This window comes from Manihot esculenta, chromosome 10, assembly GCF_001659605.2.
Source record: "Manihot esculenta cultivar AM560-2 chromosome 10, M.esculenta_v8, whole genome shotgun sequence".
NCBI classification, from domain to species: Eukaryota; Viridiplantae; Streptophyta; class Magnoliopsida; order Malpighiales; family Euphorbiaceae; genus Manihot; species Manihot esculenta.
In genome coordinates this window covers 30,172,256-30,233,203 of record NC_035170.2, presented here as the reverse complement: position 1 = coordinate 30,233,203, position 60,948 = coordinate 30,172,256, and the positions used below count along the sequence as shown (strand labels likewise).

At 36.0% G+C, this 60,948-nt stretch overlaps 6 protein-coding genes across 9 annotated transcripts; 5 read left to right on the top strand and 1 right to left on the bottom strand.

The window, feature by feature from the left end:
- Positions 1–218: 218 nt before the first annotated feature.
- LOC110624618 (putative receptor protein kinase ZmPK1) lies at positions 219–2,863 on the top strand. Of its 2 annotated transcripts, XM_021769828.2 has the most exons (2): positions 219–1,722; positions 1,894–2,863. In XM_021769828.2, the coding sequence occupies exons 1-2, from the start codon at positions 353–355 to the stop codon at positions 2,765–2,767; spliced, it is 2,244 nt and encodes a 747-aa protein (XP_021625520.1). In that variant the 5' UTR covers positions 219–352; the 3' UTR covers positions 2,768–2,863. The 2 variants fall into 2 exon arrangements, with proteins under 2 accessions (XP_021625520.1, XP_021625519.1); XM_021769827.2 differs by having other exon boundaries at positions 219–2,863.
- A 2,960-nt stretch (positions 2,864–5,823) lies between these two features.
- Positions 5,824–7,331, bottom strand: LOC110624482 (acyl-CoA--sterol O-acyltransferase 1). Its single transcript, XM_021769659.2, has one exon. The coding sequence runs from the start codon at positions 7,094–7,096 to the stop codon at positions 5,966–5,968; it is 1,131 nt and encodes a 376-aa protein (XP_021625351.1). The 5' UTR covers positions 7,097–7,331; the 3' UTR covers positions 5,824–5,965.
- Positions 7,332–10,917: 3,586 nt separating this feature from the next.
- On the top strand, positions 10,918–12,104 carry LOC110625109 (acyl-CoA--sterol O-acyltransferase 1). The gene has a single exon (XM_021770645.2). It carries the CDS (start codon positions 10,968–10,970, stop codon positions 12,036–12,038), a length of 1,071 nt encoding a protein of 356 aa, XP_021626337.1. The 5' UTR covers positions 10,918–10,967; the 3' UTR covers positions 12,039–12,104.
- A 2,520-nt stretch (positions 12,105–14,624) lies between these two features.
- Positions 14,625–19,783, top strand: LOC110624340 (putative disease resistance protein At3g14460). The gene is made up of 6 exons (XM_043960739.1): positions 14,625–14,956; positions 15,065–15,945; positions 16,414–17,171; positions 17,286–17,731; positions 17,776–18,553; positions 19,702–19,783. Exons 1-6 carry the CDS (start codon positions 14,625–14,627, stop codon positions 19,720–19,722), a joined length of 3,216 nt encoding a protein of 1,071 aa, XP_043816674.1. The 3' UTR covers positions 19,723–19,783.
- A 3,091-nt stretch (positions 19,784–22,874) lies between these two features.
- Positions 22,875–28,854, top strand: LOC110625189 (putative disease resistance RPP13-like protein 1). 2 transcript variants are annotated; one of them, XM_043960569.1, is made up of 4 exons: positions 22,875–27,346; positions 27,425–27,487; positions 27,567–27,712; positions 28,261–28,854. In XM_043960569.1, exons 1-2 carry the CDS (start codon positions 23,108–23,110, stop codon positions 27,461–27,463), a joined length of 4,278 nt encoding a protein of 1,425 aa, XP_043816504.1. In that variant the 5' UTR covers positions 22,875–23,107; the 3' UTR covers positions 27,464–27,487; positions 27,567–27,712; positions 28,261–28,854. The 2 variants fall into 2 exon arrangements, with proteins under 2 accessions (XP_043816504.1, XP_043816505.1); XM_043960570.1 differs by having other exon boundaries at positions 27,562–27,712.
- Positions 28,855–36,028: 7,174 nt separating this feature from the next.
- Positions 36,029–40,727, top strand: LOC110624339 (putative disease resistance protein At3g14460). 2 transcript variants are annotated; one of them, XM_043960815.1, is made up of 2 exons: positions 36,029–40,150; positions 40,506–40,727. In XM_043960815.1, exon 1 carries the CDS (start codon positions 36,083–36,085, stop codon positions 40,121–40,123), a length of 4,041 nt encoding a protein of 1,346 aa, XP_043816750.1. In that variant the 5' UTR covers positions 36,029–36,082; the 3' UTR covers positions 40,124–40,150; positions 40,506–40,727. The 2 variants fall into 2 exon arrangements, with proteins under 2 accessions (XP_043816750.1, XP_043816749.1); XM_043960814.1 differs by having other exon boundaries at positions 40,398–40,727.
- The last annotated feature ends 20,221 nt before the right edge of the window (positions 40,728–60,948 follow it).

Below are 60,948 nucleotides of genomic sequence, written 5' to 3'. Positions count from 1 at the left end.
CATAAAGAAAAATTATTATTTCAACTCAAACCTATACAAACCGTAAGCCTCTTAAATATGTAAGCAATCTTTATACATATATATATATTTCCTAACATTTAGAATATTTAAAATAAAAAAATGATTAATACGCAATATGTTTCTTGTCAAAGGAAATTAGGCCGTATTTAAGAAGAATAACTTGTCTTTTTTCAGCACAAGAATTTGAAAATGTTATTTTCTCTATCTTATGGATATTTTCTAAGTAAGAGTTGCTATATAACTGAATATTCTTTGCAGAAAAAATCCCAACCAGATCTACGTTAATTAACTGTAAGCTTATTGATTCTTCGTTCTCTCAACTCCCATAAATATGAAGTTCCACATGGCCGCTCCTTCCATGTTGGTTGCTTTCTTTCTTATTGTATCACCTCCGTTTTCATTTTCGATATACAATGGAAGTATAGGTGGTGGCTCATCTCTTTATGTGGAGAATCCAGACGACGTTCTGATTTCACCGAACAGAATTTTCTCCGCCGGCTTTTACCAAGTTGGCGAAAATGCTTATACCTTTGCCATATGGTTCAGCGAGCCTTCTTGCTTCAACAGTTGCACAGTAGTTTGGATGTTGAACCGGGATGTACCCATTAATGGGAGACACTCCAAGCTATCTCTGCTTGAAACTGGAAATCTCATCTTGTCCGATGCCGGTAAATCCATTGTTTGGGCCTCCAACACTTTCTCAATGTCTTCATCTTCTTTACAGCTTCATGATACTGGAAATCTTATTCTAATTACTCAAAGTGAGAGTAAAATTTTATGGCAGAGCTTTGATTCACCTACAGATACCCTTCTTCCTTTGCAATCACTTTCTAAAGGCTCAGTTTTAGTTTCTTCAAGAAGCTCAACAAAATTTTCTTCTGGGTTTTACAAGTTATCTTTTGATGGTGATAATATTCTTCACACTCTTTACAATGGTCCTCCTGAAGTTTCCATTGCTTTCTGGCCAAACCGTTGGTCTCTTAACTTGGATGCTGGGAGAACCTCGGACAACAGCAGTAGAATTGCTGTATTAGATTCACTTGGCAAATTTACATCATCAGATAATTTCAATTTTCTCTCTGCTGATTATGGCGTCCAAATGCAAAGAAGGTTGAGACTTGATTTTGATGGTAATCTGCGATTGTACAGCCGAAAGAACAGCAAAGACAACTGGACAGTTTCATGGCAAATCTATTCTCAACCATGCCTTATTTATGGAGCTTGCGGCCCTAACAGCATGTGCAAGTATGTTCCTAGTTTTGGTAGGAAATGTTCCTGTCTCCCAGGATATAAAATGAAAAATCCTTCTGATTGGTCTTTAGGTTGTGAACCGGAGATTATGGTTCCTAATTGTTCAGCAAGCAATCAGGCTACTTTCATTCAGTTTCCTCACGTTGAAATGAATGGAAATGATATGGGTTACTTTCTAAATTACACATTGGATAAGTGCAAGGAATTATGCTTGCAAAGATGTGATTGCAAAGGGTTCATATTCAGATTCTATTTACACTATCGCCCTGATAATGTTCCTTATTGTTTCCCCAAGACAAGATTGCTAAATGGTTATAGTTCACCGCATTATGATGGAAACCTATATTTGAAAGTGTCAAAAACCAATCCTTCCAAAACAGACTGGCTGTCAACAGAAGAACTCAGTCTTGATTGTCCAGCAGCAGCAGCTGTTACGCAGCTTGACAGAAGGTATGCTCAATCCCGTGAAAGTTGGTCCCTTAAGTTCTTGATTGGTTTCTTTAGTGTAGTTGGGATAGTTGAGATTCTTGTAGTAGTTTCAGTGTGGGTGTTCTTAATTATAAATCAGAAGAGAAATGTAACTACTCAAGAATACCTTCTTGCTGCTACTGGTTTCAAAAGATTCACCTACGATGAGCTGAAGAAAGCAACAAATAATTTTAAAGAAGAAATCGGCAGAGGGGCTTCAGGAATTGTCTACAAAGGTCTAATCGATGGTCAACATCGGGTTGCGGCAATCAAGCGATTAAACAACAGTAGCCAAGGCGGCGAAGCTGAATTTGTAGCAGAAATAAGCACTGCTGGGAAGCTTAACCACATGAACTTGATAGACATGTGGGGATGCTGTGCAGAGGGAAAGCACAGACTTTTAGTGTACGAGCATATGGAGAATGGATCCTTGGCTGATAATCTCTCTTCAAATAAGTCACTGGATTGGAAAAAGAGATTCGAAATCGCACTCGGTACTGCGAGAGGCTTGGCTTACTTGCATGAAGAATGCTTGGAATGGATTCTACACTGCGACGTAAAGCCACAAAACATACTGTTGGATGCTGAATATCGTCCCAAAATATCAGATTTCGGCCTGTCTCGGCTATTAAAGAGAGATGATCTTCACAAATCAAGTTTCTCAAGAATAAGAGGAACAAGAGGTTATATGGCTCCAGAGTGGATATCTAATCGGCACATCACCGCCAAAGTGGACGTCTACAGCTATGGCATTGTGGTGTTAGAGATGGTCACCGGAAAGAGCCCATCAATGGGTGACAATGTTGAGGAGAAAGGGCTGGTCCAATGGGTGAAGCAAAAGCGAAATACAACTTCTGCAAGTGGGTTATGGTGGAAAGAGATGATAGAGCCAGTGATGGGAATTGAATATGATGCAAAGAAAATGGAAACTCTGATTGAAGTGGCACTGAAATGTGTGGAGGAAGACAGAGCTGCTAGACCCACAATGAGCCAAGTGGTTGAGATGATTATGAAGCATGAAAATTAATGAACATGATCAATCAATGGCCAAGGAGGGCCTAGATGATTTACTTCAGATTTGCCCGTCGGGCACAGCCAGTAAATTACTTTCAATAATTATTTACTCTTGAGATCGAATAAAAAATATAATTTATTTATTTTACTATATTATTTTTTAAAATTCTATAATTTAATTTTTAGTAAAAAAAGTCATATAATTTTATTTTGTTAATAAATTAGAGATTTTTTTATCTGACACCATTAATAAATGTTGATATAATATTTAAAAATTAATAAAAAAATAATTTTTAATTAAAAATAAATTATATTTTAATTTTTAAAATTTATAAAACATATAATTTAGTTTAGATATTTATAGATTTAGTTATAAAATAGTCTTTTTAATTATAATTCATTTTTATATTTTTATAAATTGATTTTTAAATTTTATAATTATTTATAAATAAATACATATATATTTTTTAAATTAATTTCATATATTTATTAAATTTAATATCTTAAAATAGATTAAAAAAATCTTAACACAATATGATCTAAATTCAAATTCAAAAAGTTCTTTTTACTCTAATTTTTCTTTTCTTAATAATTTTTTTATTAATTAGAATAAAAAAGAAGATATCAAATATTTTTATCTTTTTTTATGAGTAAAATATTAAAATTTAACAAAAAATATTAATTTGTAAATATAACTACTTATTAATAATTATAATATTTAATAATCAATCTATAAAAATAGAAAAATTAATTTTAATTAAAAATATAAAGTTTAAATTAAAATATTATTTTATTAAAAATATATAATCTAAAATATAGATTTTACAAAATATTAAAGAATAAATTATAATTTATTAGTGATATTTAATAATATTAAAAAAATATTTTTTATTAACTACATAAAAATATATAATATTTTCCGTTATAAATTAAAATATAAAATCGTAATATTTTTGTAATTATTCGTTAAAAATCTATCTTTTAAATACTTTGAAATCAGAAAGTTTGATATTTTAAATTTCAACTCCTGTCACCTCACGTGGAAGCTCCACTTAAGTTGACCAGCGATGCGTAATGGGCACGGCCCGTGTTGTTTCTGAAACACGACTGTAGCAAATTTAAGTCGGTCAATGATTGACTAAAAGCCTAAATTAATAGATTTAAATTATTTTGGGAGCGTATTTTCTCTTTCTTTTAAACTTTAAATTGATAGATTTTTTTCAAATAAAATTGTAAAAGTATTTCAATCGTTATTACATTATCTGATTTTAAATTAAATTAAATTAAAATTAAAATTAAATTGATAAAATTAAACCATATTTTAAAAAATAACTTCACTTTTTTAACACAAGAATTTGAAATTATCATTTCCTCTAATTTAATAATCTTATTAATACAATTATATTTTTATAAATAGATTTTATTAACATTATTTATTTTTTAATATTACAAGTAAACAGTAAAAAATGTGTTTTTTTTTTTCTTTAAAATATATTTTTCACATCCAAATCGTTTTCCATGTAATAAATAAAGTCTAAATTTTTTAATTTTTCTCATAGGTTAATGAGTTGAAGTCATATCAAACTGCTGAAAGAATCATGCGTAGTCAAATTTGCTACACTAATTTATAAAAAAATTCCACTTTTTGAATCATTAAATTTCAATTTTAAATTAATTATATAGTCCGGTCTTCTAAAGCAGACAATAATGGCTCAATCCTCGGTTCAAAATTAAAAATTTTATAAAAATCATTTAATTAATATTTTTTATTATTTTTTTTAAAATAAAAATTAAAAATTGAAAAGTAAAATTTAAATTTTTTTAGATTTATTTAGATGGAGCATCAGATTAATAATATTTAATTTTACATCATCTTAATTAGTATTTTAAAATAATGAAAAATTCAGTTAATTAAAATTTTCATTTTGATTAAATAAATAATAAAACGAAAAGTTTTTAAATAATAATTTTATTATTACTTTAATTAATTTTTTAAATAAAAATTAATTTTTTATTTTAAATAAATGAATGAATAAAAATGATATTATGAACAATATTTAGTTCTTCTCTCTTATTTAGCAATTTATCAAAATTTAATTTTATGGCGTTCTAATATGAATCTCCTCCCTAAATTAACTTATCAAGAATTTATTGTGGCGCTATAATCGCTTGATTATCTATATTTATAATTACATTGGTTGGTTAGGAGTGTGGTAAAGCAATTTCCGCTTAATTGTTCATGTTTCTAATCACATTGGTTTGTTAGGGTGTGGTAGAGTAACTTTTGCTCAATTATCTATGTTTCTAATCATATTTATTGGTTTGTTAAGGTGTGGTAGAGTAACTTTTGCTCTATTATCTATATTTCTAATTATACTTATTGGTTAGGGGTGTAGTATAACAACCTTTTAAAAGATATCTTTGTTTTATTTTTTTTTTATCAAGTTGTGTCACGAGATTTTTTATCACATGTTGATTCTGGGTTCCGCATCAGTTGGCACCAGGGTATGGTGGTAGATAAATTTTTATTTATCTATATATATTTCGTAAGTTTTTTTTTTTCAATTTATCTTATAGTTTTTCTTAAAAAAAATAAAAATAAAGGAAATTTTTTTTTATTTTAGTCGTATGAGATTTTTTTAAAAAAAAGTAAGAGAAAAAAAAGTAATAGATTATCTATATTTCTAATTATATTGATTAGTTAGAGATATGTTAGAGCAACTTTCGCTCCATATTATTTATATTTTTAATTATACTCATTAGTTAAGAGTACAGTAGACCAACTTTTTGAAAGATATGTTTACTTTGTTATTTTTATCAAATCGTGTGATGAGATTTTTTATCATGATGTTAGAGTTTCGGTATTTCTTATTTAAAAATAAAAAATTAATTTTTATTTAAAATAATAATAAAAATTATTATTTAAAAACTTTTCGTTTTATTATTTATTTAATCAAAATGAAAATTTTAATTAACTGAATTTTTCATTATTTTTAAAATACTAATTAAGTACGATGTAAAAGTTATTATTTTCACTGTATATATTAATTATATTTTCTAAACACAATATGAAAATAACTAAAACTATTTTAAATCATCCAAGTAAGAATAGCTTTCTTAACAAAGCGAATTTGATGGGATCAAGGAAACACAACTCACAGCTAGCAAATCAAAACCGTTCATTTTTTTTTTCTTTGAAACTGTGACTAAATCATGACCGTGAATGACCAGGCCAAATTCGCAACGCGCTTTCACTCGCATTCCTCAACCACGCTCCAACTGCCGCGTATTCCTCAAACGCTCTAACATCAATCCGACACTCTATAAACTTGGGAAAAAATAGCCAAAACGCTGTCGTCATAACGAACGCAACTGTCAAGATCCCAGACAAATACCTGGGCAGTTGCCACTTGTCGTTTAGGGCCTTCTTTAGAGCAATCTCTACCGTTAAACAGAATCCATGTATAATAAAGAACGCAGTGATATCACCCGTGGGCCTCACGCGTCCAAGGTAGTAGAACATGAGCTCATGCATCACTGCTGACACCACAAATGTTCCGAAAACAGCTGGGAGAGTGGCCCACTTCCGGCCAATGAGATTCCCGAAGAAGTTGCGGGTGGGCTCGTAGACGGTGGGGTGTAATATACGACTAACCATGAGGTTCCATCTCTTGCCCCAGAAATCTTGAAGCGATGTAGAGAGGTAGGGTTCATTAAACTGTGGTTCGAGCTCTATGCCAAGCAAGCTTCGAGCCATGGCTGCACTTACGGCTAGAGTGAGCTCAAGGAGGAAATAAACATGGAAGGCATAGAGAACGATAATAAGCTTTGGGTGGATATAGTCACTATAATCATAGACACGTACCAAAATAGCAACAACGATGCCCTTTATTGCATAATTTAGAGGGCCTTCTCTTGGTTTCCTTGATGGGTTCTCTTTGATTTCGCCATTTTGATGAGATTTTGGAGGTGGGGTTTCTTTGTTTTGATGATTTAAGGGCGTGTTTGGTGGTGGGTTTTTCTGGATCTTGATGGGTAAGCAAGAAACAGCGACAAAAAGAGGAAGAGAAATTGCTGGATCTGCAGAGAGTGGACCTTTACCAAAAGCAAAGAGAAGGAGCTTGAAATTGGCAAGCCAAGCGATGAAAAAAGCAGTGGTTCCACCAAGATGAGGAGAGAAGAGATTGAGAGGAAGATAAAGAAAGAGGCAAACAACTGGGAGAATAAAGAGCAATCTCTTGATTCCTATAGGAATTGTGTTTCTAATTGCATAACAATAGCATAGAGCAGCAATGACTTCAAGCCATACCTTAATGAAGTTCTCCAATTCACCACCCTCCATTTTCTTGTCTTTTCTTTTCTTTTCTTTTCCTGATCTGATTCTGTTTGGCAAGTAATCAAAAGAGGAAAAAGTGGAGAAAATTTAGATCCAAAAGACCAATAAGAGAATTTCCACAGAAGTAAATGATGACGATCAATAACGTTAACTTTGAGAGGAAGACGCCATGAACATGAGTTTCCTCTTTTTGACTTTCACAAAGGGTGGAAGAAAGTTTAGGGTAGACCTTCCAGAAGTAGACAATATCTGCCCAAAGATTTAAAAAATCTATGCATTTTGTGTCGTGGATTTAAAAAAATCATCCGTGGGTAGATGGGTAATTTACTACGTTAATTTATAAATCCACAATAAATTACTAAAATTTCATTTTTATCATTTAAAACATCTTGATTTATATTTATAACATAAAACTTTCTTAACCAAAAATAGCAATTTTCCGGGTAGCCTTTGACAAATTATAAATTTTTCTATAATTAAAACTATTAATTACTTTTATTAATTTATTAATTTATGTGAATAAAGGTTAAATGACAAATATAAACAATATTTTATTTAATTTTAATATTAAAAATTTCAGAAATTTTTCCCTTTAAAATTATCATTTTCTAAATATAAATAAAATAAATTATTATTTATTCTCTATGATAAAAGATAAATTCAGAGTCTTAATTTTAAAAAATATATTAAAATATTTTTAATATTTTAAAATATGAATTAATTTCTTTTTTAATTTTAACAGTTAAATGTCATAAAAAATTTAAAAATAAAAATTAATAAATTTTTTAAAATTTTAAAATAAAAATTAGTAAATTTTTTAAAATTATATATAGTAAATTGTAAAATATTTAATATTAAAATTAATGAGAACTAAATGTTAAAAATATTTTAATTTATTTTTTAAAATTAAAAAATTAAATAGTAAATTTTTATATTATAAAAATAAAATAATAATTTTTTTCTATAAATAAATACGTCCTAAACAATAATGAGAATATTTTAAATTTTTATCGTTTTTCTTTTAAAAATTAAAGGTTAATTAATTAATTTTTTATTTTTCATCGGAGTAAATAAAAAAAGGTCCGACAACATGTCAGATCGATTTCCAGAGCGATTGAATCCAACAACCGACATTTAATACATTGTCGTGAACCAAAAACTGACACAATTCGTTGCCAAAGCTGAAATTTATTATAAAATTGCATCATTTATTATTATATTTATTACTCTCTGTCACACAATCACCACCATTTTTCAAAAAATTTTATAATAAATTATTTGTCACTTGAGAATTAAATATTTTAAATAAATTATTATTATTATTTTTTAAAAAATTTTATATTCTAAAATTGAGAAAATATAATTTTAATATATGTTTAAAATTTACCGACGAAAATGATGCCTTTTCCATTTATTTCTTTTCCTGTTCTTAATTTTTTTTTATTCTCTTTGATCACTTTTCTAATATAATATTATTTTATTCTGTCACTTAAATCATAAATACAGACGAATCAAAATATTTTTTTATGTTAAGTGACCATTTAATTTTTTCGATGTGCGTGCTGACAGATTTTGAAGTGATTAGATTTATTTTTTTTATTTCTTTTCATATCACTGGATCGCGCGATACTAAACTGATCTACTTGCATATGATTTGATGAGTTTTAGTGTTATATTGGATCTGACATCCAGCAATCATAAAATCAAGTCTATTAATTTCTAATTTTATATAATAATGATTATGAAACGAATATAATAACTTTTTTCTTTATTTTTTTATTATTTGTCTTTTTTAAAATTTTAAACACAAATCAAGTAGAAATAATAAATATACTAAATTTTAATAAAAATATAATTTAAAAATATTTTTTACCTTTTAAGTAGAATGTTTATATAAATAATAAATTTTATATATTTTTTAATAATTTACATTATTTCATTACTAATTTATTTTTTAAAATATCAAAGTTTAATTTTAGTTTATATTAATTAAACGTATATTATGAAAAAATTATTGATATTTTTTTAAAAAAAGAAAAGTGATATATATTTTTAAATAAATAAAATATTATATTTATAAAATGGACCGAGTATTTAATAATTAATTAAAATAAATAAATAAATCACAAAAAAGTAAGTTTTGTCCGTTGCATCCAACTACCAACATTTAATATCATGTTCTGATCCAAAACTGACATTTTCGTTACCTCTTTTTAATTTGGGAATTTTTTAAATAGGGATCTGAAGAAACATAATTTTTTTTAAAAAAAAAATAACAAATATAGTATAATTTGTTATTTAAAAATTATACCAGCTGGTAATAAAAATTATGACGTGGCTTATTAATAAAATTAAAAATAATAAACATTAATTAATTAATTAAAAATAATATAATATAATAAATATTTTTCAATTAATAAAATACACAGCAAGAATAACAGAATAAAAAAATAATAAATATTTTTTTTATTAAAAATAATACTAAAAAAGGACAAAGCAATGATTTTTATTAATTAACTATGAATGGGCCATGAATTTGAGAATAGTTGTTGATAAATAAATATGGAATTTTAATTGGTTGTCCTTTTAAACTGTAGACATTGATTTTTCAAATGATTTCATATGCAATATCACAATCAGTAATAAATATCTACTAAATCATTTTCGACTCATGATCTATTTATTTTATAAAAATTATTAACATTTAAATATTTATCTAAAATAATCACTTCAATAATTTTTCAATAAATTTTTTTAAATAATTATTTTAAATATTTAAGTATTAATAATTTTTTTAAATAAATTGAAATTCAATAACTGTAATAAAACAGTGATTTAAGTCTAGTGATATCAGATAAAAATTATCCTAATTATTTAATTCTATTGACATATATTCCTACACATAATTACCTCATTTAACTCTCTACAATTTTTCAAAATTTTAATTTAATTAATTCTTAACAAAATTTTCATTTACTATAATTCAATTTTTAATTTTTAAAAATTAAAATTATCCATAATTTTATAAACTGAATTTCTTTTTAATAGACTAAATTATTCTGAATAAAAAACTTATAATTATCTCTCTTCTTAATTAATTTTTATTTATTATATTTTTAAAAAATATAATAAATATTATTTCATAGCAACTTGAAATAGTGACCGTGGCTAACATCCATCATAGTTTTCCTTATAATACATTCAATTTTTAACATTTATATGAATATTCATATTATTCTTTTTATTTTAAATTATCAAACAATAAAATCATGAAAATAAAATATTAAATTATTTTTTCATTATATTAAAATAAACATATATTTTCCAAGCTACATGATGAAAGATATATAGGTAAATCCACATTTAAACAAAAAAAAAATCTTCTGAATTATTTAATTAATTTTTTTAATATCTCAAATACTAAAAAAAGTATAAAAACAAATTATGGGTAATAAAAAATTATTTGTGGACAAGTTATAAAATATTCGAGCTGTTTACTTTTCATTAATCAATATTTAATTTGATTTCGTAACTAAAAAGTATGTTATTTATTTATTAGATTCAAAGTTGATTCAGTCTTTAATATAATAATCTATGAGGACACCCACTCCTCTTGATGTGAAATTCAAATGCAACACTGCCACAATCAACTAGGTAGAAAATAATACAAAATTAACAATAACAGTAATAAAATTTAATGAAATGTAAAATTTTTCTAAATTATAAGAATTATTTAATATATTTTAAAAAATATAGGAAGTAAATGATAATTTTTCTTTAAATTTTTGGGATTATAAGAGGCACCCACTTCCCAAACAAAATATTAAAAAAAAACAAAATCAATACAGCCACACAACTCTTGGTGCTCCAAGAATCAATGGAGGATGAAATTAGCAAGTTCTTGAAGGTATGGCTCATAGTCTTTGCATCTTTATTCTACTGCTATGCAATTGGCAACAAATTCCCAATTGGCAAAACAAGATTTCTTTTATTACTGCCAATTATTTTCCTCTTTCTTTACCTTCCTTTAAATCTCTCCACCATCCATCTTGGTGGAATCACAGCTTTCTTCATTGCTTGGCTTGCAAATTTCAAGCTCTTGCTCTTTGCTTTTGGTAAAGGTCCTTTATCATCCCAATACCCATCAATTTCTCTACCAAGTTTCATTGCTATTGCTTGCTTTCCCATCAAGATTAAAGAAAACCCATCTCCAAAATCACAAAATAATCAAAACCCATCTTCTGAAATTTCGATTATAACCAAGAAATCTCCATTAAATTATGCAGTGAAAGGTGTTCTTCTAGCTGTTTTGATACGTATTTATGATTATAATGATTATATCCATCCAAAAATCCTCTTGTGTCTCTACTGTCTCCACATTTACTTCTTCCTTGAGATTGTTCTAGCCATGGTTGCGTCCCTGATTCAAACCATGTTCGGGTTCGAGCTCGAGCCACCTTTCAATGATCCATACATGTCTACTTCACTGCAAGACTTCTGGGGTAAAAGATGGAACCTGATGGTCAGTAGTATCCTACGCTCAACCGTATATGAACCCACCCGCATCATATGTGCACGTGTCCTCGGGCGATCTTGGGCTTTGATTGCCGGTGTCCTTGCCTCGTTTTTTGTCTCAGCTATCATGCACGAGCTCATGTTTTATTATCTTGGGCGCGTGAAGCCCACTTGGGAGGTGACACGGTTCTTTATTTTGCATGGGTTTTGTGTGGTGGTTGAAATTGTGTTTAAGAAGGCGATTAACGGCAGGTGGCGATTGCCTAAGGTGGTGTCGGGGATTCTGGCGGTGGCTTTTGTGGTGGTCACAGGCTTTTGGCTTTTCTTTCCGCCGTTTCTCAACCAATGCAGGGCGGATGTTAGGGCGTTGGATGAGTACGCTGCATTAGGTGCTTTTATAAGGAACTCCTCTCGTGCTTTGTTTAGCTTTTGATCATAAGCTTTAATTTTTGTTTTATATAGATATTTTAATCGAATTGTAATAAAATTTATAAATTTAGATAAATTTATTAATTTTTAAAATTTTAAATTAAATTATAAAACAGTGAAAAAAAAATTCTCATGCAAATATCCCTAATATATTTATTACTCTGTTGAACTTATATACAAGAATCTGATTTAAAAACATAGATTTAAAAACACATATTTTATTTTTTAAATTAAAATTAAATAATAGAAAAAATTATTTTATTGATTTTTATAAAAATATTTTTAAATACAAATTATTTTTTATAAATAAATAAAATTTTAAAATAAAAAGATTTTTTTAAGGTATTAAATTTATTTATACCATTTATTTTTAGTATTACAATCAAATATTAAAAAATAAATTATTCTTTTGAAAGTATATTTCATGAAGAATATTTTTATAGAAAATAGTTTTTATACAATTTATTTTGTACCAAAAAACAGAGCTTTTTCTTAACTCTCTTTCGAAGGTTCCCTTTAAGGTTTCATTTGTTGTGAGATGGAAAAATATTGTTTAAAATATTTTTAAAAAAATAGTTAATAAAAAATATTTTTATAATTTAAGGAGAATTGAGCATTTTTTTAATTTTCTTAATTTCATTAATACTACTACATAAATATATTAATATTATTTATTTATTAACATTAAGCTAAATAAATAAGATGAGAAACCCAAGTTTGGGAATGCTGTTGTTAAAATTAGGGGTGACCAGTATTCGGTTCAAATCGAAAAAATTGACTGAATCGAATCGATTTGAAATTTTAGTTCGGTTATTTATACATTTTGATTCAGTTCGATTTTTAATTTCAGAAATTTTGATTATTTCGGTTCGGTTCAGTTTTGATCAGAAAAAAACCGAACCGAACTGATTAGTGAAAATAATATATTTTTTTAATAATATAGAGAAATTAAATCATATTAAGATTAAAATATTTTAATTAAATTTTAAAATAATCAAAATAAGGTGTAAAAAATAAAAAAATTATTAAAAATCGAAACCGATCAAATCGAATTGAATCGAACCGAATCAAACCGATTCGGTTTGATTCGATTTCTGACCAAAATCGGTTCAGTTCAGTTTTTATAAACACTAAAATTTCGGTTTTCGGTTTATTCGGCGACCGAATGCTCACCCTAGTTGAAACTAAAATTATAATGTGATTGGATTAAAATGGTATTGTGATTGATTATATCTGTAAAATAAAAACAAATGAGGTGATTAATATTTATGATAATTATTTTGATATTTAAATTAATAAATTAAAAAAATAAGACGAAATAAAGAATTGCTGAGAATTGAGTGCGAAAGAATAATTTTTTTAAATAAAAATTAAAAATTGGGAGAGTAGAATATGACGGCTCTCATATTTATTTAAATGTATTTACTACCAAATTAAGTTTGTGAGTGTAAAAAATAACGTATTTTTATTTTTATTATATATTTTAAGAAAATGAAAATAAATATAGTATTTTCTGATAATTCAGTGATGATGTGACTAGTTACCAACAAATCAGTAGAGAATCTTTTAATCGTAAATGTAAAAAAGATCTACTAAAATATAGTTATTTAACGTTAATTTTTTAATAGAGACTTATACTGATATTTGAGTGGACGAGTCTCTCCAATATGTTATGAACTCAAATCTTTTTTATTTATTCCAAATATAATGGTCATCCATTTAAGAATTAATCAATGGTAGAACCTTTTCAATTTATCAAATCTTATGACATATTCTTATTTTATATCAGCTCACGATTTATTTTAAAAAACTTTTTACCTAATATTACTTATTCCAATTCTTTTTTATTTTCTGCTAGAAAGAAATTATTGTAAAATTTCAATGAATTGAAAATTAACATAGTCTCAAATATCTCATTTGAAATAAAGTAATTTTTATTCTTCAAATTTAATTCGTCTAATTTTCTGAAACTTTTTGCCAATCTACTCTTATTTGTAGAAGGTCTTCTTAAATTTTGATATTATTTAATTGGGATAACTCAACTAAAAAGTTTAAAATTTTAATAAATATAAAAATTATTTTTATTTAATTATTTTTTTAATTTCTTAAAAAGTTAAAAAAATTTCTATAATTTCTATCTTAATAAAAGTGAAATAATTTACTTATTTTAATCTAATTAAATTAAATTCTAAAACAACTTTTCAAAATATAACACATTTAAATTAAATAAAACTCTCATTTTTAAGGTGATAACCTTAACTTTCTAAGGTGATATCCTTAACGACAAACTAGAGACGATCAAAAGAATTTTGGATGGTGGAAGAGAGGAAATATAATTTAAAAATAATTTATAATTTAAAGTAATTAACACTATATAATAATATGGACAGATAATCAATTTTTTTCCTTTCTACAAAATCACATTGAAAGAGAAAGCAAGGGACCACCCATCCATAACCAATTTCGTACTTTCCTTGATCCTTTCCGACTCTCGCCCAGCACTCAGAGGACCTTCTCAACCTGCCATTGCAAATTTGTCCTTTCAATCTCGAGATTTCATAGTTTATTCTCTCGCAACTCACTCTTTGCCATGGTTATTGTGACTGCTGTTGGAGGCTCTATCCTCTCTCTTTGCTTTCAGGGGCTTCTTGACAGGTTGAGTTCCGTTGACTTGATGAAATACGTTGGCCAAGGCCAAGTCCTGGCTCAACTCAAGAAGTGGGAGAAGATGCTCAGGAGAATTCATTTGGTGATTGAAGATGCAGAGGAGAAGCAGACGGCAAATCGATTGGTGGAGATCTGGTTATGCGATCTCAGAGACTTGGCTTACGACCTGGAGGATGTCATTGATGAACTTGCCACGGAGGTTCAGCGACGCAAGTTGGAAGACGAACCTGTTCCTCCAACTAATAAGGTGCACAAGTTTTTCTCTGTTATGTGTGGTGGAGTGAATATGCTGTTAAGTTCAATGCTGAGATGGTTGGAAAAATAGAGGAAACTAGTGCTAGATTAGATGAGATCATAAAGCAGAAAGAAAGATGAACTCCGTTTAGCAGAGTCTATTGGAAGGAGGATCAGCCGTGTGACAGAAAGACCACCCTCAACCTCTTTGGTTAATGAAGCAAAGGTTTATGGCAGGGAGGAAGATAAGAAGATGCTGAAATTGTTGAATGCTGAGACAAGTGATGCCCAGGTGTCTGTGATTTCCACAGTTGGGATGGGAGGCCTTGGCAAGACAACTCTAGCTCAACTAGTCTACAATGATCCCATGTTGGAGTTTGATTTAAAAGCCTGGGTGTCTGTTGGTGAAGATTTTGATGTTTCCAGGGTCACAAAAATATTTCTTCTTCAACTGGGTGATGGCGGTGATGATAAAGATTTGAACCTGCTTCAGGTAAAATTGAAGCAAAAGTTGTCTGGGAAGAAGTTTTTAGTTGTCCTAGATGATGTCTGGACCCAGAACTATGAGGAATGGACTCTGTTTTGGGGTCCTTTCGAAGCAGGGGCTCCTCAAAGCAGAGTTATTGTCACAACTCGAAGTCAAGATGTTTCATTAATGATTGGTACCACTCTAGCATATGCTCTTAAGAAGCTGTCACAGAATGAATGCATGTCTTTGTTTGCGCAGCATGCTCTGGGAGCAAATAATTTTGACGACCACTTGGAGCTAAAAGAAATGGGTGAGGAGATTGTCAAAAGATGTGGAGGATTACCTTTGGCAGCAAAAGCTCTTGGAGGCATCTTAAGGGGTAAACCGAATCCTGATTTGTGGAAGGAAGTGTTGAGGAGTGAGATATGGGAATTACCAGACAACAAGAGCAATATCCTCCCGGCCTTAAGATTGAGTTATCTTCATCTTCCACCTCATTTGAAGCGATGTTTCTCTTATTGCGCAATCCTACCAAAGGATCGTGAGTTTGATAGGAATGAATTGGTTTTTGTTGAATCCCACATCAGTCTGATGTGGAAAGGGGTAATGTGCCCCTTATATGGCTCATAGGCACTCCTCCTCCTAAAGGAGCTAACTTTTGGGATAAGTTAGGTCTAGTCCAAATTTAACATGGTATCAAGCCTCCCCATACGATGTTGGGTGTTCCATAAATGTGCCACGCACCAGTAAAAATTCTGGGCGTGAGGCCTTTATATGGGTCATAGGCACTCCTCCTCCTAGAGCTAGCTTTTGGGGTGAGTTAGGCCTAGTTCAAGTTTAACCGTTTTGCTGTGGATGGCTGAGGGGTTCTTGTATGACCGGAAGAAAATGAAGGATAGTGAAGGTTTGAGTCATAAATATTTTGATGATTTATTATCGAGATCGTTTTTTCAACAATCGGTTGATGATAAATCAAAATATTTAATGCATGACCTTATTATTGATTTAGCTTGCTTTGTTAGCAGAGAAATATGTTTACATATGGTTGATAAGTTGGAGAATACAAAATCATATGCAAAGATTCGACATTCATCATTTATTCCTCATTTTAAAGACACTGCTCAAAGATTTCAAAGCTTCTATGGAATGAAGAATTTGTGGACATTTTTATCCATGCGGAAGGATTGGGTTGGATGCTACATAACTAGTAAGGTGGTGCATGAGTTGGTGCCAAAATTAAAATGCTTAAGGTCACTATCTCTAGCTCGTTATGAGATTGAGTTGCCGGATTCTATTGGTGACTTAAAGCACTTACGCTACCTTGACTTACCTCATACTCCAATCAGAAGATTGCCTGAATCAGTGGATAAACTCTTAAACTTACAGACATTAAAGTTGTGTAATTGTTATAAGCTTATTGAGTTACCTAAAGGCATATGCAATTTACTCAACTTGCAGCATCTAGATATTATTGGCACATGGAAATTGAAAGAGATGCCACCACATATTGGTAATTTGACTAGTCTCTGCGTGTTGACCAAATTTATTGTGGGGAAAAGCAATGGACGGGTCACTGAGTTGAAGAAACTTTGTAATCTGCGTGGGCAGCTTCATATCACAAGTTTAGAGAATGTGGAAGTGTCAGATATTCGAGATGCGGGCTTTGTCAGTTTGAAGGATAAGCCTGGTATCACTGAGTTGCACTTGGAATGGGCTGAAGCTGATGAACATTTTGATGATTTGAGAAACTCAAGTCATGAAGAACAAGTTCTCGACTCAATTCAGCCACATTAAAGTCTGTCAAGCTTATCAATTACATCATTTGGTGGTAGGAAATTCCCATCATGGCTAGGTGAGCCTTCATTCTCTGGCATGGTGCAGGTGGAGCTACGGAACTGTCGCCAAATGACATCATTGCCACCGCTCGGACGATTAAAGTCATTAAAAAAGTTGAGCGTAGGAGATATGAGAGGACTGAAAGAAGTGGGTGTTGAGTTTTATGAGGATGATTCATGTTTTTCTTGTTTGGAAGAACTAGAAATTAGAAATGTGCGTGAGTGGGAGCAGTGGGCTTGGTCTAATGGTCTGGGTGAAGATTCTGTGCCAAAATTTCCTAAGCTGCATGATCTTCAACTATATAATTGTCCCAAGTTGGTTGGAGAACTGCCCAACTTCCTTCCTTCCCTGGAAAATCTTGTTATCGCTTATTGCCCGCATTTGGTTGAATTACCAAAAGTGCTCCCATCAGTTACAAGACTTCATTTTGCACAATGTCAAGAGGCAATTCTCAGGAGTGTGACTAATGCCACTTCTCTTACTAGCCTAAAGCGTTTGGAAATCAAGGAGTGCTATAAGCTTGTGTGACTGGTAGATGGAGAGGAAGGGGTCTTGCCTTGCAATCTCGAAGTTTTGGACTGAAAGACCTTAAATCTCTCAAAGATTTGACAATAAACCGATGTAGAAGTTTAGTCTCCTTCCCAGCAGGGGGTTTGCCACACAACTTGATACGTTTTCGTATTACGAGGTGTGAATCTTTGGAGTCTCTGCCGGAGGGAATTGTGTCTCCCAGTAATGAGACGTCTCATCTCGAGAAATTGGATATCTGTGGATGTGAATCCCTCAGGTGCACTTCAAATGGCAAGGTTCCAGATTCCCTTAAGACTCTTCGAATTCACAACTGGACGCCACAATTTTTAAACTCGCTCTACTATGGGCTTTCTCATCTTACAGAATTACACATAAAAAAGTATCCTCAATTAGAGTCGTTTCCAGGGAAGGAATTGCCTCTCCCTTCTCTTATCTTTTTAACAATCGCTGACTGTGAAGGATTGAGGTCTCTATCCAATCATATGCAAAACTTCCAGAGTCTCCAAAAGTTAGAAATATTTGGCTGTCCTCGATTAGAGTTGTTCCCAGAGATTGGATTGCCCAACCCCAAGCTTGTGTCATTTGAAATTTCCTGGTGCAAAAATTTGAGGTCTCTACCCAATCAGATGCAAAAGCTTACTTCCCTTCAATCCATATATATATCAAATTGTGAAGGTATAGAATCCTTAGGAGAAGGTTGTTTACCCCCAAACCTGACTGCCCTTCGTATTTGGGAGTGCTTGAATCTGAAACAGCCAATGCCAGAGTGGGACTCCAAAGACTCGGAGTAATTTTTCAAATCATTGGTAATTTAAAAAGAAATTATCAATTCATATAGAATCGAAAATATTTTTGAATCTTGTATGAAATGTGTTCGACATTCTTCGAAATCATACTGCCGAATAAGTTCGACCACAAATAATTCTACACTATGGATTATCACTATGGATAGCGAACTCATAAGTGTTGAAGAAAGGGTAAAAAATTCTTCGGCACTCAAAGTGCCGATGAGGGTAATGCATGTGCATTGGTGAATGCATTTTACATTATTTTATTAATTTAATTTATTATATTTTTTTAAAATTATTAAATTTTTTTATAAATATATTTATTTTAAATTTATTAAATTTAAATATATATTAAAAAATATTTTAAAAAATTAAACATAAAATTAAATTAATACTAATCAATTTATATCCTATTATAATATAACAATTAAAATAAATAATAATTAAATAACAAATACAATAAAGATTAAATAATTTAAGAATTTATTTTATTAAATTTTTTTAAGATTATTAAATTATATTTTCTTAGTTATATTTATTTAAAAAAATTACATTGTATTAGATATTAAAAATTATTTAAAATAACTTTAACATAAAATAAAATTAATACTAATCAATTTACATAATATTATAATATAAAAATAAAAATAAAATAAATTTATAAAAATTTAAAAAGAAATAAATGAGGAATTAAATAATTTATTAATTTAATTTATTATATTTTTTAAAAATTATTACCGTTATTATAATTATGTATTTTATTTTACAGATAAAATAATAAAAAATATAATTATATATTTTTTTAAATTATATCATTATGAAGGGATAAAAGTTTTAAATACTAATTAGTTTATTTTTAAATTTTTTTTATTTTATTTAATAAAATTTTTAAATTTATAAAAATTATATAAAAAATTATATTAACAATATTACTTAATTTAAAATAATTTTTTTTTAATTTAACATTTTAATTTATAATTTTATTTTTATATAAAATATACAAAATATATATACACACTCATAATACCAAACAAACTCCATTAAAATGAAACTTTCACATTTTGTTCGAAAATATTTTTAAATTCTGTATCAATTAATAATTCCTTTTAAATTTATGCATAATTTAAGAAATTGCTCCACATTCGCCTCTCTTAGAAGTTTGAGAATTTTCAACGTGGAGTCAACTGGAGATATTATTTCCTTTCCAGATGACGACGCTTCTCTTACCCACCTCTTTATTGGTGGATTGAAGAATCTAAAATCCATATCCAGGGGTATCCAAAAGCTCACCTCTCTTGAAGAATTAAGAATTTGTTGGTGCCCAAAACTGCAGTCCTTCCTAGCTGAGGGCCTCCCTGCTACACTTGAATGCCTAGATATTGGCACCTGCCAGCTGCTGCGGGACCGTTGCTTAAAAGATAAAGGGGGATATACTGGCCTATCATTTCTTATATCCCTAAGGTTGTGATGGGAAATCAAAGACGACTTTGCAGCACTCCAACAATTAGCTAATATTCCTGTAGTACTTTTTTGAAATAATGCAGCATTATACAGATGTGAGCATTTTTTTTTCTTCACTTCAGTTGACCTTTCAATTATTTCAAATACTCATATTTAATTGGATTACATGTGAATTCATGGATTTTTTAGTACGATTGGATTGAATTCTATCGCTTGATTTTGTCTTAAACATGGTGTTAAATGGCAGAGGAACAAATTGGGTGTTTTACTGTTTTTTTTTCTTTCTCATTTTGTTCTGATCAACTTATCTATTATTCAATTTGTGTCCATCCATGTTATTGCTATTTATGATCAGGAAATTTCAGCTGTTCTTATATAGCTGCTTCGTTTCAGGTACTGAAAGCTGTGCTTCCAAGCTCTTTTATTGATTTATGTCTGTGGCTGTGAAATGGTAGAAAGTGAGCTCAAGAACTCTGCAGAGTTTGGTGGGATTCACTGAGGATGATGAAAATAGGAAAATGCTTCTACTTTCATTATGTTATCAAAGAAACGTTGGGAGCTGTTTTAAAAGAGAATCAGTTAATAGACATTTTGAAATCAAGCAAGGAGCTCTTCTTGTGATCCTCATTGTAAGCTTCTAACCTCAAAACCTCAGAATGCATCCTCATCTATGCTCTTAATTTTTTTCTTAATAATAATTAAGATTTTGATTCAAAATGATTCTTAACTTAATCTAATCTGATTCTTAAATTAAGAGATTCTTTTACCATAAACAGAGTTTTTAATCTATAAAAAGGAAAAAAAGGCTTTAAATAAATAAATGAGTGTAATTTGGATTTTGGGATTTTTATTCAAGTCAGTAAAATGAATTTATGTTCTTTTCTAGTTTCTGTTTCTTTTGCCTGGAGATTTCTTGATCTGACGCTGGTTGCTGGGATTTGTGGTTGATAATTTTACTAATACTATTAATTTTTTAGTATAAATTTAAAAATACTATTTATTATTTAATATATTACAATTAAATGATAAAAAATAAGTTAATTTTTGAAAAAACATATTTCAAAATATTTTTGAGAAAATAGTTTGTGGATAAATTATTTTTCTCAAATCAATAAATTTTTTTCAACAAATTCCCTTTTTAGGCTTGATTTGTTTGATGGATGGAAAAATATGTTCACAATTTTTGATACTTGGGATATTAAAAAAATTGGTCCATGAAATTTATTTGATCGTTAAAAGAGAATTACACAAATTTTCTCTATTTTTAAAAAAATTTATTAACACCATCATATAAATTTTAAGTCAATTTTTAATTTTGAGAAAAATGATAATTGGCAAATTTGAGATAAACAATCTACTTGTTTCAAAAATATTTTGCATAGCTTTGATAGAGTTGCTATTTCATATGATTCATACCTCGCCAATAAGTTGAAAAACTTTGACTAAACTTCATTAGCTCGTCATTGATGACATGATTACAGCTTAGGTTTCGTACATAGTGACATGGTCATTATTAATAATATAAATAATATTTAATTCAAATCGAAAAAATTGATCGAATTAATCAGTTTAATTTTTTATTTATTTCGATCTAATTTAATTTTTAATTTTAAAAATTTTGATTATTTTGATTTAGTTTAGTTTTGATAAAAAAGAAAATTAAAAAAATCAAATCGAATCGATTAATGATAATAATATATTATTTTAGATTAGATAAGTTAAAATATTTTAATTAAATTTTAAAATAAAGTGTAAAAAATAAAAAATTTATTAAAAATTTAAATCGATCAAACCGAATCGAATTAGATCGATTCAATTTGATTTTATTTTTAATTAAAATCGATTTGATTCGATTTTTATAAATACCAAAATTTTTATTTTCAATTTATTCAATTCATTTTTAAACCAAATCGAATGATTGCTCACCCCTAATATTCAGAACTCGAATACAACAAGGCTTACGAGATCCAAACAAGCCTAACCTTCGTTACTTAGCTATTGTTGATACAAAATTTATGAAATTCCTACATATATGAAATTTATTATTCACTGCCAATAGTTTTGAGTTCTATGGATAATGAACAATTAGCTCTATCTTTTTATAGTATAAAAATAAATATAAATTAACATTCAAGATAAATAATTTTTAAACATTCAATTAAATTCTAAACTCACCCATGCATTTCAATTAATTTTTAAGAGTGATTACCTATTGGTATCGAGCACCTCATTTATTTACTTTTTACAGATAATTTCTTAGTTAAAAAGTCAAAAAATGATTCTGGAGATACTTAATGACATGGTGCTTTACCGGTAGGTTCAAATGCTAATTTTAGTGTCTCCTTACATAGAAATGTTAGAAAGTGAGCTTAAGAGTGATGTGGGTGGGATTCTTGGAAGATGATAATAACAGGATAACGCTTCCACTTTGGTAATATTATCAAAGGGACATTTCAAGTGTTATTTGAAATGAGATACAAGCATAGCCATATATGATCAAGCATGGAGCTTTCTCCAATGATTTGTGTGTTTCATTAGCATACTGTTGTAAATATTTTGTAATTTTAATAGATCGTAAATTACCCTTCTAAAACTTTTTTCTTTTAATTCAGACAATTTATATTTTATTACTGAATTAAATCTGTAAGTGCCGTTAAATTTATTATATAGAAGTAATTTTTTAATATTAATAAATGTTATCAAGTAAAAGGACGATAAATATTAGAATTATTAATAATAGTTTTTAATAATTTAGTATTATTATAATAAATTTTTTAATTAAATCTAAATTAAACTAAAATAATTAAATTGTTTACTGTTTAAACTTAATTAAATGATATAGTTTTAGATGACTGGAGGGAAGAAAAATAGTTAATAATTTACAATTTAAAATAGTTAGTTAATTAAATTAATACTATATAATAATATGGACAGAGAATCAATTTGTTTCCCTTCTACAAAATCACGTCGAAATAGAGAGTAGGGACCACCAATCCATATTCGGAGGACCTTCTCAACTGACCATTGCCAACTCTTTCTTCAATCTTCAGAGTTCATAGCTTATTCTTTTACAGCTCACTCTTCGCCATGGATATTGTGACTGCTTTTGGAGGCTCTATCCTCGCTTTTTGCTTTCAGGGGCTTCTCGACAGGTTGAGTTCCGTTGACTTGATGAAATACGTTGGCCAAGGCCAAGTCCTGGCTCAACTCAAGAAGTGGGAGAAGATGCTCAAGAGAATTCATGCGGTGCTTGAAGATGCAGAGGAGAAGCAGACGGCAAATCGATTGGTGGGGATCTGGTTATGCGATCTCAGAGATTTGGCTTACGACCTGGAGGATATCATTGATGAACTTGCCACGGAGGTTCAGCGACGCAAGTTGGAAGACGAACCTGTTCGTCCAAATAATAAGGTGCACAGTTTTTTCTCTATTATGTGTGGTGGAGTGAATCTAAATCTAAATACCATTAAGTTCAATGCTGAAATGGTTGCCAAAATAGAGGAAATGAGTGCTAGATTAGATGAGATCATAAAGCAGAAAGATGAACTTCGTTTAGTAGAGTATTCTAGAAAGAGGGTTAGGCATGTGACAGAAAGACCACCCTCAACCTCTTTGGTTAATGAAGCGAAGGTTTATGGTAGGGAGGAAGATAAGAAGGCGATGCTGAAATTGTTGAATGCTCAGACAAGTGATGTGGAGGTCTCTGTGATTCCCATAGTTGGGATGGGAGGGCTTGGCAAGACAACCCTAGCTCAGCTAGTCTACAATGATCCCACGTTGGAGTTTGATTTGAAAGCCTGGGTTTCTGTTGGCGAAGATTTTGATGTTTTGACCATCACCAAAACAGTTCTTCTTCAATTGGGTGATGGTGGTGAATATAAAGATTTGGATTCACTCCAGGTAAAATTGAAGCAAAAGTTCTTCCAGAAAAAGTTTTTGGTGGTCATGGACGACGTCTGGACTGACAACTATGAGCAATGGACTCTGTTTCGGAGTCCTTTTGAAGCAGGGTCGAACCAGAGCAGAATTATCATCACAACTCGCAGTCAGGAGGTTTCATTGATGATGGGTACTACTTCAGCTTATCCTCTCAAGCAGCTATCGTATGATGATTGTATGCGCGTGTTTGCCCAACATGCTTTGGGAGCAACAAGTTTTGACGGGCACTTGGAGCTGAAAGAAATGGGTGAGGAGATTGTCAAAAGATGTGGAGGATTACCTTTGGCAGCAAAAGCTCTTGGAGGCATCTTAAGGGGTAAACCAAATCCTAAAGTGTGGGAGGAAGTGTTGAGCAGTGGGATATGGAGATCACCAGACTACAGGAGCAATGTTCTTCCAGCCTTGAGAGTGAGCTATCTTCATCTTCCACCTCATTTAAAGCAGTGTTTTGCTTATTGTGCAATTTTACCAAAGGATCACGAGTTTGATAGAAATGAGTTGGTTTTGTTGTGGATGGCTGAGGGTTTCTTGTATGATAAGAAGGAAATGAAAGACAATGAAGATTTGGGTCATAAATATTTTGATGAGTTATTATCAAGATCTTTTTTTCAACAATCTAATGATAATAAATCAATGTATATAATGCATGACCTAATTATTGATTTAGCTCGCTATGTTAGTGGGGAAACATGTTTACATATGGTTGATAAGTTGGAGAGTACAAAATCATATGCAAAGATTCGACATTCGTCATTTATTGCTCAGTACAGAAACACTTTTCAAAGATTTCAAAGCTTCTATGAAATGAAGAATTTGCGGACATTTTTATCAATGTATCACGACAATAACTGGAGGTGCCATTTAACTGGTAAGGTGGTGCATGACTTGGTGCCAAAATTGAAATGCTTAAGGTCACTATCTCTAACTTATTATGCAATTGAGGAGTTGCCAGATTCTATTGGTGGCTTAAAGCACTTACGCTACCTTGACTTATCTTATACTAGAATCAAAAGGTTGCCTGAATCAGTGGATAAACTCTTCAATTTACAGACATTGAAGTTGCGTGGTTGTGATATCCTTACGAGGTTACCTAGTGGCCTATGCAATTTACTCAACTTGCGGCATCTTGATATTGTGGGCACAAGGAAATTGAAAGAGATGCCACCACATATTGGTAATTTGACTGGTCTATGCCTGTTGACCAAGTTTGTAATTGGGGGAAGCAATGGACGAGTCACAGAGTTGAAGAAGCTTTCTGGCCTACAAGGGCAACTTCACATTGAAAATTTAGGGACGGTAGTAGATATTCAAGATGCAGATTTGGCCAATATGAAGGATAAGCATATCAGTAAATTAAACTTGGAATGGAATCAGAGCGGTACTTGGATTGGGCCTCGTGAATTTTCCTATGACTTGATAAACTCAAGTGACGAAGAACAAGTTCTTAACTCATTACGGCCACATCAAAGTCTGTCAAGCCTTTCAATTGTATCATTTGGTGGAAGGAAAGTCCCATTGTGGCTGGGAGATCCTTTGTTCACTAGCATGGTAGAGGTGAAGTTGTGCTATTGTGACCAAATCACATCATTGCCACCACTTGGGCGACTAAAATCCCTGAAAAAGTTAAGCATAAAATGTCTGGATAAAGTGAAAGAAGTAGGAGTAGAGTTTTATGAGGATGATTCATGTTTTCCTTGTTTGGAGACACTCGAGATTATCAGTATGGTTCAATTGAAGCTGTGGACTTGGTCTATTGATCTGGTTGAAGATTATGTCCCAAAATTCCCTAAGCTACGTAAGCTTCGAATAGTGAGTTGTCGTGATTTTGTTGGAAGACTGCCCACATTCCTTCCTTCCCTAGAAGAACTTGATATTTTTGGATTTGAAAAGTTAGTTGATTTGCCAAAAATGCTTCCATCACTTTTAACATTCTCTATTAATGGCTCTCATGGTCGGGATCAATGTCGAGGGGCAGTTCTCAGAAGTGTGGCTAATTCCCCCTCTCTAACTACCTTAAAAATTAGTTTCCTTTCAAGGCTTGTGAGATTAGATGAAGCTGTAATAAAGACCTTGAGGTCACTAAAAGTTTTTGAGATTAGTTATTGTTTTGATCTGAGATGCTTGTGGAATGATGGAACGAATTCAGACTATCTTACTAGTCTAAAGCATTTGGAAATCAAGGATTGTCCGGAGCTTGTGTTATTGGTGGATGGGGAGGAAGGGTTTTTGCCTGGCAATCTAGAGATTTTGAGCATAGAAGGATGCCTAAATCTGAAGGTGTTGCCAAATGGGCTGAGCAACCTCAAGTCTCTAAATTCTTTGAGTATCAGCTCATGTAGAAGTTTAGTCTCTTTCCCAGTAAGGGGTTTGCCACACAGCTTGGTATGTCTTAGAATCGAAAACTGTGATTCTTTGGAGTCGCTGCCGGAGGGAATGATGCAAGACCATTATTACATTAGCGAGACGTCTCATCTTGAGAAATTGTATATCAGGGGATGTGAATCTCTCAGGCAAAATCATCCAAATTGCAGGTTTCCTGATTCCCTAAAGACCCTTGAGATTCACAACTGTCCGTCACAAACCTTAAACTCGCTATATTATGGGCTTTCTCATCTCACAGAATTACGAATATCAGATTGTCCTCAATTAGAGTCATTTCCAGAGAAGGAATTGTCCATCCCCAGTATTGTATCATTGACAATTTCAGACTGTGGAAGATTAAGGTCTCTATCCAATCACATGCAAAACCTCCGTTGTCTAGAAAATCTACAAATAGAGGACTGTTATCAGTTAGAGTTGTTCCCAGAAATGGGATTGCCCACCCCCAAGCTTGTCTCTTTAACATTTGCTCGGTGCAAAAAGTTGAGGTCTCTACCCAATCAGATGCAAAACCTTACTTGCCTTCGATTTCTACGTGTATATGGCTGTGATTATATAGAGTCCCTAACTGAAGGGTGTTTACCGCCAAACCTATCTGAGCTTTCGATCATTGCTTGCGATAATCTAAAACAGCCGATGCCAGAGTGGGGACTCCATAGACTCAACTCTCTTACAAAATTGAGTATCAGTAACACAAAGTCAAATAGAGATATGATTTCCTTTCCAGATGATGATGGCTTACTACTTCCCGGTTCTCTAACCTATGTCAAAATCTCTTATTTCGAAAATCTGAGATCCATATCAAGGGGCATCCAAAAGCTGACCTCTCTTAAAAGCTTACATATTTGTGGCGAGAAACTTCAGTCCTTCCCAGATGTGGGCTTCCCTGCTACACTTGAAGAACTATCTGTTTATGGCTGTCCTCTACTGCAAGATCGTTGCTTAAAAGATAGAGGAGATTACTGGCCAATCATTTCTCATATCCCCATTGTTTGTATCAACAATCAGGTAATACTCTTGTTCTACTTGCAATGGTTCATAGAAATATATTTCTGTTGCAACTTATTCTGAAGTTTTGCAATGCAGAACGAAGTAACAAAAGATTATATCTTACGCAAATGGTAGGGTCTGCATCGTTCTGCAAGTCAGGTATTAAATTCCTGTAATAATTTGGTCAATTTGCAGAAGAAATATCTTTTGCAACTGATTTTGAAATTTGGCAGTGCAGGGAACATTTGCAAACTTCGCTCGAGTGAATGTCCTGTTTCTTATGCTACCCGAACTTTACCATAATTTTGATATGGGCATCAGTTTTCGAATCTGTCCTGGTCCTTGTTTTCCCGTCCATCTTAATCCAAATTTGCTAGTCCAAATGTGAGTATCGAACTATTGTTATCAATTTCCAAAAGAATCCAAACCTATTTTGCTTCATCTTAATATTTGGAAAGCTCTTTTGAATGATAGGCATTTTGCAAGAATTGACTATCAAATCTTACAGTTGTATTCATTTGGTTAGTAGTGATGGGGTGTTCATTATTAAAAATCAAAACATAATATAAATTGCATAAATTCAATTCCCCTTCATATTTGTTCAGATTCATGTATTTAAGTTTCAATTTTGGACTTTAAATAGTAGGTTTTACAATCTAAAATTTTGAGAATTTCAAATATTTTGTTTGGCTAATAAAAAAAAAAATCAATTTTTAGTTTAAAATGGAGGTGAATAACAAGAATATAGATATCAAAATGATCTGGGTTTTTTTTTTTAAATAAATGATCTGGATACTTAAGTTGTCATTCTGTTTGTATCCTTAACTTTCTTTTTTTCTTTTTTTTTTTTTTTTTTTTTTTTTTTCTGGAGATTCGCTTACCTCCAATAAAATATTCTTAGTCTTAACGATCTTGTGATTGTAACATCGTAGGAAGACATGAAACTCAGCTGATTTTGAGTTCGTCTGAGGATATTTGCCCGAAGCTGCATACAGTTTCATCTTCTGTATAAATTTCAAATCAATTTTAAACTTTGAGAAAGGAAATGATGGCAACTTGAGAAATGTATATGCGTGCTCCTTGAGAAGGCAGACAACCTAGTTGCATAAAAAAATTTTCAAGTGGCCTTGCTAGAATTGCTCCCTTTCAGGTATTGCAAACTGTGGCTTCCGCAAAGTGAGCGCAAGACTTCTTCAGGTCGTGGGATTTATTGAAGATGATGATAATAGGAGAATGCTTCCGCACTCACAGACTTAATTTGGTGGTAAGTGTATTTGAATAAATTTGATAGAAATTAAAATTTTACTCCTTCAATTTTCAATTTCCAATTAAAAAAAAGGAGAATGAGATAAAAGACATAGCCATCTAGAGAATCAAGCATTTGGAGCTTTTTCCAATGATTATTGTGTTTCCTGAGCATATTGTTGTAAATATTTTGTAATCTGTGAGGTCTAGGAGTAGGTAGAAATATACATGTATACGTATAAAACTTTATTGATTTTCAGGTAATAATATCTCCCGCAATTAAGTTTTATCTATTTTATAATAAAACTAGTTGTTTTTCTGCATATTGTGTGGATATTGAAATATTTCCCATTACTATTAAGGGAAGAGGAGCAAAATATTATTAGATAAATAAAGTTACTTTATTATGCCGTATATTAAAAGAAGTAAAATAATCCTCTAAAAAATTTTAAACGTATTTTATATCCAGCTTTTAGATTAAAAAAATTGATTAATATATTTTATTTTATCTCTAGATATTCTAAATAATATAAGAATTTTTTTTATAAAATAAAATATTCAATTTTATCAGTTATATACTTTTTTATTATTTTTATTAATTAAATATGCAATTTATTGCATACAAATAAAAAAATAACTATGAAGAAAAATTAAAAATCCAATTAATATATATGATATGATTTCTAATTTTAAAGTAAGAAATTTCGACTTAAAATATTATTCTAGTATAAAACCATACATCATCAACCTCAATTGTAAAAAAAAAAAGAATTTTAGTACTTATTATTACATATTATTAATATATAATAATAAACTCTATTTAAGGACTATATTATTAGAAAAATAAAATTTATTAAATTCCAATAGTTTTGGTGAATAACGGTGGTGGTTGTAGTGTAATAGTGGATGAAGAGAATTATATACTTTATCACCGTAGCTTTCGAATATGTAATTTTTTTTAGTGGTAAAATTTAGTGTATTAATCGTATTAAGTGAATACTAATTATAATAGTATCAATAATTACGATCTAAATATATTTTATTATCAAGAAAGAATAAAATAATTTCTTTAGAATATACTTGAATTTTAATCAAATAATTCTAGTATGTGAATGACACTCGTCCAACTTTAATGGATTGAGTTAGTTGTCAAATATTATATAGCTATACATTTCATATTAAATGCTAAAAGAACATAAAAAAAGAAAAGGTTTAAACAAATTGAGGAGAGGAGAGGAGAGAAGAGGGAGCTATGTTGAAAAAGTATGTGGAATAGAGATTGTGCTTTATATAGAATGATATATAAAGGTTATATTTTTATGAAAAGTGAAGAGTAAAATTATCACAACCATTAATATAATAAACTGTAGTAATTTAGGTATAATAATTTAATTGTTCAATATTTGTAATATTTGATTTAGAGTATTAAAATCGCTATTTCACTTTTTATTATAGTTTAATTATTTATATTTATCAAATTTTATTATTATTTATATTGAATAAAATTTTAATTTAATAATATTTTATATAATTAGGTATATTAATTCTTTAATTAGTTTATATTTTATCACAATTAATATTTTTTATAATAATTTTAATTAATTATATATATATTTCCATTAATGAAAAAATATAGCATTTGTTAATTAAATTATATTAATTATGATTTCAAAAAATTGTCAAATTAATAAACAATACTATTTTAAATAATAAAAATTTTTTATATGAACTTTTGTATATGAAATTATTGCTTTTATATATATGAACTTTTTCTTTCTTTGGAAATAAAAGGAAAACAAAGCTGAAAACTAAATCAAGCAAAGCCTATAGCATGAAACTTGAAGAACATGAAAGAGACACATGTAGCACTAACCTTAGAAATTTCACTATTAATTATTTGCACTACATATATGTTATCTAACTCTATCAAAACTTGGTTCAAGCCTTTTTCTCAAGCCATTTCAGACCAAGGAAAATGCCCCAAAGCTTAGCTTTTGTAGAACACGTTTCAATATTAGTAGCATAACCACAAAACCAGGCTCCTGTATGTGATCTGATAAAGCCCCTAGCAGAGGCAGCTGATCCATCAGAGTTTAGATTATACCAATCAGAAGGTTTAGGTGATCATTGAGCTAACAGATGTATCCCTTATTGCATCTTGAATCCTAGATATATCCTTAGTAAAGGAAATAATAACGTGTCGATAATTCGTAACCTGATGTAAGACTTCCAACACTTTGTCCTTTGTGAATGATCTGGAAGATTTATTTATGGATAAGCTGCAATCACAGTGTTCCATCTGAATGTAGAGTTGCTCGTTTTCAAACCAAGAGGAGTAATATCAACAATGTTTTCATGGCATCCTACAGAGACCATTGTAAAACCAATTGAGAAAAATTGGCTTTGGTGTCAAATACATGAAGCATAATATGCAAATTTATATAATAATTATATACCCACCTAAAGCTGCCAACGTTTGAACCTCCATCAAATTAAGCTTTCCTCCTCACAAATTAATGCAAATAATTCAGTCCAAGCTAGTTGATTGAGTAAACAACTACCTTAAAAGGCATTAGAAGCTGGAATTTCGAAAAATCATGGGGAAAGTGGAATCCACCTGTGAAGATGGAGAATTTGCATTAAAATATGAGGAAGTGGAAGATCACTAAAAACCCATTAATGTACCTTCTTTTTCATTGTTGTTTCCCAGGTCCTAGTTAAAGCAACGGATCATTGATTAGCTCATCTGATTGTTAAATAATCGACCACTAATTTGGCGGGGACGCCATAACTGTAGAGCTCCGAGACCTTTCGGTGAAGACAGCAAAAGAGAATCAGACAAGCCTTATTGCATTTCCCTTCTCTTTCTTTTGTCCTTCCCATGCTGTGATAGAGACTGTGTTTGCAGCCCTTGCTTTCAATCTTGAGATTTCATAGTTTCTTTCTTCACTGCCACCACTTTGACGATTAAAGTCATTAAAAAAGGTTTAAGTGGAGTGAAAGCAGTGGATGTTGAGTTTTAGGAGGATGATTCATTTTTTCCTTGTTTGGAAGAACTAGAGGTTAGTGACATGGGTGAGTGGAGCTGTGGGCTTGGTCAAATGGGCTGGGTGAAGATTCTGTGGCAAAATTTCCTAAGCTGCATGAACTCCAAATACAAAATTGTCCCAAGTTGGTTGAAAAATTGCCCAACTTCCTTCCTTCCCTGGAAAAACTTGTTATTACTGATTGCCCGCTCTTGGTTGAATTACCAAAAGCGCTACCATCACTTATAACACTCTATATTAGATGTCAGGTGACAGTTCTCAAGAGTGTGACTAATTCCACCTGTCTTACTAGCCTAAAGCGTTTGCAAATTGGAGGATGTCGTGAGCTTGTTTCATTGGTAAGATCGAGAGGAAGGCCTTTTGCCTTGCAACCTTGAAGTTTTGGAAATAGATTTGTGTCCAAATCTGAAGGAGTTGCCAAGTGGACTGAAAGACCTCAAATCTCTCAAAGATTTGAAAATAAGCCAATGTAGGAGTTTAGTCTCCTTTCCCGCAGGGGGTTTGCCGCACGAATGGAAAATTGTGGATCTTTGGAGTCTCTGCCGGAGGGAATTGTTAGGACTGTAAATGAACCAAGCTATTCGTGAGCTACTCGAGACTCGACTCGATAAAAGCTCGATCGAGTTCGGCTCGTTTTTTAAACGAGTTAAGCTCGAGCTCAATTTTGAGGCTCGTCACTTAAACGAGCCGAGCTTGAGCTCAATAGTATTCGGTTCGTTAAGACTCGCGAGCTGGCTCGTTGAGAAGGCTCGCGAGCTGACTTGTTGAGAAGGCTCGCGAGCTGGCTCGTTGAGAAGGCTCGTGAGTAATATTGTTTAAATAAATTGGTGAACTAATTCGTTAAATAAATTTATGAACAAGTTCATATATTATTAAAAAAATAAAAATAACTATAAAGTTATAAAATTTAAACTATTATAAATACTTGAAAATTATAGTATTGAAAATTACAAATAATTAAGATTAATTATTATAATTAGTATTCTTTAAAATTAAATTATAAAAATCTTTTGTATATAATTATTATAATAAGATTCAATAAAATTAATGTATAATCACAAATAATTAATATTAATTATTATAATAAGTATTCTTTAAAATTATAGTACTACATGATAAATTGAGTTGTAAAAATTATATAATTTTAAAATTAAAGTATAATTATAAAATTTTTTTGTATATAATTAAGCATACAATATAAAAGATGGTAATAATTATCAAAGTATATTAATAATAATTAATTAAGTAAACAATATATATTATCAAGTATTTTTTAGTTAAAAATTTTAATTAAACATTATTGATTAAAGTATCAAAGTATTATTGGTTAAAAATAATAATTATCGACAATAATTTTCGATTTCTGACATTTCGTTTTCAAATTTCATTTTAACCAAGTATTATTGGTTAAAAGTTTTAACTTGAAAAAATATAATCAGTCCTACATCAATACTATAAATAATTAAAAATTATATTTTTAGAAATTTCAAATAATAATAAGTACTTTTTAATATTATTATTCAAGCAGTATTACCTGATAAATTAAATTGTAAAACTAGATACTTTTTAAAATTAAAGTATAATTATAAAAATCTTTTTAAACTAGATACTACTATAAATATTTAATTAATTATTATTAATATATTTATATAATTATTACTAAAAATTTATAATTATTAATATTATTCGAGCTTTTTTAACGAGTTTCTTAATCGAGCTTTTCGAGTTCAAGCTCAAGTTTAATTAACGAGCTTCTTAATCGAGTTTTTTGAGCTCGAACTCGAATTAGGCTCGTTATTAAACTGAACGAACCTTTCACGAGTCGAGTTCGAATCGAGCTCGATTATAATATTTAATTTTCGAGCCGAACTCGAATCAAATATTAGAGTTCGAGCTTCCAAATTTTTTTAATAAACGAGCTTGAGTTTTACAAAATTCGGCTCGACTCGGTTCGATTACACCCATAGGAATTATGTGTCAGAGTAATTACAGTAGTGAGATGTCTCATCTCGAGGAATTGCATGTCTTTCGATGTGGATCCCTCAATTCTTCTTCAAATGGAAAGTTTCCTGATTCCCTTAAGACTCTTGACATTTACAACTGGACGACACACGCTATATTATGGGCTTTCTCATCTTACAGATTTATCGTCAATTAGAATCCTTTCCTGGTAAGGACTTGCCCATCCCTTCTATTGTTTTGTTTCTTTAAAAATCACAGACGGTGAAGGATTGAGGTCTCTATCCAATCACATGCAGAACTTCCAGAGTCTACGAATGTTAGAAATATGGAACTGTCATCAATTAGAGTTGTTCCCAGAGATGGGATTGCCCAACCCCAAGTTTGTGTCATTTTAAATTTTCCGGTGCAAAAATTTGAGGTCTCTACTCAATCAGATGCAAAGCCTCATTTCCCTTCAATCTATCTCTGTGTCAGATTGTTGAGGTATAGAGGGGTTTTTGTGGATTTAGGTTCAAAATAACAAAAAAATTGGCAGATTGAAAACAAAATATCTATGGATTTGAATTTGATCTGTATGGTAAACATGATTCCAACTGCCTTTTCGGACACATTTTATAAAAATGCTAAGATTTTCTTTTTTAGAAAAAATAATAGTTTAACAGCGCGAGACTATTATTTATTTTATTTTTTATTTTTTTAAAATTATTGTATACACCACTTAACAGTTTTATTTTTTTAATTATTAATATATTATAATAATATACTTATATTATATTAATTTAATAATATTATTTATATTATATTTATATAATAATAAATATTTTTTATAATTTTAATATATTAATATTTTAATAAATTTTATTATTAATATTTAAATAAAAATTATTGATATTATATAATTTTAAAATTATAAAATTAATATTATATTCGGATTAGATATATAAAAATAATTTAATTATAATTAAATATATAAAAATAATTTAATAATATTATATATATTTATTTAATAATAAAATTTTTTATTATTTTAATAAATTAATATAATAATATAATATTAATATTATAGTGAGCGTAAGCTTCTAATTTCAAAAGCTATCGTATTGCAAGTCCAAATGTGTAAAGATTATAATATGATAACCGCCGAATCTCTTCTCCTCCGAGGTCGGGCCAGATCCATGATAGCTTAAGTCGGCTCAAAGCCTAGAGTGACTTAAAGAAAGTCTGCCCGCAGCAATGGATCAGACCTGAAGACATCAGTCAATTTGGGCCATCTTTGAGCCTATAACCTGTTGTTGAAACTAGCCCCGTGATGGGACTCAAGAATGGGTAACAGGTTCGGTCTTTTCGCAATTCTTCTTGCATACGTTCTGAGAGTAATTAAATGGCCGCCTGGTATGAGTAAGGGGAACTGACATCACTGTACGTACGAAACTGAACGATAAAAATAGACGTTCCTGTAGCAGAAAGGTCGTTAAACGTCAGTGATAAAAAAAAAATAAAAAAAGAGAAACACCTTCCCCTCAGTCTAAACTTACTCAATCATTATAAATTCTATTTTTCTATAAATCAGAAAATATTCATTTTATTACTTTATTTTGTGTTTTATTTATTTATTTTCTGTTAAACTCTAATAACGTGTTTAGAATTTTATTTATTTATTTTCTGTTAAGCTCTAATCACGTGTTTAGGGTTATCTTTCTCGTACATATAATTCTCTAAGCTCTCAAGAACATAACGAAAGAAACAGCTGGTTTTGTATAAAGTGGGAGTATCAATTCCTAAAAGATTTCAATTCTGTAATATTAAATATATATTTAATAAAATAAACTAATTTTTCATTTTTAAATTGATTTACATTAAAATTGATTTAAAAAATAAAAAAAATATGAAAAGTTCCATTCACCTTATAAAACTGAAAAATCAAAATAATGACTTTAATATGTGACGTAACATTACACATTTTTTATAAAAAATAAAATAAAAAATTATTTTTTCCTTTAAAATTAATTTTTATACAAACTTATTAAAAACAAAAAAACTACTAAAAATTTTGAATCTATTTTTTTTTAAATTATAACATATCTCATTTAAAATAAAAATAAAGTATAATCTTTATTCTTATAATATATAATTTATAAATATACCATTTGTCTAATTTAGCATTATAAAAATTTTTTAGTGCAATTAAAATTGAAAGGCAAAAACTAAATAGAAAGACAAATTTAATTAAAATATATTTAAACTCCAAATAAATTGATATTTTAGTTTATTAAAAGAGACAATTTTTTATTAATTTTTTAATTATATTTATATTAAAAATATTAAATTTTATTAAATATTAAAAAATATTTTGGCGGGACACCAATAGAGCATCAGAGAAGCCTTGCATTTCCCTTTTTTTTTCTTTCCTTTCTCCTTCCAATGCTATGTGTTTACAAACTCTTCCCTTGAATCTTGAGATTTCATAGTTTCTTTCTGCTCTCACAACTCACTCTTTGCCATGGAAATTGCGACTGCTGTTGGAGGCTCTATCCTCTCTGTTTGCTTTCAGGGGCTTTTCGACAGGTTGAGTTCCATTGACTTAAAGAAATACGTAGGCCAAGGTCAAGTCTTGGCTCAACTCAAGAAGTGGGAAAAGATGCTCCAGCGAATTTATGTAGTGCTTGAAGATGCAGAGGAGAAGCAGACGGCAGACCAATCGGTGGAGATCTGGCTAAGCGATCTCAGAGACTTGGCTCACGACCTCGAGGATATAATGGATGAACTTGCCACGGAGGTTCAACGACGCAAGTTGGTAGACAAGCCTGTTCGTCCAAATGATAAGGTGCACAAGCTTCTCTCTGCTATGTGTGGTAATCTAAATTTAAATACTATTAAGTTCAATGCTGGGATGGTTGCCAAAATAGAGGAAACTAGTGCTAGATTAGATGAGATCATAAAGCAGAAAGATGAACTCCATTTAGCTGAGTCTAATAGGAGGGTCAGCCATGTGACAGAAAGACCACCCTCAACCTCTTTGGTTAACGAAGCCAAGGTTTATGGTAGGGAGGAAGATAAGGAGGCGATGTTGAAATTGTTGAATGCTGAGACAAGTGATACCCAGGTGTCTGTGATTTCCATAGTTGGAATGGGAGGCCTTGGCAAGACAACTCTAGCTCAGCTAGTCTACAATGATCCCATGTTGGAGTTTGATTTGAAAGCTTGGGTGTCTGTTGGTGAAGATTTTGATGTTTTCAGGGTCACGAAAACAGTTCTTCATCAATTGGGAGATGGTGGTGATGACAATGATTTAAATTTGCTTCAGGTAAAATTGAAGCAAAAGTTGTCTTGGAAGAAGTTTTTAGTTGTCCTAGATGATGTTTGGACCCAGAACTATGAGCAATGGACTCTGTTTTGGGGTCCTTTTGAAGCAGGGGCAGCTCAAAGCAGAGTTATCGTCACAACTCGAAGTCAAGATGTTTCACTAATGATGGGTGCCACTCCAGCATATTCTCTTAAGAAGCTCTCACACAATGAATGTATGTCTGTGTTTGCCCAGCATGCTCTGGGAGCAAATAATTTTGACGACCATTTGGAGCTAAAAGAAATAGGTGAGGAGATTGTCAAAAGATGTGGAGGATTACCTTTGGCAGCAAAAGCTCTTGGAGGCATCTTAAAGGGTAAACCAAATCCTGATTTGTGGAAGGAAGTGTTGAGCAGTGAGATGTGGGAATTACCAGACAATAGGAACAATATCCTTCCAGCCTTGAAGTTGAGCTATTTTCATCTTCCACCTCAGTTAAAGCGATGTTTCTCTTATTGCGCAATACTACCAAAGGATCGCGAGTTTGATAGGAATGAATTGGTTTTGCTGTGGATGGCTGAGGGTTTCTTGTATGACAAGAAGAAAATGAAGGATAGTGAAGGTTTGGGTCAAAATTATTTTGATGATTTATTATCAAGATCGTTTTTTCAACAATCAAATGATAATAAATCAAAATATATAATGCATGACCTAATTGTTGATTTAGCTTGCTTTGTTAGCAGAGAAGTATGTTTGCATATGGTTGGTAAGTTGCAGAATGCAAAATCATATGCAAAGATTAGACATTCTTCATTTATTCCTCATTTTATGAACACTTTTCAAAGATTTCAAAGCTTCTATGAAATGAAGAACTTGCGGACATTGTTATCCTGGAGTCGTTATGTGGGGAGATGCTACTTAACTAGTAAGGTGGTGCATGAGTTGGTGCCAAAATTAAAATGCTTAAGGTCGCTATCTCTAACTCACCTTGTGATTGAGGAGTTGCCGGATTCTATTGGTGACTTGAAGCACTTGCGCTACCTCAACCTGTCTATTACTTTAATCAAAGGGTTGCCTGAATCAGTGGATAAACTCTCCAACTTACAGACATTAAAGTTGCATCATTGTTATGAGCTTATTGAGTTGCCTAAAGGCATATGCAATTTACTCAACTTGCAGCATCTTGACATTATTGGCACAAGGAAATTGAAAGAGATGCCACCACATATTGGTAATTTGACTAGTCTCTGCGTGTTGACCAAATTTATCGTGGGGAAAAGCAATGGACGGATCACAGAGCTGAAGAAACTTTGTGATCTGCGGGGGCAGATTCATATTACAAGTTTAGAGAATGTGGAAGTTGAAGATATTCGAGATGCGGGTTTTGCCAATTTGAAGGATAAGCCTGGTATCACCGAGTTACACTTGAAATGGACTGATGAATTTTCTTATGATTTGAGAAACCCAAGTCATGAAGAACAAGTTCTCAACTCAATGCAGCCACATCATAGTCTGTCAAGCCTATCAATTAAATCATTTAGTGGTAGGAAATTCCCATCGTGGCTAGGTGAGCCTTCATTCTCTAGCATGGTGCAGTTGGAGCTAAGCAACTGTCATCAAATTACTTCACTGCCACCACTCGGACGATTAAAGTCATTAAAAAAGTTGAGCATAAAAGGTTTAAGTAGAGTAAAAGAAGTGGGTGTTGAGTTTTATGAGGATGATTCATTTTTTTCTTGTTTGGAAATGCTAGAGATTGTTAATATGGGTAAGTGGGAGCAGTGGGCTTGGTCAAATGGTCTGGGCGAAGATTCTGTGGTAAAATTTCCTAAGCTGCATGAACTTCGACTCCATAATTGTCCCAAGTTGGCTGGAAAATTGCCCAACTTCCTTCCTTCCCTCGAAAAACTTGTTATTAATAATTGCCCGCGCTTGGTTGAATTACCAAAAGTTCTCCCATCACTTGCAGCACTCTCTATTAGAAGATGTCAAGAGGCAATTCTCAAGAGTGTGACTAATGCCACCTCTCTTACTAGTTTGCAAATTATAGAATGTCTTGATCTTGCATCATTGGTAGATGGAGAAGAAGAGCTATTGCCATGCAGTCTTGAAGTTTTGGAGGTAGATCAGTGTCCAAATCTGAAGGAGTTGCCAAGTGGACTGAAAGACCTCAAATCTCTCAAAGATTTGAGAATAAGCCAATGTAGAAGTTTAGTTTCCTTCCCTGCAGGGGGTTTGCCGCACAACTTGATATGTCTTAGTCTGCAAAACTGTGGAGCTTTGGAGTCTCTTCCGGAGGGGATTGTGTCCCACAGTAAATACAGCAGCGACACGTCTCATCTCGGGAAGTTGCGTATCTCTGGATGTAAATCTCTGGGGTCCTCTTCAAATGGAAAGTTTCCTGATTTCCTGAAGACCTTGGAAATCCACAACTGGACGACACAATTATTAAACTCGCTATATTATGGGCTTTCTCATCTTACAGATTTGCAAATATGGAACTGTCCTCAATTAGAATCCTTTCCTGGGAAGGAATTGCCCATCCCTTCTCTTATCTCTTTAAAAATCGCTGGCTGTGAAGGATTGAGGTCTCTATCCAATCACATGCAGGACCTCCAGAGTCTGCAACAGTTAGAAATAGGCAACTGTCCTCGATTAGAGTTGTTCCCAGAGATGGGATTGCGCAATCCCAAGCTTGTCTCTTTCGAAGTTCATCGGTGCAAAAATTTGAAGTCTCTGCCGAATCAGATGCAAAGCCTCACTTCCCTTCAATCTATAAATATGTCAGATTGTGGAGCAGCTATAGAGTGCTCAATAGAATGTTTGCCTCCAAACCTAACTATGCTTTCCATGGGTGCATGCTTGAATCTGAAACAGCCAATGCTAGAGTGGGGACTCCACGGGCTCACCTCTCTCAGAAAATTGGGCATTGGCAGCATGAAGTCAAGTGGAGATATTATTTCCTTCCCAGATGATGACGGCTTTCTGCTTCCCACTTCTCTTACCCACCTCTTCATTGCTGGATTCAAGAATCTAAAATCCATATCCATGGGTATCCAAAAGCTCATCTCTCTTGAAAAATTAGAAATTTGGAGGTGCCCAAAACTGCAGTCCTTCCCAGCTGAGGGCTTCCCTGCTACACTTGAATGCCTATGTATTGACAACTGCCCTCTGCTTCGGGATCGTTGCTTAAAAGAAAAAGGGGGAGACTACTGGCCTATCATTTCTCATATCCCCCGCGTTGTTATACGCAATTAAACAAGACTTCACAGTACTCCAACAAATGTGAGGATTGCTTTCAATTCATTTCTGTTGTTTTCTAATATCATAACAATTTTTAAGTTTTTGGGGAATTTTTCATTTTTAGTTCTCTAAACTCCTCTGTTGTTCAACTTTTTTCTTTTTGTTTAAATTTTCCATTATACGAATTGTCGTTCTGTATGATTTGTGATAAAACTATTGTCAACTCTTACAGTTTCCTGGAATATCGGATAAAATAATCTAACCATCAATGTTCTTGTAATCGTGATAGGTATTAAAAGCTGTGGCTTCCTAGCTCTTCTATTGAAATGCATAAATGGGTTCCAATGGGCTGTCTTGAAACTTATGCTAAATGCTGATTTCAGTTTGTCATCAACAGGAAAATGGTAGAAAGTGAGCTCAGAACTTCTGCAGATTTGGATGGAATTGATCCCGGCTATGTTTTATGAACAGATTGTCAGGTTTGAATCTCAAAAGCCCAGAATGCATCCTCATCTCTGCTCTTACGAAGAGCGACTTGCTGTTATTTCTGGATTTTGTACTCTCCACCTCTGGACATTCTGTATTTTTTGCCTTTTTTCTTTTCATTTTCACAATTAATTCACCCATTATATTTTTTTTTCTTTTCTCTTTGCAAACTTAAAGTATTTTTAATTTAATATTGATTCACAATCTAAATTATTTTTAATTATCTACAAATTTCTCCGTTCAATTGCTTGTGACAGTACAATAAAATTATATTATTTTTCAGAAGCATGTATTCAAAATTATAGGTTTAAATTGATATTTTAAAGGATTAAAGATATTATTATGTTTGATTGAATGCAGAATTGACAAAAAGAAAATAAAGGGTGAATTCAATGGGGCGAATGGGAAAAGGAACAAGAAAATAATTGGCCCTTTAACGAATAAAATGAAAAGTATAAAATTAATTGCGTTAAAGAATTACAGAAAAAAGAATTATAGATTAGTGTCTTTTTTGCTTTACAATGAACTGCTTTGTTCTTTTTCATATTGACATGACTTTGCCATAAGAAAATCAGAGTATGTTATTATTCCTTTGATCGTTGGACTAGGCTTAACTCTTTTTAAGGATTGAACAACTTCCATGAAATCTCCTTCAATATAAACTCTTATGATCTTATAGTTAGCTGCTACATTAGCTGCCTCTCTTGCTGCTATTGCTTCTAGAGTTAAAAGGTCAGTTATCTTTATCATTCTCTTGCACCTTCAGCTAAGATTGTTCCTTCCTCGTTTCGGACGATCACTGCAATTGACCCTCTATTTTCCGTGCTATTCACTACCCCATCAAAATTGATTTTGACTATTTCTCTAGCAGGTCTTTTCCATTCCATGTTAATTTGATCATTCGTGATTGTATTGGACATGCATTTGGCAGACTATTCAGAAACTCATCCAAATATCTCAACGATGCATTTACTAGATGATTTGTTTGATCATAATCTGCATATTTGTGTAGTTTTAATATTCTAAAACACTTAGATTTTGAGTTTGATTCTACTTAAAATAGATTAATTTATTTGAGTTTTGATACATTGATAGGATAAATATGGATTGAATAATAACAAGAGAAAACTTGTGTTTGGACTCTACATTCTGAAATTAAAAAAAGTTGTGGGCATAACTAAATTCACAAGAGAATAAGGAAGCATAACTCTTATACGTACTGTGTTATGGACGATATTAGTGGCATAACATATTTGAAGAGAAAAATCAGAGTCCAGTTCCAAATATGATACCCGATTAGAAAATCCTCATTTGTCAATACATATCAAACTCTACTCTTTTGGGGAAAACCTTCCAATCTTATTTTGGTCACTCGTATTTAGGTTGAATTAGAATTTTTAGTACTATATAAAGATGATATTTTGATGTACAACATCACTTTTTGCTCTGAATTAATTTTAGAAGGCTAAAAACACTCTTCTTCTTGCTGTTTTTAAACCATGAACATTTGTGGCTAAATTCTTCTTTTTCAATTGAAGGATAATTAAAGTTTCAATTCAATTGATTGTATGATCTAATTGATTTAAAGTTTCGTCTTTTCATTGTTGCCTCTGTTTACCTGGCAAAGTTCGCAGCTGCCTCGCCCATCTTTGATCCTGCCCATTAAGGACCGAACCTTCTCCTTGTATCTGATAAGATTATGTTCTCGAACTCTAAATTGTTCCTAGTATTGATTAACAACCAATTGTGAGTTACTAAAAATAATGGACTTTGGTATACCTTTGCTTGATGATTCTTAAGGCCATTATTATGGCCACATATTCAGCTATATTGTTGGTGGCCTTAAAGGTGAGATTGGCCGCATATCGAAACTTTATTATTGTCTAAGATTGCAATAGGATCTCGATTCCTAAATCCCTTGCTCCACAAGCTCCATCTATCCAGACTTTCCATTCCTCTGTGCTTTCCTCCGAGGACCCTAAAGGTTCTAACGGCGGAGTCATCTCTAAAATAAAATCAGCTAACACATGGGCTTTCATGACGTTTCTTGGAACATACTTGATATCGTAGGCCGACAGTATTACGGACCAGGTGGATAACCATCCTAATAACTTTGGCCTGTATAGAACATTGCACAAAGGGTGTAACAGCTCGGAAACCGAACTGCTACCGGCGCTAGGATCCAGATCGGCTTAAGGCCGCCGGGACTCGTAGCAAGCCTGCTGTGAACTCTGTGTACCTGTGAAATCCCATACATGATCATACATTTTCTGTAAAAGTTAAAACTGTTCTCTGTTCCAAGGCTCAACCTGTGCATACTTTATCTCTGTACTATAAAACCCCTGCTAGAGCTCTCATCCTTGCTCTAGGCGGGTCATCTCCTGTTAAGCTTGGTTTTTCATACATATACAATAAAAATCATTTTCATGAACAGACTATGTATATACAAAAGGGATTACAACTCTTATAAGTCAAGCACAATGCTATACACTGTACAACATACACTATCTCTTTACAATTACATGTCCACACTAGCTATTACAAAACTCTATACTCTTCCTGTACCCTGCTGACTTCCCTTTGAACTCTGAACCTGCAAAACTGGGGTTAAGGGAGAGGGATGAGCTATACTAGCCCAGTGAGTAGAACATGTAAGACCTATGAATAAAACATGATCTCATGAAATGCATCACATCACAAGTAATCACCTTCCGAACGGACTGAAACAAAACTCCCTTCTCTGTGCCCGGCCCGCAAGGGAGCTCCTCAGGTCTTTATAAATCATGCAGTGCCCGGCCCTTCGGGCTCCTCAGGACTTGATAAACATGCAATGCCCGGCCCTCAAGGGGCTCCTCAGGTCTTGATAATGCCCGGCCCTCAAAGGGGCTCCTCAGGACTTGATAAAGAGAAGGGCTAATGAATCAACTCTGTGTCCGTCCGCAAATACAACCAATTATGCAATGCACATCTTAGTGAGTTCTAATGCAATCACCCTATTGCATATCATGATGCATGCCACATGCCAAAAACATTTACTTTCTCATATTAAAATGAATTTAAGTTCAGTTCCACTCACCTCTGGCTAACTCTGTACTAACTCTGCAGGTTCTGAAACAGTGCTCACTGCTGACCTCCCTGATTCCTCTGGTCCGTTCCTACACAGGTGGACTCAAATGAGGGACCGGACTAACTCAAGAACATCTCTAAAAACTCCCCTAAAAGCCCTCTAAAAGATCCTAAAGCAATCACATAAAACATGCAAAAGAAGGCTTGTAACGACCCGTAGCAACCGGACCGCTACCGGCGCTAGGATCCAGATCGGCTTAAGGCCGCCGGGACCCGTAGCAAGCCTAACATGCATCCTGTGAACCTGCTTAATCCCATACATGATCAACAACATACATAAACCTGTAGAAATTTTTTCTTTCATCAACCAAGCTTAACCTGTATAAACTCATAAGCATAAACATAAACCTCCACTGGAGCCCTCATCAAATGATCCAATGGGGTATCTCATCATACATTAAGCTTGGACTATCATGAACATCATCATAAAAACAATCTATAGATCATGTAACAAAGGGATAACCATATACATAGGGTCAAGCGCACTCTCTAATCCTCAATATCATTAATACATAACAATACTATACCAGACATTACATTACAATATTCATCATGTCCACAACTTCTAACTATTACATAAAACTGACTTTTACTCCTGCTGACCTCCTGGTCTACCCTGTACCTGCACACCTGGGGGTTAGGGGAGAGGGGTGAGCTATAAAGCCCAGTGAGCAGAATAATAAAACATCATATTAGAAATTTCATGCTTTCATGGAATGCTGCACATCACAAACAATTCACATCAAGGATGAACTTGTCACGAATAGCCCTCTACATAGTCCAACTGTGCCAGGGGCGTAGAATGGGCCTCACTGGTCTTTTTCTTACATAGCATAACATAACATAACAGTCCAACTGTGCCAGGGGCGTAGAATGGGCCTCACTGGTCTTTCTCTTACATCGTGCCAGGGGCGTAGAATGGGCCTCATTGGTCTTTCATACCATATCATCATCATATCTCATATCATGGTGAGGACTAAAGGATCATCCAACATTCATCCACATCAACAATATATTATGCAATGCAACATATTCGTGAATTCTAATGCAAACACCCTAACATATCATGATGCGTGAATCATGCTAAAACATTCATTATTAGCTTTAAAACATAAGGAGTTATTCCACTCACCTCTGGCTAGCTCTGACCAGACACTGGAGCAGCTGACTCACTGCTGGGGTCCTCGGTTCCTAGGGTCCGAACCTACACAGGTGGACTCAAATGAGGGACCATACATACATAAACATAACTCTAAACTACTCCCCAAAACCCCCTAAAATATCCTGAAATAATCATAGAAAAACATGCAAGAAATGGCTGAACAGGGCACTTTCGGCGGCAGGTTTGGCGGCCGAAAGTCCCTCCAGAGCCGAAAGTCAGGTAGGTTCGGCTGCACCTTCGGCGGCCGAAACTCCCAGACAGAGACGAAACTCATGCATGTTCGGGGGCACCTTCGGCGGCCGAACCTCCCAGACAAAGACGAAAGTCCTCTTTCGGGGGCAGGCTTCGGCAGCCGAATGCTGCCTCCACAAGAGGGTTCGGCAGCCGAAAGTCCTTTCGGCTGCCGAACCTGGTTTCTCCCAAAGGGCAGAAACTTGGTTCAAACATGCACAAATACCTCTCAACTCATACCATCATGCATTTAGCTCAACCAAAACATGCATACAAGCTCCTAGGGGCTTCAAACTAACTTAAACCCCAACTACAACACATCAAACATACATACTCAAGCCACATTGCTCAAAAACTCATCAAAAACCCATAAACTCATCATAAGCTTACACATGCATTTTCTACCCCATGAACTTGCATAAAACTTGTTTAAAACATACTATAGACTAGAGATCGACTCTTACCTCTTGAAGATCGAGAGTAGAGGCGATCTAACTTGGAGTTGGGAGAGATTTAGCTCCTTGGGTCTCCAAGTTCTAAAACTTGCTCTATATGCTCAAAACCTTCAAATCGACATAAAACTCATTAAAACGTGAAAGATTGGAGGAAAAATGTCAAAAACGAACCATGGGAGAGCAAGAACTCACCGTGGCCGAAAATGGGGAGAAAACTCGCCCGTTTCGGCCATGGAGCTCTTATATAGGGGCTGGCCAGACCATCTTCGGAGGCCTAAAGTGCCCCCCTAAACTCATGCAAGTTCGGCGGCCGAACCTGAGCCAATTTTCGGAAGCCTAACTTCCCTCCTAAACTCTCAAATGTTCGGCGGCAGAACTTTGAGTTTCGGCGGCCGAACCTGGAAAAGCCTCCATGGTCTTTTCATTCAAAACTCAATTTCCTTTTTATTTAAAACCATTAAAAATATGAAAACATTTTATGAAAACATGATTTTACCCTTCTAGAGGTTTCCGACATCCAAATTCCACCGGACGGTAGGAATTCCGATACCGGAGTCTAGCCGGGTATTACATTCTCCCCCCTTAAGAACATTCATCCCCGAATGTTCCTCAACTAGCACATGCATAGCATACAACACATAAAACACATAGGTACTAACCTTAAAAGAGATGGGGATATTGCTGGAGCATGGACTCCCGTGTCTCCCAGGTGCACTCTTCGATGTTGTGGTGATTCCAAAGGACTTTTACCATCGGGATTTCCTTGTTCCTTAGCTTTCTGATCTGGGTGTCTAGGATCCGTACTGGCTGCTCAACATAGGTGAGATCCCCTTGGATCTCCACATCAGGCTCACTAAGAACCTTGCCCGGATCGGACACGAACTTCTTCAACATGGAAACATGGAAAACCGGATGGATTCATTCCATTGAAGCAGGCAAGTCCAGCTTGTACGATACATTCCCAATCTTTTGCAAGATTTCGAAGGGTTCGATGTACCGTGGGGCTAGCTTACCTTTCTTCCCGAACCGAATCACCCCTTTCATTGGAGACACCTTGAGCAATACCAAATCCCCCTCCTGGAACTCTACTTGCCTTCTGCGGATGTCTGCATAGCTCTTCTGACGACTCATGGCCGTTCTAATCCTTTCTCTGATCATGGGCACCACCCTGCTGGTAATCTCTACTAGCTCGGGTCCTGTCAAGGACCTTTCTCCTACTTCTTCCCAACAGACGGGTGACCTGCACTTCCTTCCATACAAAGCTTCATATGGAGCCATCCCGATGCTAGCATGATAGCTGTTATTGTAGGCAAACTCCACCAGAGGTAGATGCTGCCTCCAAGAACCGCCAAAATCTAGCACACACATTCTAAGCATATCTTCTATAGTCTGGATGGTCCTCTCTGACTGTCCATCAGTCTAAGGATGGAAAGCAGTGCTGAAGTCTAGCCTGGTACCCATAGCATCCTGCAGACTCCGCCAAAACCTGGAGGTGAACTGGGGCCCTCTATCAGACACTATAGAAACAGGAATCCCATACAGCCTGACAACCTCATCCACATACACCTGCGCCAACTTGTCCACAGAATAGCCACTCCTGACAGGGATGAAGTGAGCAGATTTGGTGAGTCTATCCACAATCACCCATATGGAGTCCAATCTGTTGGACGTCGCCGGTAACCCCACTACGAAGTCCATAGCGATATTCTCCCATTTCCACTCTGGAATCGGCAGTGGGTTCAACATTCCAGCCGGCTTCTGATGTTCTAGCTTCACCCTCTGACACACTTCGCAGGCTGACACGAACTGTGCCACTTCTCTCTTCATGGCTGGCCACCAATAAACTTTCTTCAAATCTTGATACATCTTGGTGGCTCCGGGGTGAACGATGTATCTTGCATTATGAGCCTCTCTCATAATGTCTCCCTTTAGCCCTATGTCATATGGTACACATAAACGGTTCCCATAGCGGAGGATCCCCTTACTGTCAAATCTGAACTCACTGTCTTTGCTTGACTGAACAGTCCTAGCAATCTTCACTAACTCTGGGTCCTCATGCTATTTCTGAGCCACCTGCTCCAGAAACACGGGTGCCACTCTCATCTGGGCAATCAAAGCACCTGTACCAGACAACTCCAACTGTAGACCTTCGTTAATGAGCTTGTAAAACTCCTTCACCACCGGCCTCCTCTCTGCTGATATGTGGGACAAACTGCCAAGTGATTTTCGGCTTAAGGCATCTGCCACAACATTCGCCTTACCCGGATGGTACTGTATCTTGCAATCATAGTCACTAAGCAGTTCAACCCACCTCCTCTGCCTCAGATTCAGCTCTCTCTGACTCAGGATGTACTGCAGGCTCTTATGATCTGTGAAGATCTCACATTTTACCCCATAGAGGTAGTGCCTCCACATCTTGAGTGCAAAGATTACTGCTGCCATCTCAAGATCGTGTGTAGGATAGTTCAGCTCGTGCTTCTTCAACTGTCTAGAAGCATAAGCTATCACTCTATCATTTTGCATCAACACACAACCCAATCCCACTCGGGATGCATCACAAAACACTGTGAAGTCCTCATTACTAGTCGGCAGAGCTAACACCGGTGCTGAAGTCAACCTCTTCTTTAGCTCCTCAAAGCTTTCCTCACACTGGTCGGTCCACACAAACCTCTGATTCTTCTTAGTTAATCTGGTCATGGGAGCCGCAATCTTGGAGAAGTCCTGAACGAACCTCCTGTAGTATCCAGCCAAACCCAAGAAGCTCTTGATCTCTGTCACTGTAGTGGGTCTAGGCCAGTTAGCTACAGCTTCCACTTTCTTGGGGTCCACCTCTATTCCATTTTCTGACACCACATGCCCCAAGAAAGAGATGCTCCTCAGCCAGAACTCACACTTGGAGAACTTGGCATACAAGCCATGTTCCCTCAAGGTCTGTAGAACTATCCTCAGATGATGGGCATGCTCCTCTGCATTCCTGGAATACACTAAGATATCATCTATGAAGACAATAACAAAGTGATCCAGGTACTGGCTAAACACTCTGTTCATGAGATCCATGAATGCTGCAGGGGCGTTGGTTAACCCGAACGGCATTACAAGGAACTCATAGTGCCCATATCTGGTCCTGAACGCTGTTTTTGGTACATCCTCTTCCCTTATCCTCAGCTGATGATACCCTGATCTCAGATCTATCTTGGAGAAACAACCTGCTCCTGCTAGCTGGTCGAATAGATCGTCGATCCTTGGTAACGGGTACTTATTCTTGGTAGTGACCTTGTTCAACTGCCTGTAGTCGATACAAAGTCTAAGGGATCCATCTTTCTTTCTCACAAAAAGCACTGAAGCACCCCAAGGTGAGGTACTCGGTCGGATGAAGCCCTTATCTACCAGATCTTGCAACTGTTCTTTCAACTCTTTCAACTCTGCTGGTGCCATCCTATAGGGAGGGATAGAGATCGGTCTGGTTCCAGGCATTAATTCAATTTCAAACTCTATCTCCCTAGCAGGTGGTAGTCCTGGAAGCTCCTCTGGGAAAACATCCTGAAATCCTCTGACGACTGGCACTGAGGTTGGCTCCCTAACCTGTCTATCTAGCTCTCTCACATGAGCCACATACCCCTGACATCCCTTCCTAAGCAACCTACGAGCCTGTAGGGCTGATATCAGACCTCTAGACGTACCCCTCTTGTCTCCTCTGAAGACGACCTCTGACCCGTTCTGATCTCTGAACCTGACTACCTTGTCTCTGCAGTCCAAGGTAGCACCATGGGTAGATAGCCAATCCATCCCTAGAATGACGTCAAAATCTGTCAAATCTAGAACCACAAGGTCGGCGGAGAGGCATCTTCCCTCAACAAAAACTGGACTGTACTGGCAGACTGACTCTGCCACTGACGAGTCACACTTGGGTCCACTGACCCATAGGGGACACTCTAACCCAGAGACCATCAGACCTAACCTCTCGACGGCTCTCGGTGCAATAAAAGAATGAGATGCACCCGGGTCCATTAATGCATACACATCAGAACACCCAATGATGAGATTACCTGACACCACGGTGTTGGATGTGTTAGCCTCCTGCTGTGTCATGGTGAAGATCCTGGCTGGAGCTGATGGACCTTCACCCCGGGAACCAGAAGAAGAGCTGCCCCTCTCCTTCTACCTCTGCCACTGCCCTGAGTTGTGGCTGGAGCTGCTGGCTGTGCCACACTACCTGAAGCTGTCTGCTGGGGCTGGCCCATAAAAGGCGCTCTAGGACATTCCCGAGCCATGTGTCCCTCCTGACCACATCTGAAGCATGCATTAGTCCCAGCCCGACACACTCCCTTGTGTGGCCTCCCACACCTTAGGCATTCTGTACCATCTGAACCTGAACTCGAGCCACCGCCTAATCCTAGACCGGATTTCAACTTATTCTAGAACTTGTTCTTCTTTGGCTTCTTGGTGGTAGTGCTCCACCTCTTACTGCTTGAACTCTGAGAAGAGGGACCTGGCCCTCCTCTGCCTGGGGTCTTAACCCCTGAAGATTGTGTCACTGGCTGCTTTACTGACCCCTCAATGATAGCACTAGCCTCCATCCTTCGAGCCATGTCAACCACAGTGTGGAAGCTTTCCCTCTCAACTGACTGAATCAATGAGGAGTACCTGGAATGCAGTTTCATCACGTATCTCTTGGCTTTCTTCGCATCTGTATCTAGAGCTTGCCCTGAGAAAGGCAATAGCTCCAAGAATCTATCCGTGTACTCCTCTACACTCATATGTTCTGTCTGCCTCAGCTGCTCAAATTCAATCATCTTCAGTTCTCTGGAACTGTCTGGAAAGGCCCATCCAGCAAACTCATTTGCAAATTCCTCCCATGTCATGCCGTCTAGTCTTGGGTCCACATAACACTTGAACCATTCCCGTGCCTTCTTGCACTTTAAAGTGAACCCTGCCATCTGGATGGCCCTACTGTCATCTGCTCCTAGCTCATCAGTGATCATCTTCACTGCCCTCAGGTACTCAAAGGGATCATCCTCTGATTTGTATTTGGGAGCATCCAGCTTAAGGTAATCTGTCATCTTCACTTTGCTCCCACCGGCTGAGCTAGGTCTAGGAGGTTGAGCAACTGGGGTGGCTAGTTCTGTAGGTGGTGGAGGTGGGGGTGCAGCATTCCCCGAGGTGGGGTTTGCTGGGTTAGGATAGAAGGGTGAGGGTGGATAAGCTGGGTACTGTGGGTAAGGTGGATAGAAAGGTGGATAAGGCATGTAGGTAGGGTAGGGGTGAAAGCTGGAGTAATCCGATGTGCCCCCATCGGATACCCTGAACCCTGTGGAAAGGGTGGATAATGGGGTGGAAAACCATACCCCGAGGCCTGAGCACCTCCCTGTGACTCCCCTGTCCCTTCTTCTGACATGCTGACATCCAGATTCCCATCCCTCCTCTGATCCTCTTCCATAACCTCCCTCACATCTGAAGAACTTCCTCCTCTATCTGTCCCCCTTCTGCTAGCATCAAAAGACCTTCTAGGGTCCCTTGACACTCTTTCTCTGCTTGCTCTACATGACATTGCCCTAAGTAATGCTGGAGGACGGGCATCAGTGCCCTCGTTCTGGGGTGGTACACCAGTCAATCGTGCAGATCGACGGGTTCCTCTCATCCTGTTTTCTGAAAACAGCACATAACACATAGAACATCAGCATCATATGGTTCATGTGGAAACACATGAACCTGCATCACATACATAGCATACATATCATAGCATTAATGCACATGCATATAATCATGGCATTTCGCATAATCATATAAGACAGGACTCAACATCCTATCCTAGTGGACATGATCTTTCCTATTGTGCTTGACCTTCTATAACCTCTATGAGCTCGACACACTAGGTTCGACCATATGAACCTAGGGCTCTGATACCACTCTGTAACGACCCGTAGCAACCGGACCACTACCGGCGCTAGGATCCAGATCGGCTTAAGGACGCCGGGACCCGTAGCAAGCCTAACATGCATCCTGTGAACCTGCTTAATCCCATACATGATCAACAACATACATAAACCTGTAGAAATTTTTTCTTTCATCAACCAAGCTTAACCTGTATAAACTCATAAGCATAAACATAAACCTCCACTGGAGCCCTCATCAAATGCTCCAATGGGGTATCTCATCATACATTAAGCTTGGACTATCATGAACATCATCATAAAAACAATCTATAGATCATGTAACAAAGGGATAACCATATACATAGGGTCAAGCACACTCTCTAATCCTCAATATCATTAATACATAACAATACTATATCAGACATTACATTACAATATTCATCATGTCCACAACTTCTAACTATTACATAAAACTGACTTTTACTCCTGCTGACCTCCTAGTCTACCCTGTACCTGCACACCTGGGGCTTAGGGGAGAGGGGTGAGCTATAAAGCCCAGTGAGCAGAATAATAAAACATCATATTAGAAATTTCATGCTTTCATGGAATGCTACACATCACAAACAATTCACATTAAGGATGAATAAGGATGAACTTGTCACCAATAGCCCTCTACATAGTCTAACTGTGCCAGGGGCGTAGAATGGGCCTCACTGGTCTTTCTCTTACATAGCATAACATAACATAACAGTCCAACTGTGCCAGGGGCGTAGAATGGGCCTCACTGGTCTTTCTCTTACATCGTGCCAGGGGCGTAGAATGGGCCTCACTGGTCTTTCATACCATATCATCATCATATCTCATATCATGGTGAGGACTAAAGGATCATCCAACATTCATCCACATCAACAATATATTATGCAATGCAACATATTCGTGAATTCTAATGCAAACACCCTAACATATCATGATGCGTGAATCATGCTAAAACATTCATTATTAGCTTTAAAACATAAGGAGTTATTCCACTCACCTCTGGCTAGCTCTGACCAGACACTGGAGCAGCTGACTCACTGCTGGGGTCCTCGGTTCCTCGGGTCCGAACCTACACAGGTGGACTCAAATGAGGGACCATACATACATAAACATAACTCTAAACTACTCCCCAAAACCCCCTAAAATATCCTGAAACAATCATAGAAAAACATGCAAGAAATGGCTGAACAGGGCACTTTCGGCGGCAGGTTCGGCGGCCGAAAGTCTCTCCAGAGCCGAAAGTCAGGCAAGTTCGGCGGCTGAAACTCCCAGACAGAGACGAAATCATGCATGTTCGGGGGCACCTTCGGCGGCCGAACCTCCCAGACAGAGACGAAAGTCCTCTTTCGGGGGCAGGCTTCGGCAGCCGAATGCTGCCTCCACAAGAGGGTTCGGCGGCCGAAAGTCCTTTCGGCTACCGAACCTGGTTTCTCCCAAAGGGCAGAAACTTGGTTCAAACATGCACAAATGCCTCTCAACTCATACCATCATGCATTTAGCTCAACCAAAACATGCATACAAGCTCCTAGGGGCTTCAAACTAACTTAAACCCCAACTAAAACACATCAAACATACATACTCAAGCCACATGGCTCAAAAACTCATCAAAAACCCATAAACTCATCATAAGCTTACACATGCATTTTCTACCCCATGAACTTGCATAAAACTTATTTAAAACATACTATAGGCTAGAGATCGACTCTTACCTCTTAAACATCGAGAGTAGAGGCGATCTAACTTGGAGTTGGGAGGGATTTAGCTCCTTGGGTCTCCAAGTTCTAAAACTTGCTCTATATGCTCAAAACCTTCAAATCGACATAAAACTCATTAAAACGTGAAAGATTGGAGGAAAAACATCAAAAACGAACCATGGGAGAGCAAGAACTCACCGTGGCTGAAAATGGGGAGAAAACTCGCCCGTTTCGGCCATGGAGCTCTTATATAGGGGCTGGCCAGACACCTTCGGAGGCCTAAAGTGCCCTCTAAACTCATGCAAGTTCGGCGGCCGAACCTGAGCCAATTTTCGGAAGCCTAACTTCCCTCCTAAACTCTCAAATGTTCGGCGGCCGAACTTTGAGTTTCGGCTGCCGAACCTGGAAAAGCCTCCATGGTCTTTTCATTCAAAACTCAATTTCCTTTTTATTTAAAACCATTAAAAACATGAAAACATTTTATGAAAACATGATTTTACCCTTCTAGAGGTTTTCGACATCCAAATTCCACCAGACGGTAGGAATTCCGATACCGGAGTCTAGCCGGGTATTACAAGGCTGGACAGGGCACTTTCGGCGGCAGGTTCGGCGGCCGAAACCCCCCTCCAGAGACGAAACTCATGCATGTTCGGCGGCACCTTCGGTAGCCAAAAGTCTCGTCCAGAGACGAAACTCAACCTTCGGCGGCACTTTCGGCGGCCGAACCTTGCCTCGAGAGACGAAAGTTCAAATTTTCGGAGGCAAGCTTTGGCAGCCGAAACTGCCTCCACAAGGGGTTCGGCGGCCGAACCTTCTTTCGGCGGCCGAACCTTCTTTCGGCAGCCGAACTTGGCTTTGCCCATTGGGCAGAACCCTGCTCTGTTTCATGCAAAACTCTCCCAAAACTTACCCAACATGCATATCAACTACTCCCAACTAGCACCTACCATATATCATGCATAAAGAGGTCCAAAACTATCCTAAAACCTCAACAAACATATCAAGCAACACTTAAACATGCTTATACACAAAGATCTTCAAAAACCTCACCTAAACCTTGTAACAGCCCGGAAACCGAACTGCCACCGGCACTAGGATCCAGATCGACTTAAGGTCGCCGGGACCCGTAGTAAGACTGCTATCCTGTCTGTCTACCTGTGAAATCCCGTACATGATCATATTTTTTCTGAAAAACATAAAAGTTTCCTTCATTTCCAGACTTAACATGTGCATGCACTCTCTCTGTGCTCTATCAATCCCTACTAGAGCTCCTCATGGCTCTAGGCGGATCAAACTCATAATGTTAAGCCTGGTTTTGCTCATACACAGACAACAATAAAGAAACATACATAAACTGATCATGTAACGACACAAAGGGATTACAACTCTTATAAGTCAAGCACCAGTCTATACACTGTACATATACACTATCTCTTTACATTACATGTCCACACTAGCTATTACAATACTCTGTACTCTTCCTGTACCCTGCTGAGTTCTCTCTGACCTCTGAACCTGCACAACTGGAGTTAGGGGAGAGGGATGAGCTACTATAGCCCAGTGAGTAGAATAATCAACTAACAGGTGATAAAACATGCTCTCATGAAATGCAACACATAATCACATTACCTCGGCCGGACGGATCAAAACTCCCTCTATCTCATCTGGGGTACCTGAGTACCATGTGCCTGGTCCCCGTAGGGCTGTTCCAGGTCTTTGTGTCGTGCCTGGTCCCCGTAGGGCTGTTCCAGGTCTTTCCTCTGAAGGCTAATGAATCCTCACGAAGTCTGTGCCGTCTCACATAAGCAATGTACAAGGAGCCATGCCAAGTACAAGGATAAATGCAATGCATCATAGTCGTGTATACTAATGCACTCACCCTATAGCATATTCATGATGCATGAAGCATGATAAAAGATGCAGTTCTCATTTAAAACATTAAGTTAAGTTCCACTCACCTTTAATTATCTCTGAACTGACTCTGCAGGTTCTGACACTGGACTCACTACTGACTTCCCTGATTCCTCTGGTCCGTACCTACACAGGTGGACTCAAATGAGGGACCAAACTCACTCATGAACATCTCTAAGAAACTCCCCAAAAACCCCTCTAAACAAGCCTACAACCATCACATAAAACATGCAAAAGAAAGCTGGACAGGGCACTTTCGGCGGCAGGTTCGGCGGCCGAAACCCCACTCCAGAGACGAAACTCATGCATGTTCGGCGGCACCTTCGGCGGCCGAAGGTCTCGTCCAGAGACGAAACTCACACACTTTCGGCGGCCTAACTCCCTCTTTCGGCGGCCGAAAGTCTCTTTCTAAACCGAAAGCCTAGCTTTCGGGGGCAACCTTTGGCAGCCGAAACTGCCTCCACAAGGGGTTCGGCGGCCGAACCTTCCTTCGGCGGCCGAACCTGGTTTTGCCCGAAGGGCAGAACCCTGCTCTGTTTCATGCAAACTTGCCCAAAAACCTACAAACATGCATAGCAACTACTCCCAACTAGCATATACACATATATATGCACAAAGGGGTCTAAACCTACCCTAAAACCCCAAACAAACATAGCACATATCACTTAAACATGCTTGAACACCACAACTCACCAAAAACTCACCTAATCCTAAACATGCATACTACCCATACAAACTTCATAAAACCGTTCAAAATCATCAAAGAAGCTCAGGATCTTCACTTACCTCTTCAACAACTTGAGGATGAAGGATCCTAACGTGGAGATATGAAGAAAAGCTCTTCCAAAGCTCCTAGCTTCAAAACTTGGTTCTTTTGCTCAAAACCTTCAAAAGTCACCAAAACTCTTAAAACTTATGCAAGATTTGATGAAAATCATGGAAAACATGAAAGTCAACGTGGAAGAGGCTGGAACTCACCTCTGGCTGCAAGTGGAGGAGAAAATACCCTCCTCTCACCGACCTTTGGCCCTTTTATAGGTGGCTGGCCAGACCACCTTCGGCAGCCGAACGTGAAGCCGCAACCATGCAATGTTCGGCGGCCGAAAGTGACCTTCGGCGGCCGAACCTTTGCATTTCTCCCTTGTTGCTTTTCTTTCAAACCTCAATGCTTTTACCACTTTAAAACATGAAAACAAGTAAAAATACCGCAGAAAACAACTGTATTACCCTTCTCGAGGGTTCCGACACCCGAGATTCCACCGGACTACAGGAATTCCGATGCCGGACTCAAGCCGGGTATTACATTCTCCCCCCCTTAAGAACATTCGTCCTCGAATGTCCCTAACACAACATAATCACATATAGAAAAAGGGAAAGCTCACTAACGAACCTCAAAACAGATATGGGTATTGCTGGAGCATGGACTCCCGAGTCTCCCAGGTGCAATCTTCTAGGTTGTGGTGGTTCCACAGAACTTTCACCATTGGTATCTCCTTGTTTCTCAGCTTTCTGATCTGGGTGTCAAGGATTCGCACTGGCTGCTCTACATAGGTGAGATCACTTAAGATTTCAACCTCAGGTTCATTAAGAACCTTCTCTGGATCTGACACAAACTTTCTCAACATAGAAACATGGAATACCGGGTGAATTCTTTCCATAGAAGCCGGTAAATCGAGCTTATACGACACAGGCCCGATCTTCTGCAAGATCTCAAAGGGACCAATGTACCGTGGGGCTAGTTTACCCTTCTTACCGAACTGAACCACTCCCTTCATCGGAGACACCTTGAGCAACACCATCTCCCCCTCCTGGAATTCTATCTGTTTCCTACGGAGGTCTGCATAGCTTTTCTGTCTGCTTACAGCTGTTCTGATCCTCTCTCTGATGATAGGCACTACCTTGCTGGTTATTGCAACTAACTCTGGCCCTGCAAGAGTTTTCTCTCCTACCTCTTCCCAGCAAACAGGTGTTCGGCACTTCCTTCCATACAAAGCTTCATAAGGGGCCATCCCTAGGCTAGCATGATGGCTGTTGTTGTAGGCAAACTCCACCAGAGGTAGATGCTGCCTCCAAGAACCGCCAAAGTCTAACACACACATTCTCAGCATATCTTCGATGGTCTGGATGGTCCTCTCTGACTGACCGTCTGTCTGTGGATGGAAAGCAGTACTGAAATCCAACCTTGTGCCCATTTCATTCTGCAGACTCCGCCAAAACCTGGAGGTGAACTGAGGTCCTCGATCTGATACTATCGACACAGGCACTCCATGCAACCTTACTATCTCGTCTACATACACCTGCGCCAACTTGTCCACAGAGTAGTTACTCCTGACTGGAATGAAGTGAGCAGATTTAGTGAGTCTGTCCACAATCACCCATATGGAGTCTAGTCTGTTAGACGTCGCCGGTAACCCCACTACAAAATCCATCGCTATGTTCTCCCATTTCCATTCTGGAATTGGCAGTGGGTTAAGCATTCCAGCCGGCTTCTGGTGCTCTAGCTTCACCCTTTGACATGTCTCGCAGGCTGACACGAACTGTGCCACTTCTCTCTTCATTGCTGGCCACCAATACACCCTTCTCAGATCTTGATACATCTTGGTGGCTCCCGGGTGAACGCTATACCTCGCATTATGAGCTTCCCTCATAATGTCTGCCTTCAAACTGCTATCATCTGGTACACATAATCTCTTACCGTGCCGAAGAATCCCCTCACTGTCAAATCTGAACTCTGCACTGTTGCCAGACTGAACAGTCCTAGCAATCTTCACTAACTCGGGGTCTTCGTGCTGTTTCAGAGCCACTTGCTCTAGAAACACTGGTGTCACTCTCATCTGTGCGATCAAAGCACCTGTACCAGATAACTGCAACTGTAATCCTTCTTCCACGAGCTTGTAGAAATCCTTCACCACCGGTCTTCTCTCTACTGCAATGTGGGATAAACTGCCAAGTGACTTTCGGCTTAAGGCATCAGCGACAACATTAGCCTTGCCCGGATGATACTGGATCTTACAATCGTAATCACTGAGCAATTCTACCCACCGTCTCTGCCTCAAATTTAACTCTCTCTGACTTAAGATGTGCTGTAGGCTCTTATGATCCGTATAGATCTCACACTTTACCCCATAGAGGTAATGCCTCCACATCTTAAGTGCAAAGATAACAGCTGCCATTTCAAGATCGTGTGTCGGGTAGTTCAGCTCGTGCTTCTTCAACTGTCTAGAAGCATAAGCTATCACTCTGTCCTTCTGCATTAACACACAACCTAATCCCACTCGGGATGCATCACAGAACACTGTGAAATCTTCCTCACTGATCGGCAGAGCTAACACCGGTGCTGAAGTCAACCGTCTCTTCAACTCTTCAAAACTCTCCTCACATTCTTCTGACCACACAAACTTCTGATTCTTTCTGGTCAGTCTGGTCATAGGAGCAGCTATCTTCGAGAAGTCCTGAACAAACCTCCGATAGTAGCCTGCCAAACCCAGAAAACTCTTGATCTCTGTCACTGTAGTGGGTATAGGCCAGTTGGCTACTGCCTCTACCTTCTTGGGATCTACTGTTATTCCTTCCTCTGATACGACATGTCCCAAAAAGGCAATGCTCCTTAGCCAGAATTCGCACTTGGAGAACTTGGCATACAAGCCATGCTCTCTCAAGGTTTGAAGCACTAGACGCAGATGCTGGGCATGTTCTTCTACATTCCTGGAGTACACCAAGATATCATCAATAAAGACGATCACAAAACGATCCAAGTACTCCCTAAAAACTCTATTCATGAGATCCATGAATGCTGCAGGGGCATTAGTCAACCCGAACGGCATCACAAGGAACTCATAATGCCCATATCTGGTTCTGAAAGCAGTCTTGGATACATCTCCTTCTCTGATCTTCAACTGGTGGTATCCGGATCTCAGATCTATTTTCGAAAAACAACCTGCTCCTGCCAGCTGGTCGAATAGATCATCGATCCTGGGTAAAGGATACTTATTTTTGATAGTGACTTTGTTCAACTGTCTGTAGTCAACACAAAGTCTAAGAGGTCCATCCTTCTTTCTGACAAATAATACTGGAGCACCCCAGGGTGAGGTACTCGGGCGGATGAAACCCTTAGCTACCAAATCCTGTAACTGCTCTTTCAACTCTCGCAACTCTGCTGGTGCCATCCGGTAGGGAGGAATAGAGATCGGTCTGGCACTGGGCATCAACTCAATTGCGAACTCGATTTCCCTATCCGGTGGTAGTCCTGGAAGCTCTTCAGGAAACACATCTGGGAAGTCTCGCACAACTGGTACTGAGGATGGTTCCCTAACCTGACTGTCTAGCTCTCTCACATAAGCTAGGAACCCCTGACACCCCTTCCTTAACATCCTACGAGCCTGGAGGGCTGATATCAAACCCTTAGGTGTCCCTCTCCTGTCTCCTCTGAAGACACAAGCTGACCCATCCTGGTCTCTGACACTGACTACCTTGTCTCTACAGTTCAGGGTAGCATCATACGTAGATAACCAGTCCATCCCTAGAATGACATCAAAATCTGTCAACTCTAGAACCACCAGGTCAGCTGGAAGGTATCTACCCTCTATGCACACTGGACTGAACCGACAGACTGACTCTGCCAAAGATGGATCACATTTGGGTCCACTGACCCATAGAGGACACTCTAACTCAGACACCATCAGACCCAACCTCTCTGCAGCTCTAGACGAAATGAAAGAGTGAGAAGCACCGGGGTCCATTAAAGCATACACCTCTGAACACCCAATGATGAGCTTACCTGACACCACCGTGTTCGACGTGTCTGCCTCCTGTTGAGTCAGGGTGAAAATCCGTGCTGGGGCTGACGGACCTGCACCTCGGGAACCCATCCCTGATGAAGAGGCTGCCCCTCTTCCTCTACCTCGGCCACTGCTTGGTGGTCGAACTGAAGCTGCGGACTGGACAACACTACCTGCGGTCATCTGCTGGGATGGTGCAACTAAAGTCGCCTGCGGACATTCTCGTGCATAATGTCCCTCCTGCCCACATCTATAGCAGGCTGTGGATCCCAACTGACAAGCTCCTCTATGCTGTTTGCCACACCTCTGACACACTGGAAAATCTGCGCCAGAACTGGAGCCACTACTCATTCCCAGACCCGACTTAAGCCTATTCCAGAACTTGCCTCGCTTTCCTCTGAATTTCTCCCATCTCTTTTTACTCGCACTTGCCGGACCAGAAGCCTGTGCCTTTGCTTGCTTGACTACTCCTTGACTTATGGCACTGGCCTCCATCTTTCTAGCAGCATCCACAATAGAGTGGAAACTTTCCTTCTCCGCATGAAGAATCAAAGAGAAATACCTGGGATGAAGCCTTGTGGCATATCTCTTTGCCTTCTTCTGATCTGTATCATATGCCTGACCGACATATGGCAACAATTCCAGGAACTTATCTGTATATTCATCAACTCTCATCTCCTCCGTCTGTCGCAACTGCTCAAACTCCACAACCTTTAGTTCCCTGGAACTGTCAGGAAAAGCCCATCCAGCAAATTCGTTGGCGAACTCTTCCCATGTCATACTCTCCAGTCTCGGGTCCACATAATTCTTGAACCATTCTCTAGCTTTCTTGCACTTTAACGTGAACCCTGCCATTTCAATGGCTCTACCGTCATCTGCTCCCAACTCACTTGTTATCATTCTAACTGCACTGAGATACTCAAAGGGATCATCTCCTGGATTGAATTTAGGAGCATCCAACTTTAAGTACTCGGTCATCTTCACCTTACTTCCCCCTGAAGAACTGGGTTGCTGTGCTTCGACAACAGGGGCTACTGGTTCAGGTGGTGGTGGTGGAGGAACTGGTTCCCTCACTTCAGGCTGTACTG

Excerpts from the sequence above, each read along its gene's own strand:
- LOC110624340 (XM_043960739.1), top strand. The coding sequence starts at position 14,625 with ATGGTTATTGTGACTGCTGTTGGAGGCTCTATCCTCTCTCTTTGCTTT. Across the intron at positions 15,946-16,413 it reads CGCAATCCTACCAAAGGATC|CTTGCTTTGTTAGCAGAGAA; the intron begins GTGAGTTTGATA and ends TTATTGATTTAG. Across the intron at positions 18,554-19,701 it reads CAGAGTGGGACTCCAAAGAC|TCGCCTCTCTTAGAAGTTTG; the intron begins TCGGAGTAATTT and ends ATTGCTCCACAT.
- LOC110624482 (XM_021769659.2), bottom strand. The coding sequence starts at position 7,096 with ATGGAGGGTGGTGAATTGGAGAACTTCATTAAGGTATGGCTTGAAGTC.
- LOC110625109 (XM_021770645.2), top strand. The coding sequence starts at position 10,968 with ATGGAGGATGAAATTAGCAAGTTCTTGAAGGTATGGCTCATAGTCTTT.
- LOC110624339 (XM_043960815.1), top strand. The coding sequence starts at position 36,083 with ATGGAAATTGCGACTGCTGTTGGAGGCTCTATCCTCTCTGTTTGCTTT.
- LOC110625189 (XM_043960569.1), top strand. The coding sequence starts at position 23,108 with ATGGATATTGTGACTGCTTTTGGAGGCTCTATCCTCGCTTTTTGCTTT. Across the intron at positions 27,347-27,424 it reads TTGTTTGTATCAACAATCAG|AACGAAGTAACAAAAGATTA; the intron begins GTAATACTCTTG and ends TTTGCAATGCAG.
- LOC110624618 (XM_021769827.2), top strand. The coding sequence starts at position 353 with ATGAAGTTCCACATGGCCGCTCCTTCCATGTTGGTTGCTTTCTTTCTT.